Source organism: Panicum virgatum, chromosome 2N (assembly GCF_016808335.1).
Source record: "Panicum virgatum strain AP13 chromosome 2N, P.virgatum_v5, whole genome shotgun sequence".
Lineage (NCBI taxonomy): Eukaryota > Viridiplantae > Streptophyta > Magnoliopsida > Poales > Poaceae > Panicum > Panicum virgatum.
Window position 1 is genome coordinate 15095181 of NC_053146.1, and position 71293 is coordinate 15166473.

At 46.1% G+C, this 71293-nt stretch overlaps 3 protein-coding genes and 2 long non-coding RNA genes across 8 annotated transcripts; 1 reads left to right on the plus strand and 4 right to left on the minus strand.

Annotated features, from left to right (window-relative positions):
- Nucleotides 1–2440: 2440 nt before the first annotated feature.
- LOC120658109 lies at nt 2441–2749 on the minus strand. Its single transcript, XR_005668519.1, has 2 exons — nt 2612–2749; nt 2441–2507 (listed from the first exon to the last, which is right to left on the minus strand). It is a non-coding gene; the product is annotated as an uncharacterized LOC120658109 (long non-coding RNA).
- A 5932-nt stretch (nt 2750–8681) lies between these two features.
- On the minus strand, nt 8682–12241 carry LOC120658110 (CASP-like protein 1D1). The gene is made up of 3 exons (XM_039936326.1): nt 11937–12241; nt 11088–11214; nt 8682–9192 (listed from the first exon to the last, which is right to left on the minus strand). Exons 1-3 carry the CDS (start codon nt 12176–12178, stop codon nt 8971–8973), a joined length of 591 nt encoding a protein of 196 aa, XP_039792260.1. The 5' UTR covers nt 12179–12241; the 3' UTR covers nt 8682–8970.
- A 19466-nt stretch (nt 12242–31707) lies between these two features.
- LOC120658112 (sigma intracellular receptor 2-like) lies at nt 31708–34525 on the minus strand. 2 transcript variants are annotated; one of them, XM_039936327.1, is made up of 3 exons: nt 34012–34525; nt 33068–33244; nt 31708–32180 (listed from the first exon to the last, which is right to left on the minus strand). In XM_039936327.1, exons 1-2 carry the CDS (start codon nt 34333–34335, stop codon nt 33068–33070), a joined length of 501 nt encoding a protein of 166 aa, XP_039792261.1. In that variant the 5' UTR covers nt 34336–34525; the 3' UTR covers nt 31708–32180. The 2 variants fall into 2 exon arrangements, with proteins under 2 accessions (XP_039792261.1, XP_039792262.1); XM_039936328.1 differs by having other exon boundaries at nt 31708–32175; nt 33067–33244.
- Nucleotides 34526–35065: 540 nt separating this feature from the next.
- On the plus strand, nt 35066–38601 carry LOC120658113. Of its 3 annotated transcripts, none has more exons than XR_005668521.1 (3): nt 35066–35821; nt 35957–36796; nt 38321–38601. It is a non-coding gene; the product is annotated as an uncharacterized LOC120658113 (long non-coding RNA). The 3 variants fall into 3 exon arrangements; XR_005668522.1 differs by having other exon boundaries at nt 35073–35821; nt 36700–36796; XR_005668520.1 differs by having other exon boundaries at nt 35069–36796.
- A 16852-nt stretch (nt 38602–55453) lies between these two features.
- On the minus strand, nt 55454–58183 carry LOC120658114 (sigma intracellular receptor 2-like). The gene is made up of 3 exons (XM_039936329.1): nt 58014–58183; nt 56015–56406; nt 55454–55878 (listed from the first exon to the last, which is right to left on the minus strand). Exons 2-3 carry the CDS (start codon nt 56282–56284, stop codon nt 55699–55701), a joined length of 450 nt encoding a protein of 149 aa, XP_039792263.1. The 5' UTR covers nt 56285–56406; nt 58014–58183; the 3' UTR covers nt 55454–55698.
- Nucleotides 58184–71293: the final 13110 nt, after the last annotated feature.

Genomic DNA, 71293 nt, shown 5'->3' on the forward strand with positions numbered 1-71293 from the left:
TATTTTTGTCACTCTCTTCAGTTTTCTTACATATTCACAATTACTCCCATATCCTTGAACTTTGTTACGAAAAAGAATCTACAATGTCGACATTATCACTCACTCTTGTCTCTCTATGTATGTGTCTACGTATTTGTCTCTTGCGAATGAGAGAAAGGAAGAATGGAGACATCGCTGATTCTTTCTTATAATCAAATCGAGGACTCATCATATTTTCAACTTTAATTAATCACTGACTTAGATTACAAGCAAAGTACAAAAGAGAATATTGAAGTACAAAATTGTAACAATTTCATGTCCTCAATCATTATAAACCTATTGTAACAATTTCATGTCCTGAATCTATGTATAGCTCAAGAACACCTAGAACATTTATGTGTCATTTAATCTAGATTTAAATCTAAGGTTCAAAATTTCCGAGAACTGTCCATGGTCATGTTGACAAAGTTGTAGAACTTATTCCAAGGAGTGCAAACCATTTTATTTTACATTTTTAGGATTTATTTACAAATTTAAATCAATTTTACAAGTTCCCTATTTTAGTTTCAAACTTGAGTTGCATTTTTTAAATTCCAAGGAGTCCCTCCTTTTAAAATCCTTAAAGAACCTCTAAAGTAATAATCCTAAAGGCCAATCCTAAAATCCTAAGTTTGAGTTTGCATTTTTTAGATTTTTCTACAAATTGATATCAATTTTACAAACTCGTTGAAATGGATTTTGTGAACCCTAAAGAGGGGATGACAGGTCAGTGCCAAAATAGTCGTTGTGCAGTAGGCTTGTCGCGCCAACACCACTGGTGCGACAGATGCCCGCTGTCACGCCATTGTGTGCCCAAGCCCAGTAAGGACTGTATTTTTTAACTTCCTGGTGTGGCAGCTCCCTTTGGTCGCGCCACTCCCAATGGCGCGACAGAGTAGCTTTGTAGCGCCACCCGGAGTGGCGCGACAAGCACATAATTCGGCAACCTTTCTGCTCTGCCTTGCTGCTCCCTCTCGCTGTACGCTATTTACAACAAGATTTCAAATTCATAGTATTTTCGTAATTTGTTCGCATAAATGCTTATCGACATCTGTTGCACCTATGATTCGGACACCGAAACATATTCTAATTAAAAAACATTGAGCATGGACATCGCTCAAAACTTCAAAACCAACAAATTTGCAATAGAGCAGTCTTGAACAAATGTTGCTCCAAATTCTGAAATCTAACTTTCATACACATCTAACACAATTCAATGCTATTTTCTATTTCTCTTGCATAATTTTTCAAATTTGAACAGAACATATACTTAAAAAAAGAACTCAATATTCAAAAGATCTAAAATTTTTCCACTTTCAAATTCAACGTGCTTTGCCATTCATTTTCAGTAATGGAGATGATCCATCATTAAATTGCACACGATACAAACTAAATAAATTCCTAATTTCATAACCATACAATGTTCGAAACTACAAATAAAGTCTCATACACATACGACAACCACATGAATAGGTAAAGCACATAAATAGTCCAGCAATAAAAAAAGTCTGTCACACACATAGTCTAATCATATATAGAGTCCATACAATTATAAATAAAACAAGCTAATCAGAGTCGCCTTCAATCAAAAGCTCACCCCAACCATCATCATCATCATCATCTCCATCATCTTGGACTACAGCTTTCTCCTGTCTTACCTCAATTTGGGACACTATGACTTCTACTTCATCTGCATTCATTGACCACCAGTTGTCATCATCTCCATCATCAGGAACGTGGTCATGCTCAGAAGCACTCTTCCCTTTGTCCTGCACTGCACTACTCCCTTGGTTGTCGACTACAGGTGTGTCCAATGCTTTTCTTTTCCTGTCAGACGGGTGATCCTGGCCAGGTAAGTCTCCTACAAGTGCCTTCATTGCCTCCATTTGAGTAGCTCTAACACCCAAAACCTCCGTGCTCGCGGATGACACATCGTTCTCAATGTTGGGCACCTTGTGTGGTAGATCGGCAACTAGGGCCTGCATTGCCTCCATCTGAGTCTCTTGAGCTAAATCCTCCATCTTTTCCATTTCTTCCATCCTCTTGTTAGCCTCCAATTTCTGAAAATATTCTTCCCATGAACCCTTTCGGTAGTTAGCTTCCGGATCAACAGTAAAACCTTTCTTTGCTCTTTCCTCCCTTAACCTCTGCCTCTCCATCTCCTCCTCCTTCTCCTTCTTCTCATAATTTGCCAAAAGCTCCCTATCTGTGAGGGGCCGTGGGTACTGGCTTCGGTTCCTCCTCCAATAGACAATGCAATCCTCAAGAGTCGCCTTTTCTGCTGCCTTCTTTCCATACTCACGCCGTAGGTCTTGGAGTACAGGCCCTGACAGAAATGACTCAAGGGGCAAAGTAACTTGGTAATCCTTCCTTATCTTCAGTTTTCTATTTAAAGTGTCTCGAGATTTCCAAGGCTCTTTTGTTCTGCCCAATTGCAACATTAGCTCATACCGGCCTTCGAACCACTCCCAATCACATGTCCTTCCCTCCTGAAAAATTATTGAGAGCCAAACATTCAGAAATGTTTGGATACCAAATACTAGCACAATGACAGAATCATAAGGAGTTTCAACTTTGTGGTTAATATACGAACCCAATACTCTCCGTAGCTATTGCCACAGTAATATCCGTAGCCAAGCTCAGAAGGAACTACGCCTTTTGTGGCCAGAATACCACACTTGCATCGAAGACTAGAAGTAGTTGTACATGGCCATGGCTTCTTCGCACTCTCAAATTCTCGCACTTCCTCTTCTGTCGGCCAATGAGATCTAGGACCATAAATATACTCATTGAAGTCACATGCCGGTCATCCATCCTGCATGACACATAACATTAGCGAGCATCTACTCCTGCAAAATTAAAGAATCAATGCTACGCTACATGACACTTACTCTAGTCTTTAGCGAGCATCTAAAAAACGGAGTGAACTTTGCAGGGACACCAATATTAGGCCTTTGAAGTTTGGCACGAACACCGCAATGACATTTGGGAGGATTGTTCACACGATATATAGCAGCTTCTTACTTCTCTTCCTCTGTCATAGGTGGTGGATTTGGTGGGGGAGGGACCCATCGTCTAAACTCATTGTACGCCCACGACTCTGACCGATAATAAGGGAACAGCCGAATTCTAGGATCGAACTTATCCGGACCATCGATCCACTGAAAGAAAAAGCAGTGGCAAGGATTCAATGAATCATTCCACTTGCATATGTAGAATGCTCTACCGGCCGTCTTGGGATGCCTCGATTGCTTCACCTCTTCTAGCTGATTGCCCGGTTCACAACGACAGAATGGAACTGGAAGGGCAGGAGGGACTGGGGCATCCTCATCACACTCAGATGGGTACTGTCCACCACCAAGCAGCTTGTACTGGGCATCGCTCATTGCCATGTGCACTGCAGATACATAAATTCAATTGCCATGTGAAATAAAAAAAACTTATGGAAACAAAAACAAAATAATTATGGAAAGAAAGTATATACTAATTAAGCACAATATACCAGCGCTCAAAATATAATATGTACATTCCTAAAACTATGGAATAAAATTACATGTAACTCATATTAACATCCCCACCACTCAATTCTAGAAATCATATTAATCGATGCATGCACGTACTACCTCACGTCCAAATCGAGAGCAGAGTACCATCTAAGTATCATCTAAAATCCTAATCATAATAAAACTATCAACAACACCACCATTTCTCATATCAAGAACCTAACCCTAATAAAAAAACCACCAATAACTACTAATGCACACGGTTAAACGATGAGATATTAGGGGCAATACCTTCGGGGAAGGGTGGGGAACGATTCCCCATACTTTTTCCCCTCAAAAAATCCGATTTTGGGGGGGATTTGGGGGGTGGCGGCGGCCGGCGGCGGCCCTGGACGCGCTGTGGTCGGGGTGGAGCGAGAGAAGGAAAGGGAGGGTGGGGGAGAAGGGGCCGGCGGCCCAGTACATTGGCCTTGTCACGCCAGCCCGCATGGCGCGACAGCCTTGTCGCGCCAGTGCATGTGGCGCGACAGGGAGGGCCACGTCATCGTCGTCACGGCGCTGCGCTGGCTCGGGCCGCCAGCGTGGCCACACTGTCGCGCCACATGCAATGGCGCGACAGAGGCTATCTGTCGCGCCATGCAGCCTGGCGCGACCAAACGGGCTACGCCCTGCAAATAAAAACCAATACGGGTTAAACTTAAAATATTAAAAAAAAAAGGTTAAAAATAAAAAAAAATCAGTAAAGAGTAGTGACCTGGCCTTGCACGTATACCAGGGTGATTCGATGGACTTTTACTCCTATTCATCACGGGTAGTAAAAAATCATGCAGCATTCTAGTTATAATTCTTTTAATGCCAGGTTTTCATTGCCATCAATGATGTGGTCACCCCACCCTTGAATGTGAAGCGAACAAGCATGATCAGTGCCTCATCCTCGTGCTTCTGGAAGGATTGACCACCAATTAAACCGTAATGATGCGTGCATGATTTTTTTTTTTGCATGCAGTGTGTGCGTTCTCCATGGAGATTTATTGCAGTTGATGAAGAGATTCTAGGTGCAATTAAACCGTAATGAGTGAAATAGTGAATAATTTGTAAAAGTTGGTCATGGGAAAAAGGAGTAGATTGCAAAAGATGCCTGGAGTAATTATTCATATAAAACTAGTTAGACATGGAGTAATTAATCTAACTCAATTTTATTTCATTTAGTGAATGGACTATATAATTGAAGGAGAGAAGTAATTAGTCTTCGGAATAAGACTTAGTTTGGAAGCAGAGTAATTTTCTATGCGAAACAGCGAGTACTTACTCCTTTTTTCCTTAAATGGAGTAATTTTCGAGGAGTAATTTCAAATGTAGTAGCAAGTAATATTTATACAACAAATAATTACTCTTAGATATTTCCACATACACATATGAACAAAACTTGACAAAACTTTTTCCAGGAACAAAAGAAAGCGAATAAATATCCATGCATGCATATGTCCATGCATCCTTCTAGCTTGAAGCTTCTCGAACACAAGGTATGCAAGGTTATCTGCACGACATTAGAAACAAAAAGTCAGGCTGATATACAATTTACTTTGGCCAACAAAAAATATCAGCAATCGAGACACTAATGAAGTTATATATTACTCCAAACATATAATCGGTTGTAATCAGTAAATTGGTGTTTTCAAGACCTAAAAATAATGAATGCTCTAGAACGATAGTAAATAGATGTAGTGGTTGCTGAAATTTTTAACTGTTACATGAGTAGATTAAATCTTCACAACTGGTATTACCTAGAAAAGGCTAGCAATTCCTTCACGGGAAGCATTTTCTAAAAATATCCAACAACAGCAAGGATGCCTAGGGCAGTCAATTCCAATGCGCGTGAGGGATACATGTGTGTGGTAGCAATTGTTTGCGGGCATCCGGCCGGTGAATTAGAAACCATGGCCTGTGTGTTCATCGAATGTAGCTTTGGGTTGAACACGGCGGGGCCGGAGGAAAGGGGAGGTGGCGCCTGAACTCACCTGGGTTACTGCCTACACGCGCCATGGCTGGGTAGGTCAGGCTGCAACCTCCGCGTGCTCCACCACCAGTGCTTGCCGATGCCGTCGTGGAGGAGTGGCTCGTGAAAAGATGGTGGCGGTGTATGCGGAACGAAAAATAGGTTGACTGCCCTCTGTTTATATATCTGCACCACTGGCATTTTACGGTTCTACTAAAATATTTACTGTTGCTGTCCTAATCCATGCATTGGTACATAGCAGTTTTGACGAGTGAGGAGAGTATTAAGGTAAACAAAATTAAGATAATTAATTGCCACCAATTATAGAGTAAAATAACCATAATAAATATGGTAATTATGCCTATATTATTTGTCATCAATAAGTAGCAATCAACGGTGTGATTTCCATGCGTTCTGAACCATCCCGGTATGTTTTATCTAAAGAACCAATCCCACCACACCACCGTAAAAGGTTGGTCTTTGGATCGTAAAATTATGGTCTAGATTTTTACAGCTTTGGTTTGCATGTGTGGGTGGTCACGGTATTGCTTTTACTTGCGTTGAATGCGGTATGTGTTGGTGGGGTAGTAAATATCGGATGCATATTTACTCACCGGAGTTGTGGACGGAGCCGCCGGTGTGTTGAATAATATTCAACACACTGCGAGTAGAATAGTAGTTACTACCTATATACATATATATATATATATATACATACATATATTATGATCTTTATATATCTTATTAAACTCTATTCCTTTTCTTTTGTCATAAATCTGGGTGACAACAGCTTCAATGCCTTCCCTGCTGGAGGATGATGCCTCGATCGTTTCATAATCTGTCTTGAAATTTCTAGAATACCTTCTAAAATCACAAGTTATAGGGGTGGAATTAGTGGAACGCAATGCAATTAATGCAAAATCGTGGGAGGGGTTTGCTAGCGTTGAGAGATCGGCAGGCTCAATCCATCCATTGAGACCACCTCTCATAGCGGTCAGCACTGACCATGTTCCCAACTAATGTAAGTAGTAAATGTTGTTGCACAACGGTAAATATTTTTTTTGAACGAACCACACTGATATAGCAGGAATAGGAATACAAGACAATAGCCTTGGGAGGCCATTCAAGAAAACAAAAGAAAATAAAAAAAGTACTCGCCCGGTTGGATTGGGACGTTAACACGGGGAACCCCGCAACTCAACTTCACCCGGTTAGATTGGGACATTAACGCAGGGAGAACTCGAAACAACCTCGAGAAGCCCCGACCGGTTGGATTGGGGCATCAACACAGTCAAAGCAACTCCGCAAGACAACGTTGGCCGGACAAATCCAAGCCGGTGCGGCAAACCACCTTCTCCTGCACTTGAAGTCACCGCCAAGGTGCAGTCCAAAGCCGAAAGAGAAAACCAAGAAAACAGACAGCCCTGCACCGAACAGGCCACCGCCATGTAGGACCCGACGCCATAGTGCCGCTGCAACAGTACCCACCGTCCGACAGAGTGGAACCACCGAATCTGGACCTCTCGCTGGCCGCCTCGCAGTCGCCGCCCCCGGAAACACAACGCGCGGGGGCCTCGTTTCACCCGCCGTCGGACTCCTCCTCACTCTCGTCGCCATGATGAAGACAGTATACACAGGGGCCTCACCACGTCCGCCTCAGTACTCCATGTCACGGATCCGTGTATTGTATTGCCGTCAGGAAGATGAATAGTGTTGCCCTATTCCCAAGGTCTTCATCAAACAGCCGAAAAAGCGCCCGTCAGTCGACAGCAACTCGTTGCACCACACACGCATTTAGCTTCCACCGCTGTGACAGCAAACCAGAGTTGTCGCTTGCTCCATCTTTCGACGATGAACCACGCCGGAGTAACTCCAGCATAGCTAAGCCACCCGCTGCAAACCTAGTTGCATCATGTTGTTGTTGCCACAAGCGCCGCCCTCAGACGTTGTGCCACGCCGAACTGACAGCCGCTAAGCAGCGCCAGCCGCTGCGGTCCGCTGCAAGCAGCCAAGCCAACAAACATGATGCAACCCCTGGTCGACACCACAACAAGCACGACGCCACCGCGTGAGCTTGTCAACCCCTTTGAAGCTCAACCTCCTGCACGTATCCGTCACTACCCTCGGCCGCCGACATCCCAAGTTGAGTTGGGTCTCAAAGAGCAGTGCCTCCAAGAAGATTACGACGCTAGTGGCGCCGTCGTCGCTCATCCAGGAGTTGGACGGGGCTTTCACCCAGAGACCCATACAGAGGTGGGTGGAGCTCGAAGATGACGCCCCCAACAGAGAGAACGATGCACGAAAGTGCCGCCGCCATCACCGTCAGCAGGATTAGCGGCAAGGACTTTCGCCCAGAGCATCCCAACCCCAAGCCACTGCGCGCGTCCAGCTCGGAACTGGAAGGCACGGGAAAACCCAGCCAAGGCGGACCACCGAGGGCAGTGCCATCGCAGTGCCACCCCAACATGTCGTGCCGAGATGAAGCTGTCCAACCGCAGCTCCTCGCATCACCTAGAAGTCACGCGGGCCGCACTTGCAGCCTCCATGACCGCGGGCCGGACCCACAGCGCCCGCCGTCGGCCGAAGCAGCGCGCCGCGCCAAGGCCGGCGGGATCTTCCTCCTCTTGTGCCGCACCCACGTGTGCGCGTGGCCATTGCTGGCCCCAGGAGCACCCCGCCCTCCGCGCGCCGACGGGCCGCCAGGACTGGTGGCCCAAGCCGCCGCCGCCATTCCCGCTTGCCGCCTCCGCGTGCCGACCGGCCGCATCATGCACCGCAACGCAGCAGGACCCGCCGCCGCTCGCGCCGAGGCACCTCGCTAACCGCCGTGCAGAGGGTCGAGACCAGCAAATCCGGCGGCGCAAGGGCTGGATCGGCTCGCCGCCAGGCCGGATCCGCGCTGACGATGCTCCTGCGCGCCGCCATGCCGAGGTCCCTAGCGCCGTCCCGCCCCGGCGTCCGAGCCCTCCACGGGACGAATCACCCTGCCGTCGCCTTTCTCGCCGGCCGTCGGGCTTCCGGTGACCTGCTCGAGCGACGGCGAGGGGGGAGGCGGCGGGGACTAGAACAGCGGCGTGAGGGAGCCCCCTAGTCGCCTTGCGGGAGCGACACAGGGGGCGGAGGGGGGGACCAGGCTTTTTCGGACAGAAAGATACAACGGTAAATAATGAAACGAGGACTGCCATAATACAGAATTTACACGGCAAATAAACGATGGATGGCCCGAAAACAACTGAGAGTGAGGCAAACAACAACTGTATACACACGATGCAATAGATCATCTCTACATTCTTCCCCTGCAATCAGCTACACCAGATGGCATGTCAGTCATCAACTTATCATCACGTACAACATCATGGATGCCAACGGGAAATACACGCAAACTGGCCTGGACAGCACCATGGATTCCGAGCAGTCATTGTCCCCGGCCGGCGATGCTCTGATGATCGATCATCAGCGGCTGCGGCGGTAGAGGGAGTAGGCGTTGAGGGCGGCGAGGAGGACGAGTATGATGGAGGCGATGAGGGCGAGGATGATGGAGCTGCCGATATGGCGGCAGAACTTGCCGTAGGTGTCGCAGATCTTGTTCCACCGGGTGTGCGAGTTGCCCTTGAGCCCTATCCACGCCACGCCGCCGCCCGAGCCCATCGCCGAGGCCATCACCGCCGCGTAGAACTGCCGTGCAAGAACGCGCAAAAACAGGAATTAAATACGTTTCGCCATGGTCGCTCGCCGGCTTGCTCTTCAATGCTGATGTTAACTCTTCGACGAAATTTCAAAGATGGGCCCAGCGATCTTGGTTTTGCTACATATACTCCCCCATCAAGGGGGGTGTGCTCCATCAGTTGCTAGCTCACATACTACCACTATTAGATTTGACTTTGCCCAATTTTTTCGCCAGTATTTTGGTACACATGTCATCACATATATATATCTATATAGTTCATTGTTTATTTATCATACTAGTAGAGGTTTGTGGCACGTGTTTAAAGAACAATTATATTAAAAATAACACAGATTTAAAGAATAATTATATTTAAAAATAATATGATACTCAAAATTGATGATATAACAAAGTAAAGTTGTATTACATCAATCGATTACTAAAACAACTAAATTCTACTAAAAAAACTAATTACGGACCGCAAAGTGCATTAAGAAGGCACGAACGCTATGTGGGTACACGTAGAAGGCTAGGTGAAAAAAAAACATGAGTTTTGGAGGAAAGATTGGTATTTTTTTAATGCATCCATTGGGTGTATCTGACATGCATATGTTTATACTTTTATATTTATATTATATTTATGGATATAAAAGGTCCAACTTACATAAGTATCACTTATTCACTTATATAAAATGAAGTACTATCACACCATGCATGATTCCTCGCGTGCAAATAAATCCCAAAGCAAAGCAAGCAGCATAGTAAATTGTGCCTACCTTGAATCGAAGCAAAGCTCCCTTGTACTATACGAATCAAAATCATTCAAGTCTAAGGATCCAAAGGAAGCCACAGCTACACGTCCAAGGATCATTCAAGTCTATTTATAAAATTGTGACATCTTGTACATGATTTTGATTCAGATGGAAGAAGCGGTGGTTCTACCATTATATATTTTGAACTCACTATATATTTAACCTCTCTTCCATTTATAAAATTGAGTAAAGATGAACCCTCTCATCCACGGGGAAAAAATATAGTAAATGGAAAGAGGTTCCTGCAGAGATTGCCAAGAAAAAGGAATAATCAATCCAAATGAATGGAAAGAGGTGTCATTGCCAATCCAAAACAAATGGAAGAGAGGTGTCAGCCGTGATTGTCAATCAAAACTAATGGAAGGAGTCATCGCTGATTGCTAAAAGGGAGGAATTGCCAATCCAAACAATTGGAAAGCATTATGCGGGTAGGGTGGGTGGGTATGGTATTAGCTTTTTGGTAGAAACATTTTCCTTCTATCAAAAAATGAGTCTCCACCTCCTTTCGTCAAACTTTTTGGCCTGACAAGTGGGACCTCCGTGAGAGGTACGGTGAGTCTAATTTTAGTGAGAAAGGGTTTCAATTGTTTTAATTTTTATAGTATAGAAAAGCATCTATCTTTAATTCCTGGCAAAAAAAATATATACTAGCCAGAAAAACTAACGTTTCGGAGACTGCAAAAATGAGCTACATGCAAGTCTAGCTTGTTAGCTGTCTGAAACGTCAGCTTTTGCTGAATGCAAGGGAAACCTACATCTGGCCTGGTAATAATAAGTATTAATAACTACTATATTTTTATGTTAAATAAATTGAAACTTACTGCCGTCACCAAAATATTTTGTTCCAAGCAAGGTCATCATAGGATCTGCTAGAGCTAAAGCGAACCGGCCATGAGTCACCATGCCATGCATCAAAGAAGGGAAATAAAGAAAACAAGTTGAGGGAGAAATATATAGGGATAGAGTCAGAGAGTTGCACCTAAAGGGTAAAAATATTGTTTGAAATATCGATCTTATGAAAATCATGTCATGTATATATTAAGAAGATCGTATGCTGTTAATGAAGTCGTCGTAATTATTAACCAGGCGCTCACCACATCGAGCAGGAGGAGGATGAAGAGGGTCCTGGCGGTGGAGGCCGAGCCCCAGATGAGCCTCAGCGAGCCGAGCGCCGTCAGCAGGCTGTAAAGGCACGTCACGCACAGCGCCACCAGCAGGTATCTACATACATACGTGGCGAGCGAGACATCACAAAGACGAAGAGTCAGAAACCAAAGGGATGATCAGCGCAAGTGATCGATCAGCAGCGAGCGAACGAAGAAGCAACAAACACTGCTAGAAAAAGAGTCATTCGTCCACCTCCAATTAGTACCGGTTGCTTTAAACCCGGTACTAATGCCAATTTAGTACCGGTTCTGTAACACAGTGTCTTCCGGAGGCATTTAGTACCGGGCCATAACACCACCCGGTACTAAATGCTATCATTTAGTACCGGTTGGTGTTATGACCCGGTATTAAATGGCTCCCGGGGCCTCCCAACCATTTAGTACCGGGCTGTAACACCACCCGGTACTAAATGCCATCATTTTAGTACCGGGTGGTGTTACGGCCCGGTACTAAATGGTTATGGCCTGGTACTAAATGGTTCGTCCTGATTACATCAAAAGGATAGCATCTTCTATCCACTCACATGTGCTGTGTGGGTGGGATGGTAGAGGCCACATATCACAAGTTCGAATCCCGGTGCACGCACAGTTATCCCGATGTATTTTTTCTAAAGATTGGTACATTTAGTACCGGACACTGCGACCGGTACTAAACGGTTGTCCATTTAGTACCGGCCAGCCGGTACCGGCTGCCCCAGCCGGTACTAACGGCGGCATGCGCCCGGTACTAATGGAGCTTTTTCTTGTAGTGAAATGCTGAGCAGCAGCTACACTCACATGAGCGCCGGCGAGTGGTTGAACTTGGCGACCATGGGCACGACGGCGCGCAGCACGGGGACGGGAACCAGCACGGTCTGCTTGGCGGTGGGCAGCAGTACGAGCGCCGCCAGCGTCACCGCGAAGAGGAGCGCCCGCAGGGCCAGCTCCGCGCCGGGGAACCCGCGGCCGCCAACCGCCGGAGCGGGGGGCGCCGCGGCCTTGCCGGACTCCGCCGTCGTGACGTCGCCCCCGGTGGCCATGCCTACTAGCTAGCTAGCTCCGCGCGTGCACTACCTAGTAGCGTAGCTGCAGAAGCTGTGGGGCGTGGTGGTCGAGCTGCGGCACACGGCTGCGCGCTATATAGCCGCGCGCCGGCCGGGCGGGCGGCTGGGGACTCTCGGGTGGCACTGGCAGCGGCACACGACGACACGAGGGCACGTGAGAACGCGACGTCAACTTGTTGCGATACGGGGATGGTGCGCATGAGGCACGAGGCAGGTGCCGGCCGCGGGAGTCTAGCGGTGTGGATGATTTTTTTCTAATTTGTTCCCATTAGCTGGAGCCTGGAGGGGCCTGGAGCTGGGTGGATTAGTCTCTGGCTCTGCCAGTGAGGCAGTGACTGCTACTCCAATGGTATTGTATGCTGTTGCGATAAGAGCAACTCCAGGAGGCTCAAAATAAATTCTTCTCTTGAATTTAAAAGTTGGAATAAATAGCCACACTTTAGTAGACGCTTTACTAAAAACTTCCATTTTTAGGAGGCTTCCGAATCTCTTAGTCCATCTTAATTTTACATAGAGGGTGTCTTGGGAGCCCCCTATCCAGTCACAAATAGGTCTCACCTTTGAGATCAAAAGAGGAGGGTGAGATTTAGAGATCACTATTGTGGTTAAGATAAAAAAACTAGCTCTTCAAAAAATAAAGGGAGCCTTTACTTAAGAAGTAGAGGGTCTGATTTGCTCTAAGCATGCATTATGTACGTGTGACATGATTAGGGTGAATGCATTAGGGAAACCTACATCTGGCCTGGTAATAATAAGTATTAATAACTACTATATTTTTATGTTAAATAAATTGAAACCTACTGCCGTCGCCAAAATATTTAGTTCCAAGCAAGGTTGTAGGATGTACTAGAGCTAAAGCGAACCGGCCACTACTACAAAAACGTTGATTTGTCCCGGTTGGGAAACCGCTGTTGTCCCGGTTTCCCAACCGGGAACGCCAGTTCGGGACAAAAGGGGGTGCCCTTTTGTCCCGGATCTGGCAACCGGGACAAAAGAGGACCTTTTGTCCCGGTTGGTAACACCAACCGGGACAAAAGGTGCAGCCAGCGCCCACGTGGCTGGCGCATCCTTTTGTCCCGGTTGGTGTTACCAACAGGGACAAAAGGTCTTTTTTTTCATGTTTTTCTTTTCTCAGTTCTTTTTCTATTTCAATTATACTTTTGCATTTCAATTAAACTTATGTATTGGAATTCAGTGTGTATGATCTCCACTAATATATACATATATATATAGTTACTTATATATTATTTTTCCTAGATAGTTTTCATATATAAATTAATTCACTTATATATATATATGTATACACATATCTATACATGTGAATTCCTTTACATATGAAAATGTCTAGGACCAATATTATATAAATATATATATATATACACATATATATTATTGGAGTGCTTATATATATAATACATACATACTCCATTATATTTGCATAGGTATATTCGTTCTTAATTACATAGTAGAATTCGCCTTTTGGAAATTTAATACATACATACATACTCATAAATAGAAATTTAATACATAGACACACATATATATTTACATAGTTATATTCGTTCTTAATTACATATATACGCGTATATTGTCATATTTGCTGTGATTGTCAATATTAGATATTCCATCATAGTAGAATTCGCCTTTTGGATCGAGGACTTGCTCAACAATAAATCCGGAGAATTGTTCTTGAATCGCCATAATCTTTTCTTCCGGTATGAGTTTATCGCGCATCTCCCCGACCTATGGAAAAAGAGGATAATTAATTTCGACTAATTAAAATACGAGTTCAAATATTAACAAATTTTTTACTTACTTCCTCCTCCCAATCTGTCCAGCCCTTTGGAGGACATACCAGACCATGGATGTTCTCGCATACATAATATGCGCACAATACAGTGCCTGGTTTCTGCCTCATACACTTTAAGAGAGAAGAAATTATTAGGTATTTACATGAATATATAATAAAAGTAATGAAACGTGCAACGAATCATCCAAGTGTGTACCGGAAAATCTGTCTTGATCTTCAATTCCTTGTCAAATTTGCCTAGATGATTTTTAGCGAATTCTTTCCAAACCCTGTGCATGATTAGAACAATTATAGTCAAGTAACAAAGTGATTCAAATTATCGGTCACCGACGGAGTAGTGGTAGAATTACTTTTTCATCATGTTAAGAAGATTTTCGTATTGTTCTGGAGGTCTCCTTAATGAGTCCATAACCACGAGTAGGCTCTTCTCGGGAATTATGACAATTAGGACCCAGTGTTCACTGCAAGATTATACGGAGGCAGTTCTTGGTAGTTAAGGTTTAAACAATTCGATTACAGAATAGAAAGAGTTAGACGGAAGGAATCACTCACGCAAAGTTGTAAGGAAACAATATCATTTGCTTGTTGTGATGAACGCTTATGTACTTGAACAAGTTTTGGAATATCTCATCAGTATTGTCGCGTAGAAGCCTCCAATTACAAGTAATTGGGTCGATGAAGCCGAGGTGAGAGTATCCCTTTCTTCTGCAAGTATGTATCTTCATTCTACATGATACCGAATAAATCAAGAGATCAGTATGTTGAGATCATGCAAAACAATACGTAAGGAGACTAAAATACATACAGAACCCACAAGCCGACCATAGAGATGTCGAGGGCCTCCTGATGGAATAGTTGGTAAATTTCTTCCCAGTTTATCCATATAATGGCCTCCCCCCATAAGAAATCGTCATCTTTAATCTTTGCGCCCTGCATGAAGATGCAATCGGCCATCGCACGCATGTAGTGCTGGTGCAGCTTATACATTTGCGTTCGAAGCTACTTCGGGGGGTACAAGAGTTTTGCCGATCTCAAACGTCCATTTGACGACCACATCGGCCTTTGGAATATCTTCTCCCCCTGCAATCTGAGCGGCCGTCAGGTTTGATTCTTTCAAAAATGTAACAAAGTCTTGTTCTTGCATCGTCTGTCCCACTACGAGAGGCTCTATTGATTGTTTCTTTTGGGCTCCGAGCTGTGGAACGTCGGACGACGACGACTTTGATTGTCTCTTCTTTTTCTCAGTAGTTTTGATAATTGTGCGTTCGTAGTCTGAAGGGGGTCTCTCGGAATGAATTTTCTCTTATTTGCTTCGCACATTCCCTTAAAAAATTTCAAATCTATCGGATTTATGACTTTCTCGGGCTCCGGCTTGAAGTGCTCTTTAACTCTTTCTTGAGTTATCCGATCGCATTCTTCAAGGCTCATGTCCCAGGGTTTAATAGGCGCCTCCTTGGTTTTCTTCTTCTTTTCCTTCTTCTTTGGAGGCTCCTTAGCCGGTGCAGCTACCTTCTTTGCCGGCGGCCGTTTCTGCTTCTTTGCCGGCGGCAGAGGGGGTGACCATGGAGGCGACGGTGACGCTTGAGTGTTCATCGGCGCATGAGATGATGGTGATGGAGAATGTGCCGGTGAACCTTGCCAAGACAGTGCTGCCCTTGGGGAGTTTTGCGGAGATGCCGGTCTTGGAGAGGCATGCTGAGATGCCAGTCTTGGTGTTTGATCATCCAACTTTAGGACAATGTAGCGCTTATCCCATAGGATGTAACCATGAATGGCTTCTGCTAGTGTCCTCTCCCCATCGCCTCCAGGAATATCAAGCTCGAGCGTCTCCCAACCCTGGCACACCTGCTCCACGCCAACTCTTGTGTATCTAGGCGGAATTTGCTGCCCGTGGTACACGTCGCCTGGTTCGGTTGGCATGGCGGTACCGTACGCAACAGTGAACATTAAGTTCTTAACGGCAGTCTGCAGGTCACAAGGTGTCCGGTGGGTGATCTCATCCACTGGAAATCGCTGCGGGGCCGACGCTTCAACTGCGGCCTGGATCCCCGTGGGCTCAGCGGCGGCGACGTCTGTGGAAGCGCATCTGCTTTTCCGCTGAGACAGGTGATCGGCTGTGACACTAGGCTCTGGAGGCAACGTTTGCGCTTGCTGTTGCTGGCTCATTGCTACGGCCACTTGGCGTTGAACCTCTTCCTCCAGTCTTTGATCGTGTGACATGAGCCGTTCCTCTAGCCTTCGCAAGTGCTCCCGCTCATCATTCTTTCTTCTTTGCCGGCTTCTATATGAATCAATGTAATCCCTGAACCCATACTTCCACGGAACCACGCCTTTGCCTCTTGTGCGGCCCGGATGCTCTGGATTCCGAAGGGCGTAAGTCAGCTCGTCCCTCTCTCTATCTGGCTTAAATGTTCCCTCGGCCGCTGCTTGTATGGCCTCCTGTAGTCTCTGGGCTGCTCGCTGGATGTTTGGCCCATAGACGCAGTCACCAGTCAATGTGTCCAAGCTTCCCCCGTGACCATAAAACCAGGTCCTTGACCTTTCAGGCCAGTTCATGGTCGCAGGTTGGATACCTCTGTCAAGCAGATCCTGCTCCATCTTCTCCCATTTGGGTACTGCAAGCTTGTAGCCTCCTTGGCCTAGAGTGTGATGGTACACTTTCTTCGAGGCGTTGTCTTTGGCCTTCTGCACCTTCTGAAGCCCAAACTCTGAAGACTTGTATTCCACAAATGCATCCCAGTGACCCCTGAGTTTTTTGAGCTCGCCGGTAAATACGGTTGTGGTCCCGGTCTTGATATATTTCTTCGTCAAAATTTTCTTGAATGATCGCAGCTGTTCGGCCATCTTACTCAGGGTCCAGTGCTTGCATATCTCTTCGGATTCAGCTGGAACCGTGAAGTTTTTCTTAAGCTCCCGCCAGCACCATTCTTTTTCTCTTTCGGGTACCGCATCCCATTCCTCGCTTGGATTGGAAGCTTTCCAGAGCCTGAAGCTGATCGGGATGTTGTCCCTGACAAAACATCCGGATTGTCTTATGAATTTTTTGGCGGCAGCTTCTGGAGCGATCGGTTCGCCATCTGGACCAACTTCCGTTATAATGAACCGCCCTTCCAGTTTTTTTGTTGGGCCTCGCTTCGTCTTTTTCTGCTGCGACGATGATCCAGACGGCTATAAAAAACATTCATAGTATTCATATAGATTCAGATGAAAATATGATTGTCACTACAAATAATTATAGTTGTGATATGTACATTAGCACTTTGTTCAGCAGCAGCGTCATCCTGAATAGATGGTGCCTCAATTCCATCACCGGACATATTCAAATATATGTCGGTATTGCTGCCATCATCAGCTTGTTCAGCGACATCTCCTTGACCTTCCCCAATCATATTCAACAAGAACTGTTCGTCTTCCGCGTCTGTGTGTCGCGGGTCCATCGTAACTAAAATATGAATACAAATAAAACCCTTAAAAAATTATCTAAATAATCCACATATTTGCGAGCATTTGACTAAGTACCGATCGATGGACGAGGTCGAGTAATATTCTCTAAGTAATTCAAGAAATAAACTTGAAATATTCTATCGATAATTTCACTAAATACCGATCGATGGATGAGGTCGAGAAATATTCTCTAAGTAATTCAAAAAATATACACGAAATATTCTATCTATAATTTCACTAAGTATCGACTGTGAAATATTCTAGACGGTTTTTTCACTAAGTAATTCAAGAAATATACATGAAATATTTAAAAGAAATTTAAATTCACTTTACACATACATACATACATACATACATACATTTAAAAATTTGTAAATATACCTTTATTTACACAACAAATTATGATTTCACTCTTAACAACAAATTATGATTTCACTCTAAATAACATGAACTCTAAATTATGATTTCAAATTATGAGCATGTCCCAAAGTTACATGAGTGTAGCTTCCTAGCTACTGAAAATGAGCCATAATTGGTCGACGATGTCGATCTCAGTGCTGCAAACACTCGACACACTCTGAAAACTAAAAATTAAAGAACATTGGGGAACTATACAGAGGCAGGAGCTTCCCAACGTAGCGAGAGGTTCTGGGGTTCAATGGAATGGAGAAGGTGTTGAGGGGACTCTCGTAGTAGGACGATCTTTTAGGAGATGAAACCTCGGTGTCAAATGCAGTGGGATTCGGCCTTTCTCCACTATGATTCCATCTATTTTTAGGTACAGGCAGCTTTAGTAGTTTATGTACCAGGCTGCATTACTTTTACCTTTTAGGTAACAAATGTATTGTTGAATGATTGATCGCTCTTATACTAGTTTACCATGCTTCTTAGTACACAATTCTCGTAATTTTCTAGACCTTCATTGATCCTGTACAATGCTAAATTAACCATATAATTTGCTACTTTCTTTGAATTGTGCCGATTTCATCAGGTTCTTTTGTTGTGGTTGATTTTATGGACTTAGGTCTAAGTAGCACGAAACTAAAAGTTTTTTTATTAGTAAATGTTATAGAAAATTTATGGATCCATGTTACTTACTTGCCAAGAGTTTTCTTTCTAGTAAATCGAAGTCAGCAATTTACGTCAATTAAGTTGGACCCTGAATGTTATTATAGTAAATTCATAGATTCATGTCAATTACTTATCAATAATTTTTCTCTCATGCAGATCATAATTAGAAAGTTATGTTAGTCATTGTTGTGGCACTGTAAGTTTGACAGATGATTTACACGGTGCATTTGTGTCCGTGAGCTTATTTCCTTCCATTACAGTACTCATAATAATAGTTTACCATAGCTTTCCATTTAGTTGCGTAGTAGGAAGCTTAAGTCAGATTCAGGGTGAACACTATAATAGTTTTGTGAAGCCTCATTTCCTATTTGATGACCTAAATAATTAATATATTGTTTAACATTGTCCTTATTATTGGTGAGTTTAGGTAATGAGACCTCGGAAAAATACCAAGCATCAATGCACCTACATTTGAGAGCAGCAGAAGACAAGCATGGTGATTCTGTTAGTGCTCTGTGTTGGAGGGGACTCAGGAGATCGAGCTCTACCTTTGGGTACGCGGCGTGGGCTGGGATGGCCTGTAGCGGCGGGTCGACGGCGAGCAGGGGATGGTGGCGAGGGCGCGGCGTTACGGCGGCGGCGGTGGCTCTGGGCGGCGGCGACGTCGATGGCGGCGGTGCTCGGCTCGCGCGGTGGGGGGAGCAGGACGGCGGCGTGAGGTCGGGGCTCTGGGCGGCGGCGACATCGATGGCGGCGGTGCTCGGCTCGCGCGGTGGGGGGAGCAGGCCAGACGGCGCGGCGGCACCAGACGCTGATGAGAAACCAAGTGTTAGGGGAAGGTCCTTTTGTCCCGGGTGGTGGCTTCACCCGGGACAAAAGGGATTTTTGGGCGGGCCGGGAAAATTCCCAGCCCGCGGCCCACCTTTAGTCCCGGGTGGATCTACCACCCGGGACAAAAGGGTCCCGTTTTCCCTCGTTCCCGCCTAATGTTATGTTTGTTTTTGTTTCTTTTTACTTCTCTTTTAAAATTAGCTTTCATTTGTTAATTCAGTTAATAAAATTATGATTCCAAAAATTATGGAACAAAATTTCTTATCTCTATATAAACTTGATACACGCAACAAAAATAATTAATTTTCATTCAAGTGATTGGGTCAATGAAATATCTAACTTTTTTGAAATCATATTTGTTATTTTGACCATGCAAAAATATATTAGGTGAAATTTTTTTCAAACTGTTGATTTTCGACAGAAAGTGGATTCTATCACGATATTAATGTTTAAAAAGTGAATTTTAGATAAAATTAAGCAATTTCATGATATTAATGAGTAGTGTGTGAGTTTGAGAGATAGTGTGTGTTAGTGAGATTGTGTGTGTTAGTGAGAGAGTATAGTGTGTTAATGTGAATGTAATTTCATGAAATAAATAAAATTAGTTGAGTAATTAAGTGAAAAATATATAAAATAATATATATAACACATAAAGTATAATTGTACAGTACATATATAATAAAAGTATTCGAATTGCGATTATGTTTTTATACAATAATATAAAATGATTCAAGTACATGAAGGATTAGCGGTAACAGACTTTCTCTTCACAAATGTCCCTTGATTATGATCACGGCGCAAGTATGGAGCATCATCATTGGCTAGCAGGATGCATGGATCAGCATTTACTTCGAAAGGTGGAATGGCAACAAAATTATTATATTCTTCTGAAAAGTCTGTCTTGTCCTCCACTCCAACGATGTTTCTCTTTCCTGATAGAACTATGTGTCGCTTAGGCTCATCCTTTTGCTTGTTTATCCCCTTCTTTGGCTTGCTGGACATGTCCTTAATGTAGAAAACCTGAGCGACATCCTGGGCTAGGACAAATGGCTCGTCTCTATACCCAAGATTGTTGAGATCAACTATTGTCATCCCATACTCATCTTTTGTTACCCCTCCTCCAGATAGCTTAACCCATTGGCAACGAAATAGAGGCACCTTGAAATTGGGACCGTAATCCAGCTCCCATATCTCTTCAATGTAGCCGTAATATGTGTCTTTTTTTCCATTATTGTCCGTGGCATCCATACGAACACCGCTGTTTTGGTTGGTACTCTTTTTATCTTGGGCTATCGTATAAAATGTGTTTCCATTTATCTCGTACCCTTGGTATGTTAAGATATTCCAAGATGGCCCCCTAGCCAATAAGAACAGTTGTTCACTTATATCCATGTTATGCATTAGATGCTTCCGCAACCAACTGCAGAAAGTGTTCATGTGCTTACGTGTAATCCATGCCTCAGACTTTTCCGGGAAATTGGAGAGCAGAATTTTCTTGTGTTCCTCGATATATGGGTCAACCAATGATGATTGTTGAAGAACCGTATAATGCGCTTTCTTGAATGAGAAATCATCTGTGCATACATAAGATTTCTTTCCTAATATACCCTTTCCAGTTAGTCTCCCCTCATATCGCGATTCAGGGACTCCAATCGGTTTAAGGTCATCAATAAAGTCAACACAAAACTCAATGACCTCCTCAGTTCTGTAGGCACTGGCGATGCTTCCTTCTGGACGAGCTCTATTACGAACATATTTCTTGAGTACCCCCATGAACCTTTCGAATGGGAACATGTTGTGTAGAAATACTGGTCCGAGAATATCAATCTCTTTGACAAGGTGCACTAGAAGATGTGTCATGATGTTGAAGAAAGATGGTGGAAATATCAGCTCAAAGCCAACAAGACATTGCACCACACCGTTTTGCAGCTTTATCAAATTATCCGGGTCAATTATCTTCTGAGAAACTGCGTTGAGGAAGGCACATATCTTCACGATGGTTAACCGGACGTTATCAGGCAGAATCCCCCGCAGCACAACCGGAAGAAGTTCGGTCATAAGCACATGGCAGTCATGGGACTTGAGATTTGTAAATTTCTTCTCTGCCAAATTTAAGATTCCTTTTATATTGGATGAGTATCCAGATGGAACCTTTATATTGCTCAAGCAGTCAAACATGGTTTCTTTCTCTTCCTTGCTAAGAGTATAGCTGGCAGGACTTAAGTATTGTCGTCCATTATCTCGCTGTTGTGGATGTAAGGCATCTCGTTCTTCCATACGTTGCAATTCTTGACGTGCTTCTACTGTATCTTTTGTCTTTCCGTACACTCCCAAGAATGCTATCAGGTTGACGCAAAAATTCTTCGTGAGGTGCATCACATCAATTGCATGACGAACATCTAAGACTTCCCAATATGGTAGCTTCCAAAATATAGATTTCTTCTTCCACATGGGCGCCATTCCGTTTTCGTTCGGAACAGGTTGGCTACCAGATCCCTTTCCAAAAACAACTTCTAGATCTTTTACCATGTTGAAGACGTCTTTACCACTACGGTGCATCGGTTTTGTTCAGTGGTCCGCTTGGCCTTTGAAATGCTTGCCCTTCTTTCGTACCGCATGCCTGATGGGAAGAAATCGACGATGACCCATGTATACAACCTTCTTACAGTGAGTCAACCATATATTATCGGTATCATCTAAACAGTGTGTGCATGCTTTGTATCCCTTGTTCGAATGTCCTGACAAGTTACTAAGAGCAGGCCAGTCATTGATCGTTACGAACAGCAATGCTCGTAGGTTGAAGTTTTCCTGTTTGTATTCATCCCACATCCGTACACCTTCATCGCCCCAGAGCAATAAGAGTTCTTCGACCAATGGTCTTAGGTACACATCAATGTCATTTCCGGGCTGCTTTGGACCCGGGATAAGCACTGGCATCATGATGAACTTTCGTTTCATGCAGAGCCATGGTGGAAGATTGTACAGACAAAGAGTCACAGGCCAAGTGCTATGACCACTGCTCATCTCACCAAAAGGATTCATGTCATCCGTACTCAAACCGAACCTTATGTTTCTCGCATCCAAATCAAATTCAGGGTACGTTCTATCTATTTTTCTCCACTGCGACCCATCAGCGGGGTGTCTCAACATCGAGTCTTTCTTGCGTTCCTCTTTGTGCCATCGCATCAACTTAGCATTATCTTTATTTCTAAACAGACGCTTCAAACGTGGTATTATAGGCAAATACCACATGACCTTCGCAGGAACTCTCTTCCGGGGAGGCTCCCCCTCGACATCTCCAGGATCATCTTTTCTAATCTTGTAACGCAATGCACTGCATACGGGACATGCATCCAAATTCTCGTACTCGCCTCGGTAGAGGATGCAGTCATTGGGGCATGCATGTATCTTTTGCACTTCCAGTCCCAAAGGGCAAACAAGTTGTTTGGCTTCATACGTTGTGGCAGGCAATTCATTGTCCTTAGGAAGCATTTTTTTAACAAGTTTGAGTAATTCACCAAATCCCTTGTCGGATACACCATTTGTCGCCTTCCATTGCAGCAACTCCAAGGTGGTGCCAAGTTTCTTAAATCCATTTTGACAATCTGGGTACAACAACTTATGGTGGTCCTCTAACAACTTCTGGAACTTCAACCTCTCCATTTCACTCTCACAGTCTGCCTGCACATTGTGCAATGCCTGCCCCAGATCGTCGCTGGGATCATTTTCTGCTACATCTACTTCGGGCTCTTCCATGGGAATATCGTCATCGAATGCACCGATTCCAGCATTCCCGGGAAAGTGGTCGTCAAAATCTTCTTCTTCATTTTCTTCCATGGTAACCCCCTGTTCTCCGTGCTTCGTCCAACAAACATACTTCTTCATGAAACCATTTGCGAAAATGTGGCTGTGTAGGATTCTTGAAGATGAGTAATCCTTGTTATTGTTGCAATGAACACACGAGCAGCACATAAAACCATTCTGCTTGTTTGCCTCAGCCACAGACAAAAAATAATGCAGGCCATCAATGAATTCTTTCGAACGTCGGTCAGCATTGTACATCCATTGCCGGTCCATCTGCATTTTAAATAAATCGATTTGAATTCTTTACACATATCGAATAAATAAAATATATCAAACCCTCCAGCTGCTGAAGCCATATTTTACTGAAAAATACATTTATTTTCCACAAAATCATTAATCCTCAAGAAATCTCTAATTAATTGAAAGAAATCTCTATAACTTCTAATTACTTTGACACCCTTCAGTTCCAGGAGTACACTCTTTTCAATATCCAGAAACCCTTTAGAAGAAAAATAAACCCTTATTTCTGAAAATATATATGTCAGTAACCTCAACCCTGCGGTGATGACACTGCCTTTCGGGGGGACACGGTGCGGTACAAGGATGTCACCAATCGGCTAGTCGCAGCACCAACATTTACGATTAATAGGCACAGCACTTGGCACAGGCAGCATGCTCTCAGTACAACAGCGGGCATGCTGACTGCGTCAAATGCTGTCTTCTTATCAATCGGAAGTGCTGGTGATGCGACCAACCGATTTGCGACGTCCTTATAGCGCATCGTGTATCCCTGAAAGGTAGTGCCATCACCGTTGGATGGAGATTAACGACGTATACTTGTTTCGAAATAAAGATTTTTTTAGCTTCTAGATGGTTTCAATGTGAGCCTGATTAAATACATCACTAGAGTGTCAAAATAATCCATTCATAATACAAAAAATTCTATAATATACTCATTTCATTAATTCATTCATGAATAAAAAAATCAACTATCCACAATATGGTCATATATACAAGTACATCACATGAAGTGTCTACACTCATTCTAAAAATTTGTACTATCCACATACTCATCTAAATCTAAAAGAAAATCACACCTACATATGCAATCTAGCTAGCTAAATGTCCAAGAAATGAGCTAGCTACACATTTTCTCTATTTCTAAAGCATGAAATGAGCTATACAAGCCAAGGAAGAAGAGAAAAACAAGCTCCAAACCTTTAGCGCCGATGGATGGATGGGGAATCAAAGATCTTCACAAATGTGATGAAGAAATGAGCAAGAACTCCTCTATATCCCGAGCCAAGAACAGCAAGAAAACAAGTGAGCTGAATGGCTCGGGCGGGGGGAGAGGGAAGGGGATAAGGGGCCCAAGGCCTTTTGTCCCGGTTGGAGGCACCAACCGGGACAAAAGGGGGGACTTTTGTCCCGGTTGGTGGTTCCAACCGGGACAAAAGGCCCCTGTCCCCCCCCCCCCCCCCCCGCTGGCCCGGCTAGCCGTTGGACCCGGGACAAAAGCCACCTATTGTCCCGGGCCCAAAGGCTGCCGGGACAAATGGCCAGGAACAAAGGCCTGTTTTGTAGTAGTGGGCCATGAGCCACCATGCATCAAAGAAGGGAAAGAAAACAAATTGAGTTAGAAATAGGGCGAGAGTTATTACATCCTAAAGGATGAAAAAAATACTTGTTTGAAATGTTTTATGAAAATCATGTCATGTATTAATATATATGAAAACGCAATTGGAATATTTTAGGAGGAGGGGGAAGAAGATCGTATGCTGATGAAGTCGTCGTTTAGTTCTTAGAGCAAATTGGATGCTGACCGAAAAACTTAAATATCGGCTTGCATAATGCATGCTTAGAGCAAATCAGACCGAAAAATCAGGAGGAGGGGGGAGAAGATCGTATGCTGATGAAGAAGTCGTTGTTTAGTTCTTAGAGCAAATCGTATGCTAACCGAAAAACTTAAATATCGGCTTGCTAAATGGGACATCCTTTGTCGTCCTAAAGATCAGGGTGGCTTAGGCATCTTGGACCTCCAAATACAAAATAAATGCCTTCTAGCAAAATGGATTGTGAACTTGCTTAACACTGATGGTATGTGGCAAGAGTTGCTGAAGAACAAGTATTTGCGATCCAAATCTTTAACGAAGGTTAAGGCTAAACTGTATGATTCCCATTTTTGGAGGGGACTTATGAAAATTAAAGATGAAGTCTTAACCAATGGCACTTTTTTGATCAAGGATGGAAGTGCCACGCGGTTTTGAGAAGACACTTGGGTAGGCAATATGTCTTTCAAGCATAGGTACCCATCTCTCAATAATATTATGAGAGATCCTCATGCGATGGTGGCCAAAGTTATGGCTTTTCAACCTCTTAATATTTCTTTTAGGATAACATTGTGGGGATCTAAACTGAGAGATTGGTCTAATCTTGTAGCACAGATAGCACCTTTTAATCTAGTGGATGGGTTGGATTCTTTCAGATGGAACTTAACCAAATCTAGGTTATTTATGGTCCGCTCTTTGTATCTGCATTTAATTAATACTCATACCCCTTTCAGACATAAGAAAATCTGGAAGATTAAGGTTCCTCTAAAGATTAAGATCTTCCTCTGGTTTTTACAAAAAATAGGTGGTCTTAACTAAAGACAATCTTGCTAGGAAAAATTGGAAAGACAGCCTGAAATGTGTTGGCTGTAATTTGGATGAATCAATCCAACATTTGTTCCTAGATTGTCATTATGCTAGAATGATTTGGAGGATGGTGTATCTTGCTAGTGGTGTAACTCAACCCAAATCCATTAGACATTTATTTGGTTCTTGGCTCTCTAATCAAAATACTAAGATTAGGGATTTGATTTGGGTTGGGATCGCTGCTCTATGCTAGGCCATCTGGAATACCCGGAATGACATTATTTTTAATAGAATTAAATATAACTCCATTTTGCAAGTTATTTTCAGGGGAATGTACTGGCTACGTTTTTTGGCGCAGTTGCAGCATGATGAGCACAACAAGAACGTACTTTCATCGTTGAGCACTAGAATTGAGATGGTCTCGTTGGAGCAGGCTCACGGTGGTTGGAAGCACTTATATAGACTATGCTAGCTCGTTGTTCTTTTTTGTGAACCGTTGATGCTCTCTTTCATATTCGTTATAATATTTGGGGCTATGTATGTCTCTGGACGTAGAGGCCAGATATTTTATCCATTATCTAAAAAAATGTACGTGTAGAGGAATAGGATTAGTTAGCCGTTCTTGGACGCAAGCAGCAGGCCACTGGTGTACGCCGTCGTCGTTTTCGCGTGAGCTTTGTACACATCTGGAGAAAGTCAAGCGGCCATGGATGCATGTGCGCGCGTCTGGAAGAGGCGAAAAGTTCACTCAGGTCCGGCCATGGCCGGACCGGAGCTCGAAAGGTACGGGACCAAGTTGCTACAAGGCTCGGCTCGCCAATTTTTCCATGGAAGTTTACAAGTTCAGCCTGTCGTTTCGTTGGCGAGGATCCAAATAGGAAGAAGGGGCGTCAGCTCGCAACAGACAGAGACACAGAGTACGACGACGATCGCACACACGTTGTCTGCCTTCCAAACACTTGGCGATCAAAACGCAACGGTTCCAGAGATCGAGCGACGAGAGAGGAGGGGAAATGTGCAGTGGTATGCTTTTCTTTTTGTTTTTTTTAGATTTAGTGGTATGCTTTTGAAGCTCTACTTATGTGATGATGGTCCCATCATAGGGATTAATTAGTCAAGTGGCGCACACCGATTCCGCCGGATTAATTTGCTGCAGCCTTGCGCGTTTGTGACCAATAAATGGAAAGATCTTTCCCCTAATGGAGGACACGGTAATGTTTGGATTCCAGCATTGAGTGCCTGTTTATTTGAGCTGCAGTTTTTGGACTTTCTCTAAAAAGCTGTTGCTGATTTTATTGTTTTTGAAAAACTAATAATAAATTTTAGATGATGCTTTTAACTTTCTGGACTCTACAGGCTACAAAAATCTTAGAAAACTGAGTTTTTCACCTTTACGTATAAACTCAGCTTTTCTAAGTTTTTTACTTTCTGAAAGCTACATGAGAAATTTGTTGTTTGTTTGAGCTTCTGGCTTTTCACATTGAAAAGCTACCCAAAAGCTCACACAAACAGTACCTGAAGCATAGAAGGGCTAAATTTTAACATTAGCTCTTGCAAACAGGAGCGCTAACGAGGTTGCTAAAGTTCAGCCAAATTTAAGAATAAAAGCAAAATATTAGATGGAGAAAAGGAACTAATAGGTGCCAAACTTTAGAGTTGGCTCTCCGGTCTTTTATGGTAATCCAAGCCGATTGCAGAGAAATTAATTGATTGATACATCGATGACTCAGGGCAAGAAGTTTCGAGATCAACTCAACGCGTTCCTAACTACAGCAAGTCACCTTAGAAAAATTGCGAGGAGACCCTCCAAAGAAAAGAGGATTCGAGTGGGTTTGACTTGTGGACCGGTGGTTTAAACCAAGGTTCTAGTTTTGCTCGGTCATGCCATGCACTCCTATTTCTCTAGCATTCACAGGCTTAACGTGTGAAACAGCTCATGCACAGGACGAGGACAAAACACCCGATTGCATATGGGCTCTCCCGTAGAAAAAAAAAATAAGCTGGTAAGATTTTTTTTCTCGAAAGATCCGGACAGCTTCCGGCATGTATTAATAAGGAGAAAGCATTTTACATGAAAAACCTACTTAGAAATGTTCTAAATAGAATGATTGGTACAGAACAGATGACGTTTCGGATTGGATCAAGTTTTAATCAGTTCCTACGATGACCATGGGTGACGGCACCGCCAAATTAAAACTCTAATTAAGCGTAATAGCCGTCATTTGAACATATCGAGCGTATTAGCTTAACGGCTTAATTTGGCGATCCTTTCTCAACCCACATCCCGATCGAAACAACACCGATAGTCCCTCGCGAAGATGAGCGCAGATGGTACAAGCACGACAGAAACTCGAAAAATACAGCAAATATTCATAAGACTTTACCTTAAGTTTTACAAACCAAGTTTGAATAAATACATAATTTACAAACTTTGCATTACTGAAATCCGGGCTCAACAAGAGGAAAGGGGCCTACAACTACCTAAAAGTGTACCCTTGGAAGATCCCTAACTAAACATCTGGCTCCACAACCTCCCATCCCTCTGCATCCCGGCGGATGAACTTAGCGCAGCAGGGACAGAAGTCTACGTCTGCGAGTCCTGCAGTAATGTTTCAATAAAAGCCCTGAGCAACTAATACTCAGCAAGACTTACCCGACCAGTGGGTATAACTTAGCCCACATATCTAGACATGCAAAACTTTTGGCTGGTGGTTAGTTTTGCGGAAAAAACGACTAAGGTGAATCTTTATTTCCATATTTTAACTCATGATTCTATATATCTTGACCATCATCTAAATTTGGCATATCTAGAGAAAACATGATAAAGCATATACTAATCTTTCAAGTGAATATAACCATATGCCATACATACTCCCACTCGATACTACGTTGTGACGCAGTGATCAAGGTGCCCATGTCCGAGAGCGACTGACGGCGAATCGATTCGATTTAACCTTGCAAGGTGGACCTAACCAACACGGCACGCGTATGCCCCGTCGGACCACACGCACCAACCCTTCCCCTTCCCGCCTCGAATTATAGAACCGCCCCACCTACATATAGTCAGCCGAGCTCAACGAGAGACCACCAAAAGTAAACATATGCATCCCGTTTCTCCGTGACTACTCGACTCGCCCTAAGGGGTGGTAATGAAGTTCTGTACTTTCGAAGCGAGATAGTAATAGGCTTACCGGTTTCAACTACCTTCTACTCCCGGCATGCGGTTAGTACAGTTCAAACATGATCAGCAGAGCCGACAACGGCTCGGTCCTTAACCGACACAGGCGGAACTACACCTCTCCCGCCCGGTCTCAGATTCTGTTCTTTCTTTCATTCTAAGACTTCCATCCCAAGATGAGTAACTCATATATGGAAACATAAAAACAACCTATATCTCGCGAGTAACCAAAAATTACTCGACTTCTACCGAACTCTATTTAGCATAGCATATCTATCGTCCTATACATACTAGTATAACTCAAGGAAACCTAGGGTTCATGCCACTAGGGTTTCAAACAACTCCTAAACATAATGCACAAATAATCAATACATATCTAGGTGTTAAAATTTGAATTAATAGGATGTGCAACGGGGCTTGCCTTCAGTCTGCTGCTTAGAGCTAGGGTTAGACGGGCCTTGGGCCGGGTTCTCACGCCTCTCCTCCTGGGCTTGCTCCGGCTGCTCCTGCGGTGCCGCAATCACCTCGAACACGACGTCCTCAACAGCGGATGCTATACGAATGCATATGAAATATTTGAGTGCAGCTCAAGGATGCAACTATTATACTTCAACTGGAATGCCCTGTGGACTGTCCGCGCCCAAGTGGCAGACCGTCCGCAGTACAACTCTGCCGACCCACCAGAACCAACTACCGCTCTGGACAATTTTCAATCTATACGGCGGACCGTCCGCTCCAACATAGCGGACTGTCCACAGTTTAACTCTGCAATACTACCAGAGGTAACGACGCCTCTGGACAAAATTTTAATCTCTACTGCGGACCGTCAGGCCCTCCTTGGCGGACCGTCTGCAGTTCACTCTGCCAATTCCACCAGAGACGATAACGTCTCTGGACAAAATTCTAGACTATACTGTGGACTGTCCGCTATCCAATAGCGGACCGTCCGCAGTTCAACCGTGCGAACCCCACCAGAGACAACATCGTCTCTGGACAAATTTTGATCTCTACGGCGGACTGTCCGCTCTCCAATAGCGGACCGTCCGCAGTTCAATCCTACGAAAACACCAGAGACAACATCGTCTCTGGACAACTTCTAACCTGACCGGCGGACTGTCCGGCCCTCCTAGGCGGACCGTCTGCGACTCACTTTTGTAGACCTCCACAGATCCATTCCCGCGGTCGGTTCGGGCGGAGGATGACCGGAGAAGCGGATCGATGGTGGAACAAAGATTCAAGCGCCTCCAATGGTGACCGGTGGTGGTTGGGCGATTCCGGCCGGGGAGAAGCCGGGCTAGGGGTTGGGGAAGGTGGAGGAGGTGCCGGAGAAGGTTCTCGCGCGAGGAATCGAAGCATGGTGGCCAGAGGAGGGAGATCGACGGAAGGGGGCGAGGGCGGCGCGAGCGGACGAGCTGCGCTCGTCTCTGGTCGAGGTGGGAATGAGGAAGGAGGAGATGACGACCGGGCCCACATCCAGCTAAATATCTGGGCGTTACTTTGGCAGACCGTCCACCGATCCCTAGCAGACCGTCCGCGATTTTCCTGGGTGTTACACCATGCAGCAGCTGCCAGCAGATACAGGTACGAAATGTCACCATATATCCCTGGCACTGTCCCTTGGATCATCACGCAAAAAATAAATAAATTATCCGCCACTAGGTCTTTGGTTAGTCAAAGAAGAAATATGCGTGCTCTCGAATAGGCAATTAATGCATAAGAATGCATCCATCTCTTTCGGTCATCGAAGGACTCCACTGACTCGAGCTGGTCGTGATTCGTGAAGGAAGTACTAAGACCATATCCAGCAAATAACACATAAATTAGACCCTCTAAATGTTAAATAGAAACTCCCTTTATTTTTTAGAGGCTTCTAAATTTGTTTCAACTCCAGCAATAGCCCTCAATTCCAATATATAATAGAGGGCTCCATAGAGACCCCCTAGAATTTTGAAGGCCTCCCCAAAATAGAGGATAAAGTAGAGAATCTGCTGGAGTGCATTTTTTTAGCTTAGCCCTCTAAACTTGGGATAGGGGGCTGTTTAGAAGGTTTGCTGGAGTTGCTCTAATGAACTCAGCAGTCAGGGTCCACTCATGATATTCGCAACTGTTTTGACATGCCGTGGTATTTATCTCAACCAGGTATGCCCAATAGCAAGTCCTTGAAAAACGAAACCAAAAAAAAAGATGGAGCAAGGCTTTGGAGTCTCGGCTTGGGCAAGAATCGGTTAGGGTGGACTTTCTGAACAAAAATGAGAGCAAAAGCATGGTTATGTGCCAAAGAGATAAAGCCTGGAACTTTCTGCAACTACGGCTCACAAAGAACAATGCCAGAGGTTGAATCGGGTCGTCAAGCAATTAAAACAATGTCTTAATCACCAGGACGTGATCCAAGGCGAAAATTGCAAATAAAGTCAATACAAATAGGCCTTTTCAGGGAAAATGGAAGAAAAATCCTGCAGAAGTTGGCTCAATACTGCCTGTCTTTTTAACATATGCTAGCATAAATTATGAATATCCCCAAAAGAACCTTGAAATGCTGGGAAATAGGAACCAGATTCGGATCCTCTTCTTCTGAGAAGGTCCAAGAGGTTAACTCTGTCTGGACCCAAAAATTTCTCCAAGTGCCACATACTGCAATGATTAGAGCAATTTTTCAAAAAATAAATCGAGAAAAACGAATACAAGAACATGGGAGCTCAAAAGTAATTGATAGTCATTCATACATGGAGTCTACTGAATATTGCAGCGATTTCATAGTGTGAGAGAAGTTCTATGTGTTCTTTTGGCTGCAACACTACAGCTGAGGTTTAACCTGAATATAGAAGCTACATACTTCAGCATATCTAGTATCAGCAGTTTTGGTGTACTTGTGGTATAACCAAACATTTCATGCTGTCTTTTTTAGATAAAGGATAGATATTATCCGGCTTCATCTACACAGGGTAGAATCAGTCCACTTATTACAAACGAGTAAAAGGTTCCACACTCTCGCACAAACAAGTCCAAGCAAGGTAAACAAACTGCAACAAGTTTCTCTCATGATTAATGGAAACCTAATCGACTCGACGATAACCAACCAAAGGACGCAAAGATTCGAAGTGCCGCCTCCTCAAGCTGCTGACATTGGAGGACAAGAGCGTGTTGATGCTCATGACGCTGCAATAGAGCCTATTGACGTAGCCAATACGTTCCCCTGAAAAGTACCTGCAAGTATGATTTTGGTTTACATTTATAAAAAACTACCTCATTCCGAGAAATCCAAATGGTCCAACAAATAGCCGAGGCTGCAGTTAGTAAAAACAAATTATGTTTGATACCCCCGACTTTGCACCATCGATTAAACAGATCATCCACAGAAGACGGTTGTAATAAACCAAACACTACATGAACTGCACGCCACAAAAACTTCGCATGAGCACAACTAAAAAACAAATGTTGTATACTCGGGAACATGACAGTAAGCACATGACTTATCTCCATGCCAATTACGTCTAACCAGATTGTCTTTAGTTAAAATTACCCCCTTTTTAAGATACCACATAAATACCTTAATTTTAGTTGGTAATTTTGCACGCCAAATATCTTGTGACACCGAAACATTTCATGCTGTCTAACTTTGTGGATCTAAGTTATATATGGTAGTCAACTCAACAAGACATTGTAGGTATTAAAATCCTCTGTTTTTCCTCAATCTGAAAGTTAGGAAACCTGTCAGCTTAGGCTAGAATTGGTTAGGATGGGTGTTCAGACCGATAATCAACAAAGTGTTATATGCCAGAAGCCATCAATCCCATGGTTTTCTGCTAACATGACTATAAAGCATGTGATTCTACAATAATTACTCCATCAATTAATGTTGAAATTTGAATTCACGTATCAAACAGATGAAAACATCTTATTTTACAGGACACAGTCAGAATGGGAAAGAAAAGACAAAATGAGGGCTAGAGAGGCATGATTCTGATGGGAATAACCAAACAACACCTGCTGGATCAATATCAAACTAATATCGCCTAGCTTTTCCAGAATATTAAGGAATTGAATATGAGTTATGCTAAAAAATTGTAGAAATGCAGATAACAGAAACTGACCTAGGCTCTCTTCTTCCGAGCAGAAGGCCCAACTGATGAACCAGCGGTGGTACGTGGAGAGCATGAGCAAAGTCCATGTAGAATTGCAATGACGCCAAAAGCGGCAAAAGGAACATACACCTGAAGCAATTTTGGTGTTGCTTTGCCCGAACCTAACAGCTCACCAAGTATGGCAGACTGCAACAATTAAAGTGAACCTTTAAAATGGATAAGGATATACAAGAACAGAATCGCATTGTCATTTCGAAAGAGAAAAATAATAAACATGCCCACATCAATCATAACCGGTAGCCATTCCTCCAGGGAGTCAATATTGAATTTTGCAACGGTTTGGTGTCTGATGTTGTAACAAAAATTAAGTGTTGTAAACTTTAATCCAAGACACTGCAGTTGAGATCTAACCCCAACATAAAAAAAGTCGACCTGAGATCTAACCCCAATATAAAGCCAGGCATTTATATCATATTTGGATCAAGGGAACCACAGTTCAGAAAGCATTAAAATGCTGGCAGTAGGTGTCTGAAATCAACAACTTGAAGAAATGCAATTCTGAACTGTGGTTTCGTTTGACACAAGCCAATCATATTCATTCAGCACACAAGCCGGACATTTATGGCATATTTAGATCAAGGGGACCACAGTTCAGAAATCATTAAAATGCTGGCAGCAGGTGTCTGAAATCTACAACTAAAAGACTCCAATGCAATTGATTCAATTTCCAGCAATGTTTCATTTGACGCTAGCCACTAGAACTATTCAATCAACACACAAACAACTGCGGTTGGATTCGACACTAATTGACTCTATAAGTGCAGAATTGTGCATCGACCATCTAGTGCTCTGGATCCGGAGCAGAGCCACCGCAGCGGTGACATGCAATTTTCACGAAATTCCGTTGGACTCAGGACTCCACTAGAACGCGGGAGAGGGAAATACGAGTGTACCATGGAGGTGAGGGTGGAGACGCCGGCCATGAGGGAGGTGGTGGCGACCCAGCGGCGGCGGGTGAGGAGGCCGTAGAGGGTGGCGACGGCGAGCGGCCACTGGAAGGCGAGCTCGAGCCAGATGAGGCCGCGGAAGAAGCCGGGGGGCCGGGCCATGAGGTAGTCCCCGTACTCGGCGGCGCACCAGCGCTTGAGCTCCACGAGCGGCGCCGGGTGGAGGCCCGGCGGGAGGACGGTCTGCGCGTCCATCAGCGGGGCCGCGACGGCGATGGTGAGCGAGAAGACCGCGACGGCCAGGTCCGCCACCGCCGAGACGACGCCCATCGCCACCCGCGCGCGCCGGTGGATCTGCTACCGCTGCGGCCTGCGGGCGGCTGTCTGCCTGGAGGAGGATGGGATCTCGAGCAGGAGAGAGCTGTGTTTGAATGCAGGGGTAGCCGGGTAGGTGTGTGGAGTCTGAAGACTTGCTCGCACTTGCCAATTGCCAAGAGCCCGAGATGCATTGGAAGGTCCGTTCAGATGGGAGGACTTGGACTTCCACGGTTGCCCGTAATAATAAATTAACAGTGGATGTTACTCGTGGTTGGCGTGATATATTTCTTATTTTTTGAAAGCTGCACGATATATTTCTATTCCACGATTTCTAATGAATCTAATCATCAGCCGAGTAAATATACTGACAAAATATACTTGAGTAAGTTTATAATGCAAATTATTTCTGATGTCCAACTTTAACTTAAGCGATAGGTCATGTATGTGAACCGCCTACGAGGACTGCCTGGCATGTGATGGAGAGGTGTCAATTAGTGATTTTTAGATGCATCTGCAATTTTCTTTAGTTCAATTTTTTTTACCCATGTGCCTATTGACGATTCCAATATAGTATTTGACAAACTAATTTGTATGGATGGGACTCACTTGTAGGAGTCCATAGCTACAATGGTAAAAGTTTAGACGGGCTCCACGAGAAGTAAAAAAATCGTCACCGTGCCGCACATCTCGGCTGCCCACAACCGCGAGTGTGAGAGCATCGGGTTTCTTAAAGACAGCTTGCTCCTCGTCGCACCACAGCGCTCGGCCCCTCCCGCGTCGCCAGGTGTCCACGGATAACTTTGCAAAATAGTCCTCCATTTTTCCTCAAATTAACTCGCAGTCCCAACTTCAGACCTAACGCAACTCCTCCCTCGTCCTTCTCTCCTCTCCTCCGCCGCCACCGCCGCCGTCGCACCTCGCGGCTGCGCGCGCCTCCCAGCTCGCCGCCTCCAATCCAGCACGGTTGCCGCCACCTCTCCTCATCTCCCTCTCATCTCCATGGCGAGCGGCCCCTTCCCTTGCCGAGCAGTGGATGCCTATTCCCACAGGCACTATGCTCCGACCACCTCTGCTCCTACCGTGGATCCACGACGACGACTGGGCCCGCCGTGCCGTCGGAAGGTTGGAGGAGGCCTAGGCCTAGTGCTCCACCAGGTAGCTCTTCTTCCCTTCCCACGAGATGCATAGCACCACCAGCAAATCGAAAGCTTGCACAACTCAAGCGTCTTTTGCTCTCTCCTTTCCCCCCACCGAAGCAAGAAGCAACACCAACTCTGGCGTCCTTTGCTCCAATTGATTTGCATCCCAAATGGATGGAACAGACCTGAATCACCTCCTCCCGATTTGATCCGCCTGCTAACCGATCTGAGCCATGGCCCTAGCTAGGCTGAGGTTCTTAGCTTCTTGCCCTTGGATTCTTGGTGTGGAGGCGAAACTGGGGAAGGGGATGGACTCGCTCGCCGCGATGACCAAGAAGCTGGTGACGACCTTGGCAAAGGTGCGACCTTTATTAACTTTCTAGGTCTCTTTCGCTGTGAATTTCTCGGAATCCTGTTTAGTACCTTTAGTTTTTAGCCCGGATTATAACAAGAAGCTTTTTAATTTTGACCAATGTTGTGTTTTGAGTGTACAGTTAGTAGAATTGTTGGTGACTTTGATTGAACTCCACTGCTAGGTGCAGCCTATTCTCCCTTTCCTCTTTTTCAGCCTAAAACGGTTTGGCACAATGCAGGCAAGTATCAAATGTTAGTTTCTTGGATAAAAGCATAGAGGTATTTGCTGTCTTTTATTTCAAACAGATGCATGGAGAATTATCACAAACAAATATTTGTAATTGCCATACCTACTTAATTGAAAGTATAGCTGAAATTGGAATTATTTTGTGGCTTATACTGCAAAGATATGTGGTTTATCATGATGGGTGTTTTAATGTGAAACAATTCTCAGCATGCACTTCAGATAAGTCATGCATCTTATCCAGGAAATCATATTTTATGAGCAGTTATAAAATTCTTGTTCAAAAACTCAACTCGTCATGTGAATTGCTCTTGCTCATAAAAGGGATTGTGTGTGCAGTTGCTTAGTACATAGAATTTTGTGATTTCCTAAATTCTTTTCACTGTATATTTGTGTTCACCTCTGTGTGGGCATCTGAACAGCTAATGATGTGTTTAGTTGTTAGTTATTCATGCCAAATTTTACTGTTCTAAGTGATTATTCCCCACATGTATTGGATCATTCATGTGCAGCTACTAATAAGTTTAGTTGCTACAAATACTCAATTTTAGGCAGCACATAGGTTTAAACCTGCAGTTCCATTCTGTAGAATTATTGATCTTCATATGCTAATTATAGGTTGATTAATGTCTGCTGTAGGTTGGTGATCATGAGGATATCTCACACAGGTTAGAACTGACTTAATGCCTGTGGACTTGGATAGGAGGTTGCATATGTCTCTGCAAAGGTTTCACAGGTATAACTAAATGTAATTGTGCTCAGTTGAAATTGTTACTTTAGGATTCAGAGCAATTTTTTCATACAGTAAAACGATTTTCCTCATGGCAATCATGTTCACGTGTTCCATGGAGCTTAGTAACCTGTGAGCATTTACAACAAATCTTCCCTCATGGCTTGTTAGTATGAAGTTTAATATTGCTGGGTTAATTTTGTGGGTTGCTTGGTGTGATTTTGCATGCCGTGGTCTAAAATGTACTTACTGTATACCTATAAGCAATTTCATCAAATAGAAATATTTGAAATTACTGCCTAGGCGCCTCCGATAATCCACAAACCAGTACGAAGTAGGGCTGCTTTCTTGAATGTTCTATCTTTGGGGGGGCTTCATCTTGTCAGTTGATTCTCTTAGCATCTTTCTTGTCCCTATTGATCTGCACCATTCACAAGGGCAGGAGCAGTATTTTTTTAAGTGAAATACTTTCAAATCGGTTACCCATGCGCAGGGGAAGGAAGAACAGGTAGGCACTTCACTGAAAATGCTTAACCAAACATTCATTTCAAATTGGGTGCCCATACATAGGGAAAGGAAAACTAAGTAGGCAATTTTGAAATGCATAACCAAAAAAATTAGACAACTTGGAGAAAATGCATAACCAGATTGATGTTGTCGATCAGGATTTTTTTAAGTAAGTCCCCAGCAGGATAATTATTAGCAAGAGTGTATGATGATCTTATAATAATTGCATCAGGATCATTGATCTCTTATTTTATGAACTGTGTGGTTTCACCTGAAAAGAAACTTGGCTTCACATATCAAGCTGTCTAAAACATGTGTTTGTAAAGTTTGACATTTTTGTTCCTGCAGCTTGATACAATATAAAAAATAAAACCATACTTCTATTTCTGAAATTTAGCTTACTGAGATATGCAACTGGGATCCACGTTGAACAATCAGGCATGATTTATTCGCTTGACTTGTGCTTCTCAAGTTTTGCTTGCTATGTTCTGTTACCTCTGCACAAATGGTACTTGATTCTATCAATGAATGTTTGGTGTCAACAGAAGTTGCTCTGTATATAGACAACTGCCTCTAATATCATAAAAAATACCTACCTCTAAAACTTGTACAGCCATCACACTAAAATGGCAAATTGTAATTGGCCTACAATTAGATTATCAGCATGCCTGGCACTGTTGGTGCTTTTTGTTGCCTTTAATTGATATTATTTTATCTTTGTTCTACTAATATGTAGAGATCGATTGAATAAAAAATGATAACCGGCAAGTTTGAATTGATGTCATTGAGGCTAGGTTCTCCCTGAATTTAGAAAGAGAAGAATTGTAGCCTTAGTCTTCTGGGCTTGCCATTTTCTTCTTGTGAATCGAATACACCATGCTCATTGGTCATTGCAGTAATATATGTTTGTAGAGATTTCACTGTATTTATACAGTTTGGTACAAAAATATGTGTGAGTTCATTTTCTTACTTAGTCTGACAATGGTAGCATTATTATGTACGTAATGGTTATTGTCACTGCAGTGCAAGCAAGGATGGCTAGCACAAGAAGACGATGCACTCCTTCTGTCTACTCATTGCTCGCTACTTGGCCCGTTTAGAGCTTGTGTCAAACAACTAGATCTATTTTTGAAAATTTAATAGTAACCTTCCTTTTGTTTCGTAAACTTTATTTAGTACATTGCATGTTTTTATTTGAAGTTTTGGATCCATATTCCAAGATACCGGCGGAGATGTTCAAATTTAACTGTCCTGTGAAATAGACTGTCATTTTAAGACATCTAGCATGCATTCCTTTCTCTATATATCTTCTGTATACTTGGATATATCGATGTGTTCAGCTCTGATAGGGCGCGCAACGCGCCCATGATGTTCTAGTGTTTTTAATAGCTACGCTCTCTTCGCTGGCAGCGGGCAAGGCGCGTTCCACAGGGATGGGTCCCACTACTTTTCAATGCAAAGATTCCTTCCCATCCAATCATGGGGCGCGCAGCGCGTTTTCGCCCGCAGCTGCGGGCGCGTCGCGAGACGGCCGCTCGCTCTTCCTTGTTTCTCTCCTCCACGAGCTAGCTATTCTTCCACCATAATACTTGCTCTGAAGAGTTGGTGTGCCTCCTCTGAAAGATAATATTATTTTATTATCTCGTGAGTTATTCTATGAACTACTTGTACAATGTTACATGGAGGTTGAATCGAATATTATATTAGTTATGATCTGCTTTTACTTCTTCTCGTTTCGATCACCGTTGCTGACCTCCAGACTCTAATCTGCCCTTCATGTCACCGTCAATAGAGGTATAGGCGGTCCTGCCTCACCTTAAAATCTAATTACCTAAGTATGGCATACGGTGATATGGATATTGTCGACCCATAAGTTAGAGAAACCTACATTATGTGTCATGGGCAAGTTTACCATTAGATTTTAAGAGAAGAAATGCGGTTGAAGAATTTCCGTCAACTCGGTCCGTTAATATTGCACCGACTATGAGCTTGCTCGACGATATAATAAGACGGAGAGGAGGCATAAGAGGTGAGGGCACAAGGCTGGGAGGAGAAGCTCGTTGATCTACTTATTCCTACCCTACTGGATACAGTACCTCCCCATTTTGAATTTTAACCTAAATAAACTTTATATTGCACTTAGATTTAAATGTTAATAATTATATATCAACTTTGATTTTAGTACTCTTAAAAACTTCAAGTATTTTCGTGTTGAATATGAGAGCTCCAACTCATATTTTAAAATGGTGCAACTCAATTAATTGAAACGGGTCTAAAAGTTTGAATTGGTGTGAATTCATCACAAACCTATAAGTTCTTATTACAACTTCTAAAAAGAAGGCCTAGCTATGTAATTCCATAACCATTAGAATCTTATTACAACTTTTAGAAAGGAGACCTAGCTATCTATATATACTATAAGGATCGAAAATAATTGAAAACAATTTTCACCCAAATTAGGCCCACCATACCTCTCACGTTGGACCCACCTGTCGGGTCTGAGGGAGGTGGAAAGAGATGGAGACCCATAAAAATCGCATGGTAGGAGATGTTTCTGCCCAAAACTTAATCTTTTTTTCACCCGCCTCGATCCTACCCGCCCGCGTACCCGCTCCCGCGCACCACCGCGGCCTCCCAACCTCCCGCTTGCCGCACCACCGCCTCCTCGCACGTCGCCGCCTCCTCGCTCGCCGCCCGCGCGCTCGCCGCCGCCTCCTCGCTCGCCGTGCGCGCGGGCGACGCGCTTCCCCACCCTCACCGTCGCCCGAGCCTCGCGGCAGCCACCGCGGCTTCCTCCCCTACTCCGCCGTCGCCCGCGAGCGCTCCCGCTGCGCCGAGTGAGAGGTACGGTCTCCCCGGCTTGGATTCTCGGAGGATGGGAGGATGGTGCCGTCGGGGCAGCCCAACCCGATGGTGCTCTCCTCCGCCGCTACGGCCGCCGCCACAGCCTCCTCCGCCTCCCACCTTATCCGGCCTCCTCCGTCTCTCCTCCCGCTCGCCGTGCGCTCGATGCCGCTCGCAACTACCTTGAAGCGTCCCCCCATAAGAGAGGACTTAAATGTGATACAAAACATCAGTCCCAGGAGGCTGATGCCACATTTATTACATCAGATGGTTCAAAACCGTACAAACCTTGGAGGACATTCGATACAGATGATAACAAGGATTAACCAAGCTACGACAATACACCAGAGTGCTACCAATACGGGATCTAACTCAGGCTCAGAGTGCTGCGACAGCGGAGGCATCTCGACAGGGCCGGTACCACAGGCAAGGTTGGGTGTAGAACGATAACCCTACTCGGCGTCGTCTGGCACGAAGTCGGGGTCTTCTTCTGTAAAAAGTAAGAGTGGGGTGAGTACAAACGTACTCAGCAAGTCCAACCACACCCACGGAGGGGGTTATAACAGAATATTATGCATAGGTAAATCAAGGATAAGGTTTCGGTTTAATTTGAAGAAAAATGACAATTTTATGCAGGGGTTTATTTTACGAAAAACCTTTTAGAAATCAGTTTTTGCAGTAACACAGAGTTCAGGTTTTGAAACTGCTACCGGACTCCCCGTCCGTCGTAGCACGCGACACAACTGCCGGAACCGATTCCAAAACAACTCACACCAGCCCATCCCAAAGAAACACTAGTTATGTGACCACACCATAACTCGCCCAATACCATGGGCACGGACTATTCGAATAGATTCTTAACTCTGCAGAGGTGTGCAACTTTACCCACAAGTAGGATACCACAACTCGAACACCGTCGTGTCGGTGTAGATCCCAACATAGCTATTACCCACCATAGCTAAGCCTGACTAGCCATCACGGGATGCACCAAGGGGTCATCGACCGTTCACCGGGCATAAGTCACTCTGGGCTTATCCCTTTTCCTTAGTCACCCGTTGCTCTCAGCTCTCCTGATGGCTATCACACCAACTAGTGGGATTTATGCTACGCCGTTACCCATACAACGGTCGAGTGGTTTGCACGATAGTAGAGTTAGGTGAGATGACACACCAACTCGGTCCTTACATGCGACAAGATGGATATCTCCCTTCATTGCCCTGCCACACAGGCATAAGCACACCAATCGGCAATCCACACAGAGATGCCGTCCATCTCGCCCATACTCATCTTTCGAAAATCACATTTTATCCCTTCCCATACGCACACATTTTCTTTATAAAACAAAGCATATTATGAGTAAAGTCCTGAGCGTTCTAATATCGATTAACGTCCAAACAAAATCAGACATTAATCTAGGTGGTCAAGGAATGGTCATCACAAATCAAGGGGTGGCTATCCAACCGTGTTTTCATGCAAGCAAAACATATGCAGTTTATAAAACAGGCCATTGGGTTGTGTTTATAAGAACTAGGACAGAAACATGCATCAAAGGATGGGATTGAACTTGCCGTCTTCAAAGCCTTCGGGGAAGTCCTGTCCTTCGGGCTCGGGGTCGCGGAACGGGTCCTCGTTCACCTGCTCACAGCACTGCTCGTCAACGGGTTCTCCTTCGTTCACTCCGTGGTCTACATCGCACACAAGCAAGCACACAATCAAAACACAGAAAAATAAAGATTTGTCGCCGAGCTCGAAACGGGAACACATGAAATATAGAGCATAGATTGTTATTTTTGAATGGTTTCTGAATGGTATGGCCAGAACTGAGTTAGGAGAGGCGGGGTAAAATTTTAGGTTAAGCCGGGGTCATTAAGCACATAAAATGATAGGTCAGGGAAGCATTTAGGCCCTAAACAGGGGTCCAGGGACCTAGTTGTAATTAGGATTAAATAGGCAGGGGCTTGGTTTATATTTTAGAAGTTTCTTGGGTTAATCTGAAAGAGTCAGGGTTTTAATTGTAATTAAGTTTATAAGGTGGAGGGTTTGTTTTGGAAATATAACAAGGGTAAGGGTTTAATTGCAAAAGGGCTTAAAAGGGCGGGGTCTCTTTACTGATTAAAGGAAAGTGGAGGGGGGTATGGGCAAAAACGCCCTTCTTCTTCCCCCTCCTCGCGGCAGAACAGGGGAAGGGCCGAGCGGCGCCGGCGGCGGCCGATTCGGCCGCCCTGGGCCTCGACGGCGGCCCGGGGTAGAGGGAAAAGGAGGTGAGGGCCCTGCGGGGTCGATTCCCGGCCTTACCTTGGGCCGGGGCGGCGCTCAGAGGCGGGGCGACGCGGGCTGGCGGCGGCGGCGCTACTGAAGCGGGGCGGCGGCGCTAGCGCTGGGAAGGGGAGGCAGTGGTGGCCGGGGGGGGGGGGGGTTTGAGTGTGAGGGTGTGGCGCCGGTGGGGAGGCTTTTATAGCCGTGGAGAGGCGGTGGCGGCTTGGCGGGATGCGGCGGAGGCCGGCGACCGGAGTAATGGCGGTGGGGGCCGGCGTCAACGGTGGTCGGGGCTCGGCGAGGCGATGTGACGCCCCAGGCAGGCGGCGACCACTGCAGGCGTCACTGTGCCGAGGTCGCCGCCGCCTGTACGGCGTCAACGGCGGCGGTGTGCGCGCGGCAGGCGGGCCGGTGCGCGCACGCGCACGTCCGGCCCGGGGCGCGGGCACGCGGCCGGGGAGCGGCTCGGGTGCAGCGGGGCGCAGGCGAGCGGGTCCGGGCGGCGGTGTGCGGCAGGGGTGCGCCGAGCTGGTGCGGCCGTGGCGCAGACCGGGGGGGGCGCGCTCGGTGGGGAGGAGAGGAGGGCCGAGCGGGCGGCGCTCGGAAGCGGCAGAGCAGAGAGGGAGGGGGAAAATCGGGCGCGCGGGGTAGGAGGAAGGAGAGAGAAGGAGAGGGGAGAGAAAAAGAAAAAGAAAATGGGAAAAAGGAAATAAAGAGAGAAGAAGAAAAGAAAAAGGAAGGAAAATGGAGAGAGGGAGGGGCGGGAATCGCGCTGACGCGATGCGGCCCCGGCCGGCCACGCGCGGCGGTCGCGTGCGACGAGTGCAGGCGGGATTCGCGGCGTGGTCTACGGCTGGTCGGCCACGCGCGCGTCGCGCGCAGAGGAGGATGGGACAGCGGAAGATTTGGGTGCCGGCTCGGTTCCTCGGGGTATCGGGAAGTCAGGCGGAAGATGAAACAAGAAGGGATCGAGCTCAACGACAAAACAAGGATTAGCGCGTGATTTATTTTTGTTAGATTTTTGGGATGTTACAAACCTACCCCACTTAAAATGAATCTCGTCCTCGAGATTCGACTGATTCCTAAACAGGTGGGGAAATTCCTTCTTCAGAGCATCTTCGCGTTCCCACGTAGCTTCTTTTGCTCCGTGTCTGCTCCACTGAACTCTGCAAATTCGTACTTCGGAGTTTCTGGTCCTCCTGGTGACGGTGTCTAGGATCTTCACCGGTATTTCCTGATATCGCAGGTCTGGCTGCAGATCTATCGTTTCAACCGGCACATGCTCTACTTCGGGTATCCTCAAACACCTTCTCAACTGCGAGACATGGAATACTGGGTGGATATCCGACATTTCTTCTGGTAGCTCCAAACGGTATGCTACCGCTCCAACTTTCTTCAAAACTCGGTATGGTCCAATATACCGAGGGGCCAATTTTCCTTGTACTTGGAATCTTCGGGTTCCTCGAATAGGCGATACCTTGAGATACACGAAATCTCCTGGGTTGAAACTTATTTCCCGTCTTTTCTTGTCCGCATAGCTCTTTTGTCGGGACTGGGCTGCTTTTAGCTTTTCTCGAATCTCGGCGACTCTTTCTTCGGCTTCTTTTATGAGTGCGGGGCCGACTAGGGCACGTTCTCCAACTTCTGACCACATCAGAGGGGTTCTGCATTTTCTTCCGTAGAGAGCTTCAAACGGTGACATGCCCAAGCTTGCTTGGTACCCGTTGTTGTATGAGAACTCGGCGTATGGTAGACTCTGCTCCCAATCCTTGCCATAAGTGAGGACACATGCTCTTAGCATATCCTCCATGATCTGATTCACCCTTTCTGTCTGACCATCTGTCTGCGGGTGATAAGCGGAGCTAAAGTCTAGCTTGGTGCCCATAGCTTTATGCAAACTTTTCCAAAATCTAGAGGTGAACTGGGTTCCTCTATCTGAGACGATTCGGCTGGGCACACCATGCAATTTCACTATGTTCTCTATATAGAGCTTAGCTAGCTTCTCCCCGTCATAGTTGGTCCGTACGGGTATGAAGTGAGCTGATTTAGTAAGGCGATCCACTATTACCCATATGGAGTCATGTCCTTTCTGGGTTCTGGGCAAGCCCACCACAAAGTCCATTCCTACTTCATCCCATTTCCACACCGGGATGGGTAGGGGTTGCAGTAATCCTGCCGGCTTCTGGTGTTCAGCTTTGATTCTCTGGCAAGTATCACAACGGGCGACAAATCGTGCAATATCTGCCTTCATCCCATTCCACCAATACTTCTGTTTTATGTCCACGTACATTTTGGTGGATCCTGGGTGAATTGAGTAGGCCGAGTTATGGGCTTCATCCATGATCATCTGCCTGAAATCTCCTTTCTGGGGCACACAAATCCTGTCTTTATACCACAACGTTCCCTTATTATCAACTCGAAAGTCTGGGGCCTTATTTTCTCCGGTTTGCCTCCGGATTTCCATCAGTCCTTTGTCCGATCTCTGGGCTTTCCTGATTCTTTCTTCTAGAGTGGATTGAACGTTCAGCACTTGGCTGGAGCCTCGAGGGACAATGTGCACATTTAATCGTGCCATTTCCTCTCGTAAATGGTCATTCTTGGGCCCGTAGGATTTCCGACTTAGGGCATCGGCTACTACATTGGCTTTACCTGGGTGATAATGAATTTCCAAATTATAATCTTTGACTAATTCCAGCCATCTTCTCTGCCTCAGGTTTAGGTCCGGCTGGGTGAAGATATACTTCAGACTTTTATGATCGGTAAAGATTTCGCACTTATTTCCAATCAAATAGTGTCTCCAGATCTTAAGTGCGTGCACTACGGCTGCAAGCTCCAAATCATGAGTCGGGTAATTTTGCTCATGAGTCCTGAGCTGACGGGAAGCATATGCAACGACTTTCCCATCTTGCATCAGCACACAACCCAATCCTTGTCGGGACGCATCACAATAGATGACAAAATCCCGATGAATATCCGGCAGGGTTAGCACTGGGGCTGTCGTCAATCTTCGCTTCAACTCCTGGAAGCTCCTTTCGCACGACTCCGTCCAGGTGAACTTCTTTTCTTTCTTGAGCAGCTCTGTCATGGGCCGGGCTATTTTAGAAAACCCTTCAATGAATCTCCGATAATACCCAGCTAATCCAAGAAAACTCCTGATCTCACTCACATTGGTCGGCGGCTGCCAGTTGGATACTGCTTCGACCTTCTCGGGGTCTACTGCCACTCCTTCTGCGGTCAAAATATGACCAAGGAAGGCTACTTTCTCCAGCCAAAATTCGCACTTGCTGAATTTGGCGTATAGCCTATGCACTCTCAGTCTTTCCAAAACTACCCTCAGGTGCTGCTCGTGCTCCTGAATGCTCTTCGAGTAAATAAGTATGTCGTCAATGAAGACTACGACAAACTTATCTAGCTCGTCCATAAACACTTTGTTCATGAGGTTCATGAAATAGGCAGGTGCATTTGTCAGTCCAAAAGACATCACTGTGAACTCAAACTGTCCGTATCGGGTGACAAAGGCTGTCTTCGGGATGTCGCTTTCCCTAATCTTGAGCTGAAAATATCCGGACCTTAGGTCAATCTTGGAGAAGTACTTGGCTCCTTTTAACTGGTCAAAAAGGTCATCGATCCTGGGGAGAGGGTACTTGTTTTTGATAGTGACCTCGTTCAGTGCTCGATAATCAACGCACAACCTCATACTTCCATCTTTCTTCTTGACAAATAGGACCGGGGCTCCCCAAGGAGACGAACTTGGCCTGATGAAGCCAATTCGTTGTAGTTCCTCTAATTGTTTCTTTAATTCTGCCAACTCAGAGGCTGCCATCCTATAGGGTCTTTTGGCTATGGGGGCGGTTCCAGGAACAAGATCAATGATAAATTCTATGTCCCTATCTGGTGGCATACCGGGAAGTTCTTCGGGAAAGACATCGGGGTATTCATTCACTACTGGGACTTCTTCCAAGGACTTGGCTTCCATGCTGAATACCATCGGGTTTGCTCCACATTCCCGGGTATGACAGGTCACTCGGACTCCCTCCGGGTTTGTTAGATGGACTACTTTGTCCGTACAACCTATGAGGCCATTGTGTTTGCTTAGCCAGTCCATTCCGAGGATCACATCTATCCCTTCTGACTTAAGTACTACTAGGTCTGCTAAAAACTCTACCCCACTTAAATTGATCCTTACCCGTAGACAACCCAGTTGACACCTGATGTCTCCTCCGGGCGTCCGGGTTAATAGGGGTGTTTTTAGTAGTACTGTAGGTATTTTATTTTTCTCCACAAAACTCGAGGATATGAATGAGTGTGATGCTCCAGAATCAAACAGTACTGTTGCAAGAGTTGAGCTGACTAGGTACTCACCGAGTACTACGCCCTGGGCTCCTTGAGCTTCCTGTGCGTCGATGTGGTTGACGCGGGCTCGTCCAAAAGACTGCTGGGGTTGCCTCTGCTGGTTGTTGTTGTTGCTGTTGCCGCGGAGGGGCACTCGGTTGGCACCGGTCAGAACTGGCTTGGGTCCGTTCACTGTGTTGGAGAAAGCTGAAGTAGCTGGCTTGTTCTTGGCATAAGGGCAGTCGGCGATGAAATGCCCTGTCTCTCGGCAGTTGAAACAGGCCCTCACATTGCTGTTGTTGTTGGTGACCTGGCTCGCATTATTCTGTGAGGCCCTCATGGTGTTCTGGCTTCTGGGCTGTGTGTTAGGGGTCCGTGGTCCTGTCACTTGAGACTGAGTTTTGTACTGCATTGGGGCTTGGGACCTTGGCGCGTTGTAGCTGAGACTTCTGGTTTTCTGGAAACGATCCTGCTGGCGAGACTTACTCTCCAGAAACTTGCGCTTGTTCTCTTTCCTTTCATCAATCTTAGCCTTCTCGGTGAGGATTGCCTTGTTCATCAAGGTGTTGAAATCAGGATAGATCTGAGGAGTGAGCAGGGTCCTGAGTTCTGGGTTTAGTCCCTTCTTGAACATGTCCTGCTTCTTCTCGTCGTCGTTCACTTCATCTGGCGCATATCGAGACAGCTCCATAAACTGGTGAGTATATTCTTCCACCGACATACTCCCCTGCTGAAGTGCGCGGAACTCATCTGCCTTGCGCTTCATGGTGGCCGAGGGAATGTGATAACGGCGGAACTCCCTCACGAATTCATTCCAGGTGATGGTGGAGGCATCTCTGGCAGCAGCGCAGTAATTCTCCCACCAGGCTAAAGCAGTCCCGGTGAGTTGATGTGCAGCCAGAAGAACTTTATCACGATCCTGGCACCCAAATGGCTCGAGCTTCCTCTGGATCACGCGGAGCCAGTCATCTGCATCCAAGGGGTTGCTGGATCCGGCAAAAGTGGGTGGCTTGGCCCTCAGAAAAGCTGTCAGCTTGTCATTAAAGGTCTGCTCTCGTGGCTGCCTGTTCACTAGAGCATTGGCCAGTGTCTCCAGTATGAGAGTCTGGTTATGGATTACTTGTGCCAGGTCCACGAAAGGTGGTGGTGGTGGTGGCAGCTGGGCACCATGATTTTCTCCTCTGCCCTGACTCACTTCTTGTTCTTCCTGAGGATGGTTTTGCCCGTCAGGGTGCATTCCTGCATCAGCGGCTGCAGGGTCCCTGACGCGGGAGGCCCTTGTGATGCTCCGGGAAACCATCTGCAGAACGAGTGGATTGGGACTAAGATTAGGTGATGTTTAAGTTGGTTAATTCGTATTTTTGAAAAGGCAGCATCTAATTACTGCCGGCAAGCACACAATCAACAAGCAATCATCACAAACAACAAGCACAAGCGACTTTATTACAGCAAGGGTGGTACAACGAGGGGCAAGGTCAAACGCGTACTACACGACCGGGTACACAACTACAAAAGAAAAGGGGCACTGATCTTCTTCGGACCACACGGCTTCATCCCTTGACGGTTGTTAGCACTTTAGGTTGTCTCATCGGCTTGAGTGGGTTCCTCCCTCGGAAAGGAACTCACGACCTCCGGGGAAATGAGTGGTCCCGGATCGCCATCCTCTAGACCTCCGTTTTCCCGGGGTTGCGTTGCGGCTTCTCTTGCGGCGGTGGCCGTAGACCTTCCAGGATTCTCGGGTGGGGCTAGTGGGTTTCCAACGAGTGGTCCCCATCCTATAACGGGCGTTCCGAGCAGAACATGGTCTTCTCCTATTGCCGGGACTGGGGTTCCACTGTTAGTCCATTCTTGCATACGCTGGTCCCGGGCTTGCCTGAGGCTTTCCTGAGCAACTGCTTCACTGCTGACCGCGGCTGCGGCTCTTGCCTCGGCTTGGACTGCTCGGATCTGCTGCAGTCTTAGCGCGAGCTCTGCTTGCTCGGCTCGATGGGTCTGTTCCCTCAGCAGGTTGGCTTGCTCATCAAAGAGCTGATCCAGGGAGGCTAGGTAGGTAGCCACTTGGTACAGGAGGACTTCTTCATGGCGGCGTCGTTCCAGGCTCCTCATTCGAGCTTCCCAAACTGGAGTCCTGATGGCTGGTGGGAAGAACCTCATTGGTGTGGGGGTGAGGTGTCCTTCGAAAATCCAGCACAGATAACGAAGTGCTTTCCTGACGGCTAGGGGATAGGTGTCCTGGTGCCTAAACCCTGTAGCAGTCACTCGCCATGACAGGATGTCGGGGTAACGGTCGCTTCTGGCGACGACTAGGATCACCCTGCAGCGGAGAGTGCCATGATGCTCGTACTCTCTGCTGTAGTACCTTGGGCGTTCCGAGACGCCAAGGCTCTCCAGGGCATTGATCAAGAGGCTGGGGAAGCCGGGTGCAGCTTGGCAGTCGCCCTGGGTCCATCCTTCCTCAGCCATCTGAAAACAAGGATATGGTGAAAAACTTGCACAAATATTTAAGGTACACAAAGGGTAGATGATTTTTATTTATGGCGTCATGGGGGGTACAACTCCATGGGTACACGATTATTATTAGTGCAAAGGTTCTAGCTTGGAGACAACTCCTATCATGGAGACTCTTCCTCGATCCTAAGAGGGCGTTTCTTCAGTGGGAGATACTGATCTATCATGCCATCTTCGGTCTGAGTTCCTTTATCCCAGTGGGTCTCTTCAGGTTCTTCTTCTTCAGTTTGAGTTCCAACATCCCAATGGGTTTCCATGGGTTCTTCTTCTTCGTCCTCCTCTATCCATCCTCCTATTCCCCAGCGAGCCTCGTACCTCCGCATACGAGCTTGGAGAGCGGCAAGCGAATCCTCGGCGCGTGTGGCTCTTGCCCGCTGTTCTTCCAGTTCTTCCTCTTTTTCATCCATTTGGACTTGGAGGGCGGCTAGGGAATACTCGGCATGGAAAGTCCTCGACCGTTGTTCCTCCATCTCCTGGGTTGCTTTTTCTGCTCTGTGGACCTGCTGTTTCAGTTGTGCTGCTTGCTCGCGATAGAGCTCATCCAGGCCGGTGAGATAGATGGATAGGTGAGAGACCGTATCTTCTAGGTCCTCTTCCTCTCTTCCAAGTCCTCTCATCCTAGCAATCCATGTGCGTCCTCTTCCTTCAGTCGGCGGGAAAAATCCCATAGGAGTCCGCTGGAGGTGATGCCTGTAGATCACACGCAGACGTCGTAGGGCTTTGCGGGCGGCTTTCCGATAGGTATCCGGGAAACGGAATCCAGCGGTGGAGATGAACCAAGGGTCCACATCAGGATAGCGGGTGCTCCTTGCTATGAAGATCATCAGGTCGCACCGAAGAGTGCCCTTGGAGTCATACTCTCGGTAAAGAAACTCTGGCGGATCCACAACTCCAATGCGTTCCAGGCTGAGTATCAACAACTTAGGAAGGCCGGGCTCTGCGAAACAGATTCCGCCGATCCATCCATTGTCAGCCATCTGGAACAGGGCAAGAACCAAAGGTAAGTATTTGTGTGAGGAAAGGATTAAGGATAGAAAAGTCCTAGGGTGAAAGGTCCTGAAAACGGGTTTCGCTCCTAGGGTCACGTCCTACGGCCAACCTACGGCTCTGATACCACCTGAAGCGTCCCCCCATAAGAGAGGACTTAAATGTGATACAAAACATCAGTCCCAGGAGGCTGATGCCACATTTATTACATCAGATGGTTCAAAACCGTACAAACCTTGGAGGACATTCGATACAGATGATAACAAGGATTAACCAAGCTACGACAATACACCAGAGTGCTACCAATACGGGATCTAACTCAGGCTCAGAGTGCTGCGACAGCGGAGGCATCTCGACAGGGCCGGTACCACAGGCAAGGTTGGGTGTAGAACGATAACCCTACTCGGCGTCGTCTGGCACGAAGTCGGGGTCTTCTTCTGTAAAAAGTAAGAGTGGGGTGAGTACAAACGTACTCAGCAAGTCCAACCACACCCACGGAGGGGGTTATAACAGAATATTATGCATAGGTAAATCAAGGATAAGGTTTCGGTTTAATTTGAAGAAAAATGACAATTTTATGCAGGGGTTTATTTTACGAAAAACCTTTTAGAAATCAGTTTTTGCAGTAACACAGAGTTCAGGTTTTGAAACTGCTACCGGACTCCCCGTCCGTCGTAGCACGCGGCACAACTGCCGGAACCGATTCCAAAACAACTCACACCAGCCCATCCCAAAGAAACACTAGTTATGTGACCACACCATAACTCGCCCAATACCATGGGCACGGACTATTCGAATAGATTCTTAACTCTGCAGAGGTGTGCAACTTTACCCACAAGTAGGATACCACAACTCGAACACCGTCGTGTCGGTGTAGATCCCAACATAGCCATTACCCACCATAGCTAAGCCTGACTAGCCATCACGGGATGCACCAAGGGGTCATCGACCGTTCACCGGGCATAAGTCACTCTGGGCTTATCCCTTTTCCTTAGTCACCCGTTGCTCTCAGCTCTCCTGATGGCTATCACACCAACTAGTGGGATTTATGCTACGCCGTTGCCCATACAACGGTCGAGTGGTTTGCACGATAGTGGAGTTAGGTGAGATGACACACCAACTCGGTCCTTACATGCGACAAGATGGATATCTCCCTTCATTGCCCTGCCACACAGGCATAAGCACACCAATCGGCAATCCACACAGAGATGCCGTCCATCTCGCCCATACTCATCTTTCGAAAATCACATTTTATCCCTTCCCATACGCACACATTTTCTTTATAAAACAAAGCATATTATGAGTAAAGTCCTGAGCGTTCTAATATCGATTAACGTCCAAACAAAATCAGACATTAATCTAGGTGGTCAAGGAATGGTCATCACAAATCAAGGGGTGGCTATCCAACCGTGTTTTCATGCAAGCAAAACATATGCAGTTTATAAAACAGGCCATTGGGTTGTGTTTATAAGAACTAGGACAGAAACATGCATCAAAGGATGGGATTGAACTTGCCGTCTTCAAAGCCTTCGGGGAAGTCCTGTCCTTCGGGCTCGGGGTCGCGGAACGGGTCCTCGTTCACCTGCTCACAGCACTGCTCGTCAACGGGTTCTCCTTCGTTCACTCCGTGGTCTACATCGCACACAAGCAAGCACACAATCAAAACACAGAAAAATAAAGATTTGTCGCCGAGCTCGAAACGGGAACACATGAAATATAGAGCATAGATTGTTATTTTTGAATGGTTTCTGAATGGTATGGCCAGAACTGAGTTAGGAGAGGCGGGGTAAAATTTTAGGTTAAGCCGGGGTCATTAAGCACATAAAATGATAGGTCAGGGAAGCGTTTAGGCCCTAAACAGGGGTCCAGGGACCTAGTTGTAATTAGGATTAAATAGGCAGGGGCTTGGTTTATATTTTAGAAGTTTCTTGGGTTAATCTGAAAGAGTCAGGGTTTTAATTGTAATTAAGTTTATAAGGTGGAGGGTTTGTTTTGGAAATATAACAAGGGTAAGGGTTTAATTGCAAAAGGGCTTAAAAGGGCGGGGTCTCTTTACTGATTAAAGGAAAGTGGAGGGGGGTATGGGCAAAAACGCCCTTCTTCTTCCCCCTCCTCGCGGCAGAACAGGGGAAGGGCCGAGCGGCGCCGGCGGCGGCCGATTCGGCCGCCCTGGGCCTCGACGGCGGCCCGGGGTAGAGGGAAAAGGAGGTGAGGGCCCTGCGGGGTCGATTCCCGGCCTTACCTTGGGCCGGGGCGGCGCTCAGAGGCGGGGCGACGCGGGCTGGCGGCGGCGGCGCTACTGAAGCGGGGCGGCGGCGCTAGCGCTGGGAAGGGGAGGCAGTGGTGGCCGGGGGGGTTTGAGTGTGAGGGTGTGGCGCCGGTGGGGAGGCTTTTATAGCCGTGGAGAGGCGGTGGCGGCTTGGCGGGATGCGGCGGAGGCCGGCGACCGGAGTAATGGCGGTGGGGGCCGGCGTCAACGGTGGTCGGGGCTCGGCGAGGCGATGTGACGCCCCAGGCAGGCGGCGACCACTGCAGGCGTCACTGTGCCGAGGTCGCCGCCGCCTGTACGGCATCAACGGCGGCGGTGTGCGCGCGGCAGGCGGGCCGGTGCGCGCACGCGCACGTCCGGCCCGGGGCGCGGGCACGCGGCCGGGGAGCGGCTCGGGTGCAGCGGGGCGCAGGCGAGCGGGTCCGGGCGGCGGTGTGCGGCAGGGGTGCGCCGAGCTGGTGCGGCCGTGGCGCAGACCGGGGGGGGGCGCGCTCGGTGGGGAGGAGAGGAGGGCCGAGCGGGCGGCGCTCGGAAGCGGCAGAGCAGAGAGGGAGGGGGAAAATCGGGCGCGCGGGGTAGGAGGAAGGAGAGAGAAGGAGAGGGGAGAGAAAAAGAAAAAGAAAATGGGAAAAAGGAAATAAAGAGAGAAGAAGAAAAGAAAAAGGAAGGAAAATGGAGAGAGGGAGGGGCGGGAATCGCGCTGACGCGATGCGGCCCCGGCCGGCCACGCGCGGCGGTCGCGTGCGACGAGTGCAGGCGGGATTCGCGGCGTGGTCTACGGCTGGTCGGCCACGCGCGCGTCGCGCGCAGAGGAGGATGGGACAGCGGAAGATTTGGGTGCCGGCTCGGTTCCTCGGGGTATCGGGAAGTCAGGCGGAAGATGAAACAAGAAGGGATCGAGCTCAACGACAAAACAAGGATTAGCGCGTGATTTATTTTTGTTAGATTTTTGGGATGTTACATACCTCCCCCTCCTGCCTCGTCCGGTCTGCTCGCATTGTCCAAGTGGGCCCTGAGCTACACCACCGTCTTGCAAGCTCACAGGACACCAAGCTACGCTGCCGACCATGCACCGCCGGCCAGCGTCCCTGCGCCATGGCTCACATTAGCACATCGCCCAGCAGCACCTGGACCAGGCCATCGCTGCAGCCGACTTAGGACCATCCGAGCATCCGTGGGCAACTGGGCATGGTAGGGTGCCATGGTTGGACACTACGTGCTCGCTGGATGTTCGATATAATGCCTGACTAAACCTAGTGTCCTTCGTTACATATATAATGCCTGAGCTAAACTTGGCGTCCTTCAACACACTGGTGCAGGGATGCATTGCACAGGGAGTTCAAGGATGCCACGGTCCTGAAGCTTTTGGTTGTCATGGATAAGGACACAAGGTGATGCATTACTAGCCTGTCCTCTTATGAATTCAGTTTCTAAGTCACCTGCTCCTTTGACATGATTCCAAATCCCATGCTCCTGTGATCACGTTTGTGTATTATCTTCATACTATATTATTCTCGTGCTCGACAACATATGTTCCAAAAATACTCTTCTTTTCTTGGTCCTTTTATCCGATTAATATATATTTTTTGCGAAATCTGATTAATATGTTAATATAACAGATATTAAGTTCATATGCTCTGAGGTACTTATTTGTCCAAATTTGTCGAGGCTTTGTTCCATTAATTAGAGTAAATTATGCTTTACGCAATATCATAACTTTGCTGCAGAACTTATTTGTTTGCTCACTTATTCTGAAAGAAGCCACTGATTTCTATTGGCATGTCCCCGTGAAAACATTAAGCTAATATATATTTTTATGCTTGTAGCAACGCACGTACAACAGTTTCTAAATTTTTATCTATCAGATCTTAATTTGATGGTTAATAATGCTTTCTGGTATCACGCAATATACCTTGGATGCACTGGTTTTTGATGATGTTGGTGTTAAATCATTCCTTTTGCAGTCCGACACAACAAGAAATTTTTTATGTTTGTTCAATATTGTAGCTCGTTAATTTGTTGTTAAAATACTTACCATTAGTCGTAGAGATTACTTGTCATGGCCACGTGCATAGAGATGGAGAGTCTACAGGTAGTCAGGGTCAGGGATGGAAGGCCCAGGGAGAAAGGAGGGAGGTAGGGTCTGCTGCTCTATGCCATAGTGCTATTCATTTATTTTCGAGTCTTGACAATTTTCAGGTGATATTGCAAAATACCAATGAAACATTTGTATAGGCAGTTATCACTGTTAGTTTTGTAACTGAAATTTGTTCTCCTGTAGATACATATATGTAAATATACACTAGCAATTAATTATCAATTTCATAACTTGTTTATGATCAAAATATTTAATTTTATCCATATATAGTATTCTATTTGTTTCTAAGATGGTTTTATATTTACCTTTCCGTGTCACACATACATCTTTGCTATAAATATATATTTTTATTATTTTTCTATGAATATATAATCCAAATACACCTTTGCTAAAAAGTAAAACTGTTGTTTATGCGGCGCACGTGCCACTCTACTAGTGTTCTATAACCATCAGAACATTATCCAAATTAGAAAAATAAGATTTCAGGTGCAGTACCAGAGGGTCATGACTCCACATTTGCTTTGCATGGTTTTTAACTTTGGTGCAGGAAGAGGATCAAACTGTTTGTAGCACTGATCCAGAAACAAAACCATAGTGTCCATTACCAGCAGGGATCACTTCTTTGATGGGTGCTGCTATCGTTGCAGTTTCTTATTTCAGAAAAAAAGAGAAGGAAATCGTTTTAGTTTTTATGCAGGTAACCTGTCGTCTGCCTTTTTCATCTGGAAAAAAAAACTTTTCAAGTTCACTGCTCACCATTTCCTTCCCTTTTTAGTGCACAACCAGGTACAATTCAAGAGCGCAAAACGGTCAACTTTGAGTTTGAATTTCGATAACATCTAAGTATCACAATATATTGAACATAGACAAAACCGAGACCGATGACTATTTGAATTGAGCGCTTTGCAATCGTTCTGCTCTGTTTGTTCATTCACTATGATTGTTGACACATTGAGAAAAGATTATAGTTGCTGACTAATCCAGAACTCCTAAGCTGAAAGTGTACAATAAAACATTTTTCTAAAAAATGTGTGCAAACCTTTTACATATTTTCAAGTTTCAAGTAAAAAGAACTGAAATTTCCTCCTGATGTGTGATCTCAGGGACTTAGACCCTCTTCTTCCGAGCAGGATGCGCAGGTGACGAGCCTGCCGGCGTAGCCTGTGTTGAGCACCAGCAGAGGCCAGGCACGACTGAAGCTACAGCAAAAACGACGAACAGAGCGTACAGCTGCAGCAGCTTCCGTGTTGCTCTCCCTGAACCCAACATCTTCCCGAACATGGCAGACTGAAACAAGTATATATATATAAAGAATTTTAGGAAGAAATCAAGACACCCAACGCATGATCAGATCGCTGCTTAATTCTTGTTCAAGCTCTCTGATCACGGAATTTCTCTGCAGGAAGGCTTGAAAGAAGAATACCAGGTAGGTGAGCATGTGGACGCCGGCCATGAGGGAGGTGGCGGCGGACCAGCGGCGGCGCGTGAGGATGCCGTAGAGGTTGGCGACGCTGACTGGCCACAGGAAGGCGAGGTCGAGCCAGACCAGGCCGCAGAAGAAGGGCGGCGGGTCGGGCACGACGTAGTGGCCGAACTCGGCGACGAACCACCGGAAGATGCCCACCAGCGGCGCCGGGTAAAGGCCGGGCGGGAGGACGACCTGGGAGTCGAACAGCAGCACCGCCACGGCCATGGTCAGCGAGAAGAGCGCCACCACGGCGTCCACCGCGTGACCACAGCCATTACCGGGTGCTCCGATGTGGGTTGACCGATCAGTATGGGCAGGAAGATGGGTGGTGATCTGCTTCTTGATCTCTACTATATTATTAAATCATCAGTTGCATGTTCCCCTGAGGTGGCAACATTGCTCCACATTGATGAACTATATATATCATATATAATTCTACGAGAACTTTTTCAGCATTTGTTAGCGGATTTTGGATACATAAATACTGAGACATGATACAAATGATCGTTTGGAATAAAAGTAGAGAAGACTTGTATGCCTTAAAAATTATACAAAGGGGAACCAAAAATGAACCTGCCTTGCCAAATGACGCATGCACAATCAGTTTACCAAAATACACAGAAAAGCTACTTTCAGCTTCCAGCGAAAAGACCAAGCAATTTTTTTTTCGAACAAAAAAAGACCAAGCAATTGAAGGTACCAAATCTTCACAAAGGGACTAATAGCAAACATGTGCCCGCTTCATCTTAGCTACCCAAGAAAGTTGGTCTGTCAACGACTCTTGAAGCACCATACGCGACAATAAAATGAGAACATGAAAGAAGCCAATTGCGCGTAATTCATGAACTCATGATAAAGACATTGTCCATCTAGCATCTGCTGTTGGATTTGGAATCACAGCAATTGGTTTTCAGATATGGAGATTAATAATTATATGCTGATGCTGCCAGTGTCTCCAAATTAATTTGATGCATTGATCTGCTCATAAAGATGCTTGGTTGATCTCCTAAAGATTATGAAAATTTACGTGAAAATTTTAAAAACTTGGTTGGTCAAGCCACCAGTTGAGTGGCCGACCCTCCCGCCCACCCAGGTACGAACCCAGGTGCTCACAGGTCATGTGAGAACTTCCCTAGAGGATTTTGGCACACCCCCTTCTTTTAAGAGGAAACAAGGGGACGTCTCTCCCCATTGTCGAGTTCTAAATAAATCAGACAATAAAGTACTACATTTATTCTTATTTGACAAATAACCACGCCCCCCCCCCCCCCCCAAAAAAAAAGATATCTCATAGATTACTTCAGTTTATAATGCACCATTGCTGTTGCACATAGTGGAAGTGTAAAACGCTAGAAAGAGCGAGGAATCAAAACACATTATGCTGGAAACAATCTGTGCGTGAAGCACTGCCTACAGATGAAGTATGAAAACCACAAGCTTCGCCTTCTGTTTTGTAGAAACAGAATTTTGCAGTTACTCTGCATCCAGCATGTAACAACTGGGGCAACTCTATTTTTCTTCGTTGCAAGAATGTATCACTAGAATGAAACTATCCAACTCTTTAAATCCTGCAGAATTTAATCAACTATAACCTTCGCGCCACCCAAATGAATTTCCCCTCAAATTAAATCCTAGCATTTCAAACGGATCTACGAGAGAGAAAGGCCGGATGGCCCCTCTAACGCCCAGCCCTTTCGCCCCTTCTCTGATCAAGCCCCGCATAATCACCAAGAGAAAAGTTCCCATCCCTATTCCCCCATCTCAGCCAAACGGAAGGAGCGCTCCGACAGACTCGGAACACACGCACGCACGAACACATCGGCTCCAGAGACCAGACTCCGGCCACGGCATTTCGTCAGGCGAAACGGCGTGCGCCCGACACCCAGGAACCACGCCGAATTCACGGAGAGAAGTGAGGGAGGACCGCAAGGACGGAGGGGCCGAGGAAGCGCACCGGTGGGGGGCTCGGTCGGCGGCGACGGAGGCGGAGACCGGTCGCCCTCTCGCTGCGCGCGCGCTGGGAGGCGGGTGGGGCGGCGGAAGGGAGGCGGGGGAGCCGAGGCGCGCGGTGATGGGGACCTGGGGGTTTGAGGCGTTGAGACCTCGGCCGTGTTCGTGCGCCGCTTCGCCAATCTCTCGCCGCGTTTGAAGCAGATATATTGGGGGGGGGGGGGGGGGGGGGGGGGGGGGGGGGGTAATCCGGTGGCGGGCGATTTTTTCCCTCCGAAACAAAAAATGCCGTCGTTTGGGTCCCCTCGATTTTCCTGCCTTTTTTTTCTTTTTGCCTCCGTGGCAACAACCAACCCGATTGGCGATCTCGTACGATTTGCTCCAAAAAAATGTTAATATTTTAAGCAAGGTTGGTTAAGAATAAGATTTTTTTATATTTAACGTACCCAATCGAAACCAGTTAAGAGCTTAATTACACCCTTTTGGCAGGTCTCCAAGACGGGCTCTAGCTCCGGCTCTACGTGGAGCCCTACCAAACGGAGCGCTCCACCACAACTCCAGGGTGAGCCCCACCAGAGCTCCGAAATTTCTGCTCTCTACAGTGGAAGGACGGAGCTGGAGCCACAAATCGTGGTGCTACACGGCTCCGCGGAGCTCGTCCCGTCCGTTGGACCGCCTTTTCCTCGTGAGGGCCAGCGAGACAAAGGCGGAGGAGGAGGTGTTGGCCAGCCGGAAGGAGTAGGAGGTGTGGGCCGCCGTCGGCAGGTGGAGGAGGCGTCGGCCGCCACCGCTGGGAGGAGGAGGAGGTGCGAGCTGCCACCGCTTGGAGGAGGAGGAGGAGGAGGAGGTGCGGGCCGCCGTCGGTGGAAGAATGACATGGCGATGGGTGGATCGGAGGATAAGGAGAGAGAATGGAAGGAAATCATTCCTCTATTTCCAGATATTTCAGCAAGTTATAATAAAGATCTCCATGAAGAAACTGTTACTGTTTAGTCCTTTAGCTGTCTTCATCATTCTAAAGAAAGGGAGGGTATGATTCCATTGTATGCCAATTTTGTTCCAGCAAGCTTTGCCAAAGCTGCAGTTGAAGAACAGATGGAATGTTGATTCTTCAACGTTCTCATTGCACATCACACAATTAAAATTTCCATCATTGACATTGTAGTTCCTTCTCCTCAATAGATTCCTTGTATTTAGCCTATCCATTAAGAGGAACCAGCAGAAGGTTCTAAACTTATTACTACATTTGGACTTCCATATCCATAGGAAAGGTTCAGGTGGCTTGATGTTTATGAATTGATATTGATAATTATAGAACTGCTTGGAGGAGTATTTTTTTGGAACCCCAGATATAGTGCCAGGTATCTTGACTATCTTCCGATACTTGGATCCCCCGGATGATGCTTTGGAGTTCTTCAAACTCTTGGTAAGCTTCCATTGATAATGGCGTGTAAGAATTGTGCCACCAAAATATTCTGATTTTTTGCAAAGCTGAAAGAGCCTCGGAAATTATTCCTTTAGCAGCCTGTCATTCCAAACATCTACCAGAATAGAACACTTTTTCCATCTCCTACCATTCATGTAGCTACTCCTCTAAATAAATCACAAAGCTTTAGCAGGTCTTTCCACCAAAAAGATCCAACCTCCCCAGCTGCATGATGTATTGTTCCATCCGCATAGTAGGTATTCTAGATGAGCTTAACCCATGGGATGTCCCTTTTTATTATAGAATTTATCTGAATGTTTTAGGAGCAGGGCTATATTGTGACTTCTTAAGTTTATGACTCCAAGTCCACCCTTTGCTTTCGGCTTGTGTATCTTTTCCATGCCACCAGAGGTTTCTTTTTTTCATTCTTATTGGTACCTCTCCATAGGCAGTCCCTTCTTGCTCTGTCAATGTTGTCTACTGCTCCTAGTGGGATCTTCAGGGTGCACATAGTGTATGTAGGAAGTGCTGAAAAGACTGACTTTGTGAGTTCAACTTTGCCAGTAAGTCCCAGAAATGTTGTTGTAGCCGTTAGTCTTTTCTCTATTTTATTGATGATGGGGTGAAATCATTTATTCTGGGCTTTGTGGTTCCAAGGGCTAATCCCAGGTATGTGAAGGGAAGGGTTCCAAGTTGACAACAAAAAACTCTTGCAAGACTAGCAGCTTTCTCTGAAATGAGGTTTAGGGGTACCAGACAAGATTTCTGGTAATTTACTTTGAGGCCAGTTGACTGTGAGAAACCTTCAAGTATTTCTTTTATACAGAATAATTCTCTATCTAAGGCTTACATTATCACGATGGTGTTATTTGCGTATTGGATTATAGGAAAGTCATTTGAGGTATTTGCGTATTGGATTATAGGAAAGTCATTTGAGGCTGAGCATGGTATTGGAAGACTAAAAATCCCTTGAGAGTGAGCTTTGTTTATAATATATTGAAGCAATTCTGCAGCAATAACAAAAAGGAGTGGTGATAAAGGATCTCCCTGCCTGACTCCCCTTTTGCATTGGAATTCTTTTCTGTGAGTTCCATTTAAGAGTACAGCTGAGGTGCCTATATCCAAGATCCTTTTAACCTAGTTGCACCAGGTTGATGTTAAACCGAGGTGATGCAGCATGCATAATATAGTGTTGTGCTCAATAGTGTCAAAGGCCTTCTCAAAATCCAGGTTAAGAATGATAATTTCTTTTTTGGAGTATCAATTGATGAATGTACTCAAAGGCCCAAGCAAGACAGTTCTGAATTGTCCTATTTTTTATGAACCCATATTGGTTTTGGTGGACCAGAGGGATAATAACTCTCTGTAGCCGTTCAGACATGATCTTAGTCAAGAGCTTCAAAACTGAGTAGAGGAGTGGAATTGGTCTGTAGTCATCGACAGAGATTGGATTGTTGCATTTTGGGATTAGAGTGATGAATGAATTGTTAATGGCCTTTAGATCAAGATTTCCTTCAAAGAATTTCTTGCAGAGATCATAAATATCTTCTTTAATTATGTGCCAACAACTTTTGAAGAAAAGGCAATTGAATCCATCTAGGCCTGGGGACTTATCTGTAGGCATTTGGGCTACTATTTTCTCAATCTCCTCCCTTGTGACTGGCTCGGATAAGTGATCAAGGTTGTTATGTCTGTATAGTTTTCCATATCAATTTGCATAGTAGGATTGGTGGTTGTTCCCATTCTCTTTTTATAAGCTTCCCAAAGGTGTGCAGCCTTTTCAAAAATGTTATGTAATTCGTTTTCCATCCTCACTCTCCAAACTAGTTATTGTATTTTTCCTATACCTCTCAGTTGCTGCTGCATGAAAAAAAATTGTACTTTCATCCCCAAGTTTTGTCCATCTAACAGTATATCTTTTTCTCCAATATTCCTTTTGTTATTTCAGCAATGTGAGGATGTCCCTTTTTAGAATGGCTCTGAAATTTGTTTCTTGAGTGCACAGGAGCCTTTGTTCTTCAAGCTTGTCCAGAATCAGCCAGACAGAATTGCATTCTTTGATTAGGTTGGAGAGTTTTGCCATCCCTTTAGTCCATCTTTTAATGGCCCTTCTTAGTAATTTGAATTTTATAGTAATCCTAGTTGCCGCATTGTTGCCTCTGTTACCTCTAATCTCAGTAGTCCATACACTTTCTGCTAGTTCTGTGAAACCTAGAATGTCCATCCAAAAATTTTCGAGTCTGAAAATCTTTGCTTTTGAGATTTTTGTGCCAATTTGTACTCCACATGGTGTATGATCAGAAATTATAACATATAACGTACGCATGGTATATACTACTACTCCCATATCTTCCTAGAAAGTATAACATAGAATATCTACAATATTGCTTCTAATTTCTGATCTTTCAAAGCAGTGCTGGGGTGAACTTTCTTAGCCGGAGGTGTACTCGCTTCCTACTTGGGTAGGCATTTGTGAGGGAATGGGTTCCATTTTTCCATATTGTGGTGAATCTGATCCACTGGCATTTAATCTATTGTGCTTACTGAAGGTAATATGTTTTGTTCACATCTAGGAACTTAAAACTTTTTGAAGGTAGAGGATGAGCATTCTGATGGTAATAATATGTTTTGTTCGTTGCTCTCGAACTTTTTGTGACTATGTTCTGACAAGAACTGCTTGATGCTGCAGGTATATATGAATTCCAAATATCTTTTGCTCTCTACAGTTTCATTGCTGATGGCTTGATTATGTTGCGATCCTGGAAATTGATGATGGCTTGGTTCTAATACAATACCTGACCAAGTTCTAATGGGTGCAAATGGTATAATGGTTATATACATCTGATGAATTATAGCCGACGCTTTCTCATGTCTTTCATGGTTTAGCACATTAGGCCATGAGGGCTGGAGGAGCTGTATATTATTTCTGATCATGCCATTACCCTTGAATCTGGGCTAAGGAGTTAGAGAATTATTCACTCTTAAGGAACATGAGTCATTATTCAGCAAGCAAAAACAGATGATCAAATTTTGTGGAGCTTAAATATGTTGAGAAATAGATTTAACTAGGATTATTTTTAGGGGTTTCCTTGAGTGGACAAAGTTAAGGACTTGTGGACTTGTGGTTTTTCTATATAGAAACACACATGATATATGATGTGTCGGACAGAGCAGATATGTACTTAGGTGCCTCTTCCATATTAGCGCTTTAAGCAGCGTTTTGTATTTAATGATACACTTTCTCTCCTTTTTCAGTAGCTTATGTATTTTATTATCACTTTTTTTAGAATAGTTGGAGAAAATGGACACATCACGTCGCTCGATCCAACGGCTGGGAAGGTACAGGCACCAAGAGGCACCAAAAAGAGAGGCACCCGGTATACTAAATGGTGGGCCCTAAGTACCCGGTGCATACTAAATGGTGGGCCCTAAGCACCTGGTGCATACCGAAGTGGTGGGCCCCCCACCGGTGGAGATGAGGTGGGAAAATTGTATTTCTGATTTTTTTTATTTGATGAAGGGTACAATGGTAAATCCTTAATTGTGTGAATAACATTTTTAGTAGCAAAGTTTGATTGAATGGTTGATCTAATATAGTTTTAGCCCACTAAGGTTGAACCCACGTCGGTTCTAGGGTTCCTGGCGGACCTAGGGTTTCCCCCAGCGAGGAGGGTGTAGTCCGGCGACGAAGGGTGGGAGGCTGCGGGCCTGCGGCCATGGCGTCATCAAGCTCACGCTCGTCAGGATGGTCCGCATCGTTGAGAGGAAGAGGAGGCGGGGAGATGGAGAGGTTTAGGGCGTCGGTGCCATACCGAGTAGGTTCGTATGACTACTCCCCGGCGGTGAAGTGCCGCTGCAATAGGAAGGCGCCTTGTTGGACATCATGGAGCGACGACAACCCGGGCCGGAGGTACTACATATGCCCTTCAGGATTGGTATGCATTTCTTTAGGTTGTCCCCTTAGATTGGTCTGCTCTGCGATTGATTTTCTTATTTGCTGTGCAATTCATTTGAATGTAGAAACCCGGGGATTGCGGCTATTATGTGTGGATGGATCATGAGGCCACACAGTATGAGCGGATTTTGATGCGTGACCTTCGTGATGCTATTTGGCAGCTGAGGAGGGAGAAAGAAGAGGAGGAGCAGCATGTTCAGAGGATTCAGGAGGAAAATGGAGAGCTCAGGCAGATGATAGTAAAATTAGAAAAGGAGAAGGATGAATTCAATAAGAAGATGTAGGAAAATGAGCAAATTGACTTGAAGGAGAAGAGCAACTACAGTTGTGTTCAATAGGTGCATTGTAGTTTTTGCTTTGTTAGGGTTGTTGTTTGTACTGAAGTAGTCAACATTATGACTTGCTCTGTTAGAGCCTGAGCTTTTGTGGCAACCTTTGTTTGTGCATGATCTTTTGATGTAAATGTTAACTGAGCTTGCAGCATATTTCAATGCAAAATGAACTGATTTGCAAATTGAAGTGATAAATGCACATGGATGGCAGTTAACAATATCAGTTCATAGAGCACTAACATGAACCTGAGTTCATAAAGCTAAGGTAACAGCACTAACATGAACCTGAGTTCATAAACATCATCTCATAGCAGCAAACGATATCTTCAAGTTAATGTCATCAAACAATATAAGTAGTAACATAAGTTCAGAAAAGATATAATCTTCCAGCTAGAGATTTTCAGTACTTGACACCAAACAACAAGTAAGAAAGGCAGCCACTGCTCCTTGGGATGCTCTAGGAATGGTTTGCTGAAATGGTCCTTGAGAAGATGCTTTAAAAGTTGATGCATCCTTGTTGCTTGAGCAGGAGCTGCCAATGGTTGTAGACTGTAGAGAAGGACCTGGTCCTTCTTCTTGAGTAGCTGGAGCTGGAGCTCTTGGTGCTTTTATGTGTACATGATCAATATATGTCTGTGAGGCATTAAAATGATGTAGTTTGCCCAACGATAAATTATCAGGTGGTCATGTCAGATGAACACCGGTCACATTGGTGCATGGAAAAAACAGTCCCATAGTTGTGGTTCTTATAGTTGCACCTATGGAAGTGAAGGTGTCATGGTCAAAGATCAATACACATTGTCGTTGCCCACAATTTATGTTAGAGCCCACGAAAATGGCGTGCAATTTCTGTTCCAGGTGTAGACTAAGTGTATGCATCTCGGGAAGAGAAGCTGTCCGTTCAACCCGTGTCTTGAAGTTCCATACCTCCCGAGTGATCAATGAAACCAACGGGATGATCCATAGCGTCCGGTGAACGCAAAGACCAGATCTCTAGTGCTAGTTCTTGTTACTGTAGATGTCGAGTTTTTAATGTTAGTGACAATGATTTGACAAGAGACAATGTAAGTCAGCCAGATCTTCCAAGTTATTGATTGTACGTTGAACTTGTCTGTCGATCAACGGTCAATTTGGTGCATGAATTGATCACCAGTCATCTCGCTCAGTGCTTCTGACCGGTGGCCACCTGTAAGGATCGATGGACCAAGAGGGGGGGGGTGAATTGGGCCTTTTTCAAATTTCTAAAATAATTAAAGCAACCTTAACCTATGCAAAGCTAGTAAGGCTCAATTCACCAACCGGCTAACTAAGCGAACTACACAAGCTAACAAAGATAAGAAACTAAGCAAGGTAGAGCTAAGTTATGATCTCTAAGGTCAAGCACATGAATAATTGCAAGAAAATAAGTGCTTGAAATGAAAGGGTGGGCAAGAGACAACCGGATTTTTTCCCGTGGTGTCGATGTGTTGGCACACACCCCTAATCCACGTTGTGACACTCACTAAGAGTCTTGTCACCTCCCATGTCACCGAGACTTGGGCGCTCACTAAGAGTCTCCGTTCACCATCCCGGCGTGGGGGAACTCAAGCCACGTACAACCTTCTTCGGGCTCCCACAATACTTGGCAAGCTCCGGAAGAAACACCTTCAATCACCAAGATCGCCTAGGTGCTGCCAATCACCAAGAGTAACAAGTTAGGGCCTTCACTTGAGCAAGAACCGATCACCAAGAACGGATGCACACAAGCTTCTCTCTACTCAAGTCCTTAGTCTTGCTTCTTGATTGATTGAATGAACAAATGTGTGAATGATGAAGCTCAAGGTGGCTCTCAACAATATATGAGTGTATGAAATGTTGCCTGGTGCCAAGAGAGTACAAAATGACCCATTGGAGGGGTATATATAGGCAGCTCACACGAATAGAGCCATTGGAGAAAAGCTGCCAGAAAACTGCTTAGCGCCGGTTAATCCGACGTACCTCCAATAGCCAGCGTCGGTTTAACCGATGAATGTAAACTGCCCATTCTGAAAACAAGCCATTACAACTTGGGCAGATTAACCGACGTATCATCGGTTTAACCGGTGAGTGTAGTTGTCCACTGATCAACTGAAAAACCAAGTCTCTGGACAACTGCACCGACGTTAACTTAAAACCATCGTCGGTTTAACCGGTGAGTACAGCTTCTAAAATCCCTGGAAAAACCATCTCATTGGTCAATTGCACCGACGTCTCATTTCAAACAGCGTCGGTTTAACCGGTGTATTGAACTTAAAATACCCTGGAAAAACCAACTCTGGACTAATGCACCGACGTTAATTCAAACAACATCGGTTTAACCGGTGTATAGAATCTGTCCAGACTCTGCTGACTGTATTTAACCGACGTATAGAAAAATGGAAGCGTCCGTTAAACCGGTGTATAGACTTTTTCTGATTTTGCCTTTTCTGATTTGAGTCTTGAGTGAAATCCAAATATTCTTGAGATATAAGTTGAAAACCACTTATTTGAACTTCTTTAGAACCTTAATGACCATAGTGTGCATCCATTTTTTATTGATCATGTCCATGCTCAAGTTACTTGACCTTAACCCCTCTTAATAGTGCGATCACTACAAAACTATAAAACCTATACTAACCTAAGTGTCTTTCTCAACCTTATGACACTTAGGACTAGAAAGATCCTTAGTCTTGTTATATTTTTGAGTTGAATACCGAGATCGCCTTTTTGGATAACGAAAATGAGGGGCCTCTTTTGACATATGACCAAATGAGCGGTAATGATTTATTAAGCTGCACAAACTCATTAGTCACAATAATGGTTGTCATTAATCACCGAAACATACCTAGAGGGCCTAGATGCTTACAATCTCCCCCCTTTTTGGTGATTGATGACAACACAAACATAAATAACGAGAGAGCGAGAAAGATAAAATAGGATAAACACAAGCAAACTCGAAAAAGGACCAAACGAAATCCATAGATATGTCTCAAACCACAGCATACTCAAGCGTCAAATGTACATATCCATGAACTAACATCAAATGATATAGAAAAACATCAAAGTCCTGATAACTACGAGCTCTCTCTATCTGTACCCTCCCCCTGACTCCAACTCCCCCTAACTCTCTCCCCCTTTGGCATCAAAGCACCAAAAAGGTGAGCTACTGATCCGGCTGTCGTGGCACGGCAAGAAAGCGGTCCGGGTTGTCATCGTCATCGTCGTCGGACGGTGAACCCTCGGTGATAGACGGAAGCTGCTGGTCGGAGCTGACTGGGGGTGTAGCTATCGTCGAGGCTCTTGTACTGGCACTGCCTGGAAGAGAGTCCGTAGAAGTGGTAACCGGCTCAGCAGAAGATGTGTCAACATATGAAGTAGTGAGTGCTGAAGCTGCCAGCTGTGTCGACTGCGGAACTATAGACTCCTCTCCTCCTCCCCCTGAGGGTAGTGTCTGTGGTACAACGGGGAGGGCGACTGACTGAACTGCCGACGGTGAGTCCTGGAAGAGTGTAGTCGCTGGCAGTGGTGAGAAGAGCGGACGACCGGCAGACCCAAGGAGTGCAGACATCGAGAACGTGGTCTCCGGTGTCGCTATAGTAGCTAGAGCTGCAGTGGGCGCTGGAGCTGGAGTGACTGCAAGCTGAGGTGCTCCAACACCTTGAAGGCCTGGCTGCTGCGGTGCGAGTCCGGTGTGAGTGTATAGCTGTGTGATCATCCCGAACATCGCCATCATGCCCTGCTGCATCTGCTGGAACTGAGCGTCTGTCCTCTGTGATACTCGGTCAATGAGCCCGACAAAGCGCTCCTCCGCTGCAGCATGCTCTCGGGCGGACTCCCTCTGTATCGCTGCAAGCTGAGCCTCATGGGCTCTCCTGGCCTCCTCCTGTGCTATCCGATCCTCTCTTTGCTGAGTGACAAGCTGCTGTAGGAGAGAGGTAAGCTTGGATGGCTGAGTCACCTGGGACTATGTAACTGTAGCAGCTGCGGGTGACTCTGGAGCTGGCTCTCAGGACCCTCCTGCCTCGTGGTCGTGGCTAGCTGGGGCTGCAGGAAAGTACTCGACGTCCTCGGAGGAGTCTAACTCAAGCTCAGACCTGTGTATCTCATCATCTCCTCCAGGAAGCTGTGCCTCAGCTGCTAGGAGTGCCTCGTCCTCCTGTGCTACTCTGGCCTGTGCCTCAGGTGACAACTATGCCATGGCAGCTCTCTCTGCCTGTCTGCCTCTCCTCCGGTCCTGGGGAGCTGTCGGACAGTAAACTGGGAACCGGGGAGCCTCATCCTGACGGTACACACTGCTGACAGGTGACTCTGCTGGTACAATCATAGAGCAAATATAGCTGATCCAGTGTACATAAGGGAACTGCCTCACGACCCCCATCCCGTCAGTGATCACATCCTCGATCTCAGCCAAAATAAAGTCAACTATATCAAACGGCTCGTGAGTGAGGATGTGTAGGAGCAGTAGCTGCTGCAGGCCTGTAAACCCCTCTGGGTAGCCACTCCTCGGTAACAGAGTCCTCCGGAGGACCATGTGAACTGCGTACGCCTCTGGGGTCAGCAGGCTAGGGACTCTGGCATACGACGCTGGAAACGGCTGGCGGAAGCACTGAGAGATCGCCTCGTGAGAAGGTGCAATTCCGCCAATCATTGCTCTGCACGGTGGATCTGCGTCTTCGTATACCATCTCATGCAGGGAGACATCAACCAAATCAACTTCAAGTATCCCTGCAATGGTCGCCCTGGACAAACCAAAAACCTGGCCGCCAAACACGAAGTGTACGACTCTGCGCTCGGGAGCGATCCAGGCTGTGGCGTAGAACACTCTGACCCAGTCTTCTATGTATCTGTTCTGCTCTATCTGAAGTAACCTGGGCAGGCCTCTGAAGTGAGCAAAATGCTCTCTGACGTCTGCTCCCCCTGCTGCTGTCCTCAGAGAGACCTAGTCTAGCACTCTGTGCGGGAAGATCTTGTGCCCTCGCCTCTGGTAGGTCTCGTAGAAGCTGGCCTGAAGAAGTGTCCAGAATCTACGGTCGACCCAGCTGCCACGGGTCACGGGGAACCAGTCCTCCTCTCCAACACTCCACCTGAGCCTCTTGACCTTCGCTGCATTGGCCTTGGTCAAGTTATGGAGCAGTACACCTGGCTCCAGACGCACAACAGTGTCCATACGGAACACTGCGCGCTCGGCCTCTAGGGCCTCGGCTCTACGGGCTGCTGCTGCTGCTGCTGCGGACCTGCGAGGCTCCTGTGGCTGGTGACCTCCTCGTGTCCTCGGTCCTGTGTGACGCTCGATCGCTGGCGAAGCCTCTGCAGCTGGGGACGTCTGCCGAGTGCGGCCAGAACGTCGTGGAGTCGGTGACCCCTGAGTACTCTGCCCCTGAGACTGCTTAGACTGCTCTGCCTCTGAATCTGCATCTGAATCTGCAGCTGTATCTGAGTGATCTGTTTCTACTGCTGCCTCAGTCGTGGCTCTGGTGGCCCTAGCACCTCTGACTCTTCCCATATCTCGGCCTCTGCCTCTGCCCCTGGCTGGCTGCTCCCTGATGCTGAACGGTCGAGCACGGCCAGATGCCTGCTCCTCGGCGGCCTTGGCCACCATATCGGCCCTCTCGGCCTCCCTTTCTACTCGGGTCCGCTTGCGGACCGGCTTCTCCACAACAACCTCCTTCCCCTTCCTCTTCTCGCGACCCATCTCGACTGGCGGTGGCGCGGGTGTGTGCGGAATACGAACGCGGCGCGAAAGCAGTGTGAACAGCGGCTCAGGCAAAACGTCGAACACTTTGTGAGCGCTGAACGGCGGCGGCTTCGGCGTGAAAAGCGTGGAGGCGCGGCTGCGTGGGCGTCGGCGTATAGTGGCAGTGGTGGCTGCGCGGAGGCGCTTGGTGGCGGCGGCGCACGGGCGGCGCGGGCTGCGGTGGTGCACGGGCGGCACTGGAGTGGAGCGGCGCGGTGGCGCAAGCTGCGCGCGGTGGCAGCTGCGGGCCAGCGTTGAGCGGCGGCGGCGGCGTGGACGAGCGAGGACGTGGCGGCGCGTGAGTGCTGGTGGCATGGAACGGCGATGGCGGCGTGGCGGATCGAGCGGCGGCGGCGCGAGTCGGGAAGAAAACGGGCGAAAACGGAGAAGGAAGAGAGGACGGCGGCACGAGCAAGACACATATATGACAAGTGGGCCCCGCGAATTTCCTTAACGCCGGTTAAACCGATGACTAGGTTTAGAACGCCGGTCGATTGCATCGGTGCAGTTTACCCGAGACTGCAGCAGAAATTCATCTGAACGCCGGTTGATCCGTCGATATGCACTTTGAACTCGCCGGTTGAACGCTGTTAACACGGGTTGATTGCTTGGTCAGAACTGAGTTACATTCACCGGTTGATCCGATGCTCTGACATTTGTATACGCCGGTTGAACGCCTGGTTTGACTGAGCTGAGACAGAAACTTAGTAACGCCGGTTAAACCGATGGGTATTGATCCATTAGACGTCGGTTTAACCGGTGAACCCGAAAACCCTCGACTCAGCTCACTCTTCTATGCTAAGTCCAATAAACTTATAAAATTCAACTAAACTCAAGTTAAGGGACTTGCATAGGCGACTTTACCCCTCAAAATAAATAGGGTAGCACACTAGCTTAAAAGTTTTTCTTTTTAACACAAGCAAAAGCCGCAAAGCGAGACAAAGCGCCAAATAAAATGTATGAGCCTTGTCGTAGGAATATTGAAGATAGAAAGCTTCAAACTCATCATGACATGACTCACTAGGCAATAACGCACCTAACATTTTGCTCTTTTCACTTTTCATGAATTAAGATCTTGTATATGAAACAAGTCTCATTTTCATCAAGTGATCTCCTTTGTGACCCTTACGCATGCAATGATAATGCAAACTACAACCACATGCGAAAGAAGAGTAAACATGAAGTGCACATCTATATGACAAGAAATGCATAACAAGAAATTAAGATCTACTTGTCAAGTTTGAACCCACAGGAAGCTTCTTCATGATGAGCCTTTCTACAAGCCTAGAGGAAAACAAGTGGACCACCACCTCTAGCTAAACCCTCGCTCATCACTATCTTACCATGGTTAGACAAGTGTCCTATATGTATGCATTTTTCTATATGATATGGCAACTTACATGACGTTTGCCGCATCTAACACATTAAGCTCATTCCTTAGCCTTACAAAAGTACTCTCATCTAATGGTTTTGTGAAAATATCCGCCAATTGCTCCTCGGATCTCACACCTTGAAGAGATATGTCTCCTTTGGCTTCGTGATCACGCAAGAAATGTTGGCAAATATCAATGTGCTTTGTGCGAGAGTATTGAACCAGATTTTTGGCAATTTTTACGGCACTTTCATTGTCACAAAGGAGTGGGATTCTATCTAGTTTCACACCAAAGTCCAAAAGGGTTTGCTTCATATATAGGATTTGGGCACAACATGCACCGGCCGCTATATATTCCGCTTCCGCGGTGGACAAAGCCACGGAATTTTACTTCTTACTCGACCAAGAAACTAGAGAACGCCCAAGCAAGTGGCAACCCCTGGTGGTACTCTTGCGATCCACATGGCT

Excerpts from the sequence above, each read along its gene's own strand:
- LOC120658110 (XM_039936326.1), bottom strand. The coding sequence starts at position 12,178 with ATGGCCACCGGGGGCGACGTCACGACGGCGGAGTCCGGCAAGGCCGCG. Across the intron at positions 11,215-11,936 it reads AACCACTCGCCGGCGCTCAT|ATACCTGCTGGTGGCGCTGT; the intron begins GTGAGTGTAGCT and ends GTATGTATGTAG. Across the intron at positions 9,193-11,087 it reads TCCTCCTCCTGCTCGATGTG|TTCTACGCGGCGGTGATGGC; the intron begins GTGAGCGCCTGG and ends CTTGCACGGCAG.
- LOC120658112 (XM_039936327.1), bottom strand. The coding sequence starts at position 34,335 with ATGGGCGTCGTCTCGGCGGTGGCGGACCTGGCCGTCGCGGTCTTCTCG. Across the intron at positions 33,245-34,011 it reads TCTCCACCCTCACCTCCATG|TCTGCCATACTTGGTGAGCT; the intron begins GTACACTCGTAT and ends TAATTGTTGCAG.
- LOC120658114 (XM_039936329.1), bottom strand. The coding sequence starts at position 56,284 with ATGGCCGTGGCGGTGCTGCTGTTCGACTCCCAGGTCGTCCTCCCGCCC. Across the intron at positions 55,879-56,014 it reads TCCACATGCTCACCTACCTG|TCTGCCATGTTCGGGAAGAT; the intron begins GTATTCTTCTTT and ends TACTTGTTTCAG.